At 36.6% G+C, this 60,948-nt stretch overlaps 5 protein-coding genes and 1 pseudogene across 6 annotated transcripts; 5 read left to right on the forward strand and 1 right to left on the reverse strand.

The window, feature by feature from the left end:
- The first annotated feature begins 28,435 nt into the window (after positions 1 to 28,435).
- LOC106364779 (bidirectional sugar transporter SWEET3-like) lies at positions 28,436 to 30,548 on the forward strand. Of its 2 annotated transcripts, none has more exons than XM_048747762.1 (6): positions 28,436 to 28,537; positions 29,078 to 29,114; positions 29,207 to 29,429; positions 29,519 to 29,680; positions 29,775 to 29,894; positions 30,183 to 30,548. In XM_048747762.1, exons 2-6 carry the CDS (start codon positions 29,092 to 29,094, stop codon positions 30,378 to 30,380), a joined length of 726 nt encoding a protein of 241 aa, XP_048603719.1. In that variant the 5' UTR covers positions 28,436 to 28,537; positions 29,078 to 29,091; the 3' UTR covers positions 30,381 to 30,548. The 2 variants fall into 2 exon arrangements, with proteins under 2 accessions (XP_048603719.1, XP_048603718.1); XM_048747761.1 differs by lacking the exon at positions 28,436 to 28,537 and adding an exon at positions 28,738 to 28,909.
- Positions 30,549 to 33,670: 3,122 nt separating this feature from the next.
- Positions 33,671 to 34,141, forward strand: LOC106363359. The gene has a single exon (XM_013803111.3). It carries the CDS (start codon positions 33,671 to 33,673, stop codon positions 34,139 to 34,141), a length of 471 nt encoding a protein of 156 aa, XP_013658565.3.
- Positions 34,142 to 45,578: 11,437 nt separating this feature from the next.
- Positions 45,579 to 46,094, forward strand: LOC106363361. Its single transcript, XM_013803112.1, has one exon. It carries the CDS (start codon positions 45,579 to 45,581, stop codon positions 46,092 to 46,094), a length of 516 nt encoding a protein of 171 aa, XP_013658566.1.
- A 160-nt stretch (positions 46,095 to 46,254) lies between these two features.
- Positions 46,255 to 51,018, forward strand: LOC106391739 (ATP-dependent zinc metalloprotease FTSH 11, chloroplastic/mitochondrial-like). Its single transcript, XM_013832448.3, has 17 exons — positions 46,255 to 46,967; positions 47,072 to 47,225; positions 47,386 to 47,478; positions 47,580 to 47,665; positions 47,824 to 47,947; positions 48,285 to 48,404; positions 48,536 to 48,586; positions 48,769 to 48,830; positions 48,943 to 49,000; positions 49,060 to 49,185; positions 49,285 to 49,365; positions 49,546 to 49,675; positions 49,772 to 49,920; positions 49,995 to 50,276; positions 50,381 to 50,470; positions 50,561 to 50,614; positions 50,694 to 51,018. Exons 1-17 carry the CDS (start codon positions 46,402 to 46,404, stop codon positions 50,841 to 50,843), a joined length of 2,376 nt encoding a protein of 791 aa, XP_013687902.1. The 5' UTR covers positions 46,255 to 46,401; the 3' UTR covers positions 50,844 to 51,018.
- Positions 51,019 to 51,438: 420 nt separating this feature from the next.
- Positions 51,439 to 52,969, reverse strand: LOC106367534 (abscisic acid receptor PYL8). Its single transcript, XM_013807325.3, has 3 exons — positions 52,588 to 52,969; positions 51,987 to 52,202; positions 51,439 to 51,895 (listed from the first exon to the last, which is right to left on the reverse strand). The coding sequence occupies exons 1-3, from the start codon at positions 52,720 to 52,722 to the stop codon at positions 51,680 to 51,682; spliced, it is 567 nt and encodes a 188-aa protein (XP_013662779.1). The 5' UTR covers positions 52,723 to 52,969; the 3' UTR covers positions 51,439 to 51,679.
- Positions 52,970 to 55,415: 2,446 nt separating this feature from the next.
- Positions 55,416 to 57,040, forward strand: LOC106358281 (annotated as a pseudogene).
- The last annotated feature ends 3,908 nt before the right edge of the window (positions 57,041 to 60,948 follow it).

Consider the following 60,948-nt stretch of genomic DNA (forward strand, 5'->3'; position numbering starts at 1 on the left):
CTGTGGATAAGGAGTTATCAAACCCACAAACGTAAAGTTTTCAAGAGCTCACTGAACAAAGACGCAACAATAAAATTCACGTAACATAGATTTTGGAAAGTACTTAAAACCATAAACTGATTATTAGTCAAAACTTCACAAGCATTTGGCTTACTGAATAAAATCCACATCAAGTTAATGTTCACTACACTAGAGGAACTCGACTCATCAAACTCATGCTCACCGTACCGAGCTCACGATCGCTCAAGATCACATTCACCTTCATGATCGCTAAGTATACACTTCACGAGTAATGCCCTTGTTACAAGGGCATGCACATCGGCGTCTTGGCTAAGCATAACTGGTTTATTTCGCACATCTCTCATAGGTGCCTCGGTGATCTACACCCTTTTGGTGAGCTGTATTTTTTGAGTTCCCTCATCACATCGTGTGAGCATAAGCACGCCTACATGAATAGACAATCGGGATCACCCTGCAAAACACTTGAGAAATGGATGACGGCAAGCCTCATAAATGCTCGAGTGGGTACAAGACAAACCGGGAAAATTGGCCTGTTTAAAAATTTTGAATAGCGGATGCGGATTGAGTTTATATTGTGCACTATGTTTCTTCCTGCAGTAAGAAAATTTAAAATATTTTTCAACAGATAAATAGAAATTATATTTTAAAATAAAATTTTATTAATATTGTAAATTTTCTTTTTCGTATCAATATTGTAAATTTTGTAAATATTGTAAATTTTCTTTTTCGTATTAATATAAATTTGATTTAATTAAACATAAAATTTATTTTTAAGAATACGCATGTATATATTTAAAATTATAATCTTATATAGATTTTTCTATCTATTTATTTTAATTAAATATATTAAATAAATTTGTAAATATTGCATAATTACCAAAAATTAAAATTAAAAAATATTTATAAAATTTGTAGATATACAAGAAAATAATAATTTTACGATTAAATTTTTATAATTTTCAAAAAAAAAGTATACATTTTTGAAAATTTTAGTAATAAAATTTTATAATATAAAAATATATAATTATATTATATTTCAAAATTTATAATGTCATATTTGAATATATTTATTTTAATGATGATTTATGAGTTATTCACATATTCTAAAAACAATTCCAAAAATATAAATTGACATTAAATGTAATATATGAGTTATTACCATATTTTAAAAAGTTTACCAAAAATATAAATTAACATTAAATGCAATTGTCCATGTCATATTAAGCTATAAGACATGTCATCAATTTCAGTAGTTATGTCATATTTATTTTGTGAAATCAATTGTAGAAATGACATGTGGCAAAATTACTTTGTAAATATAGTCTAGGGGATAGCGGCTTTCAATCAAATTTAATTTGTGAATATCCGCTAACCCGTAAAATTGGAAAAATGATTTAATTTTTTTTGTTTAAAAAATAATTGAATAACTAAAAATATATTTAAATTTTCAGTAATAAATATCTAATTTATATTATCTAAAATTTATTATTAATATTAATATTACCAGCAGGTGACGACACCCGTAAATTAATATCCTACTTGTTCTTGTATTTTATTTTTCGACTCTGTTCTTGTATTTTTTAAAATAAGATAAACAAATACTTTTTTTGTATTCATGATACAGAATGAAAAATGTATTTTTATTATTTTCTAACTAAGAAATATAAAGAATGGAAAGAAATTAAGCATTTACTAGAATTTATCCCATCGTACAAAAATGCTTATAACGTTAAACCTGATTTTTTTACAGAAAACCACAATTACAAATATTCCATATAGCCATGGCAATATGGCATACTTACTGAAAAATTGTGGCTATCTAACAAAAATTTATAGATATGTGGAAAACAGCCACAATTTTCGTTTGGAAAAAAATTATGTCTGTTATGAATCATGAAGTTGATGGTCCATAACCTATACCATACAAGTTCAAGACTACAGTACATTGGGGGTTTACATCCAGCCACATGGAAGACCCATTCAACCTTAGTCTTTATGAGTTTGACCATGTCATTATGTAGAGTATCTTTGTAATCAATTCTCCCTTTGACTCCCCCTTGTATGAACCACTATATATAGTGGTGTAAGCAATAAGAAATATACAACATATTCTCACAAATCTTCTCTCAAATCTTAACACGTTATCAGCACGAGACTCTCTCCACCTGAGCAATCTCATCCGCCGGCGATCATCTCTTTTCCGGCCATCTCTTCCGGCCCTCAGCCTTGCTCTGCCGGCCAAGTCTATCCCTCTCACGGTTTTCCGGCCAGCTCCTCCACCTCTCTCTCAACCAGCTCATCCGCGGATCAGCTCTCTCTCACGGTGGTCCGTTCAGATCAATTTGGTGTTTTCTAAAAGGTAAACTAATCTATCCATAAAATCTAAGAACACCACATATTTGAATCCTGATTATTAGATCTATTTGAATCATAAAACTTATAAAAATCTATAGATCTAAAATTATCACAAATATTAATCTTGAATCTAAGATCTATATGAATCTTGATTCTAAAATTATTTGAATATCTAAATATCTAAGAATCTTTACAAACTTATAAAACTTATTAATAATCTAAGATCTATATGAATCTTGTTTCTAAGAACTATTTGAAATTATAAAAGATAATAAGAAAAAATCATAAACCCCTTTTAGCTAGCAAGCCTTAAAATCGGTTCCCCTTTCTCCTATTTTGATCCGGCCTTAAATCCAAATTGACTAAAGGATTGAAACCCATAATCTTTGTTTGGCCGTATTACCGGCTGTATAGCCAGATGAATAAGCTGGCCATCAAAATCTTAATCTCATTCGATGTGCTTACCAATCCAAATCGGCCCTTATCCACATCAAAATCTCAAATCCCCTTGTTTGTTTTATAACCGGATATGTATCTTGATGGCCATTATACATATCAATTCCCTAAATCCTTTTTGCTTGATTTTTATCAATCCCCTAAACTCTAAGCAATAATCGGCTGAACCCCTAAATCCAAATCCAGCCATGATTTTTTTTTCCGGCCACAATCTTTTCAGCCGTAATCTTTCAGTCAAACCCAAAGATATCAAAACTAAAATCCTAATCAATGCATATCTTTGACCATTGATGTTTTATATTGTAACTGATCAAAATTTAAAACTTTTATGATTGTTTTAAATGCATATCTTTGACTAGGTAGTATTTATCAAAATATTATAACATATAGTCTTGATTTAAATAGTTATGACATAGGCTAAAATAAATACTAAGTTGAAATTATTTGAGCACATAGTTGTTTGTCAAAATTTATCTAAATCTAAACCGGCCTTGAAATCGGTTCATTATAGTTTGAACAAATGATATAAATTTATCTTGATCCAAAAACCAACCTTGAAAACTGATTTTGTGATGATTGAATTATATACTGATCATATATACATACCTGATAGCATCTATTAGATCAAACATGGATTAGTAAATTGTTAGATCATACACATATCATGAACTGATCATTTCCATGCATCCGCTTGTCATATAGTTTTATTAAAACTGAGCATCCATACATATAATAGATCATTCTAATCATGGGGCATTTAAAATAAAATCTAAATTGGTTCATATTGCTTGCATCTAATTAGATTAAATCGGTTATTTTTAAAGTTAAGCATGTTTGTTTAATTTGAAAACATAAACCAGCTTTGAAACCGATTGATTGAAAATCTAATTGAATTTGTTCTAGACATATCCTGAAAATTATAAAATTTTCTTGTCTTGGTTTACCCTGTAAAAGGGGGAAGGAATCAGTTTTTGCTTTATGATCTTTGAAAACCAAATATCCTCATGCATTAGGAATCACATATAGTGTTGGGGTCGAAAACGGTTACAACAAAGTTGACGTCCAAATCCCCGAAGAAGAAAAACGTAGGAAACTTCTTCGACAAATACTTTTTTGAAATAGATTCTCCTTTATGAAAACCTTTGCGGAAGAGGCTCGAATCATCGGACAAGAACTCGAGAAGGATCGCTACGTAGCGACCAAACGCCCATTACGCTCGGTCACTATGTAGCGACCGAGCTCGAATCAAAGTTCGGTCGCTACGTAACGACCGAGCTCTTCCGAAATGTCAATACGACATCAGTCCATGCATTCTCGTCTACCCTTCGATGCTATCTCCCGAATACCGGAGCGAACCCATCTCACGTTCCCCGCCATTTCTAAGTTATCAATCAAAATTTACCGTAAAAACCGCGGAAAGTTCATTCTTTATCGAAAGAAGCCGTAATAAACGCTTCGAGTCGAAAGACGGCCCAAAGGGACCTAAGACACGACTCGAGGCCCAACTTACGATTTCTTAACCAACAGCCCGTAAACCGCATGTCGGTTTACGCTTGGTCCGCAAGGGAAGATAAATGTCAAGTTTCCGCGGATAAATACAAAATTTTGAAGATTATTACGAAGATCGGAAAAAATGGAATATCTCCATTTTTATGCTATGGCGGCTTAAGGGCAGAAGAAGAAAGGCGTAAACCGACCTTGGAGCCAGTATATAAGGGGTCCTAGGCAAGAGGCATGGAAGGAGGATTTTTTCTCAGAGCAAACTTAGCACTTAGAGCAATTAGGCAACTTTCCGTTTTTGTTATTTCGAGCTGCGACTCAATTAGGTTTAGCCGTCTTAGGGTTGCTAGAACTAGGAATCTCGCCGACAGCTCTCGAGCCCAGGCTTATACCTTGTTGTAAACGCTCAAACGCAGATTCGGAATAAGACTTCTATTTGCTCTGTTTTTATGATTTTCATACTTTATCGTTGTCATTATCGTGTTCTGATTTGCTTGGCGTGTGGTATTAGCAGATATCAGGGACCTCTGGGAAATTAGGGTTTTTCCTAGTTTCCTTATTTAAACGGAAATCGACAGTGCGAATTTCAGTTCCCACATATAGATTGTTTAAGTCCAATGCTTAGTTCTGAACATGCATTCAGCTATTTCTTGATCCATGCATTTGCTTGATTTCATCCATCTTGCTTGATCTCATTTAATAAAATGATGATTGATCCTTATTCAAATTGGCCTTAATACCCTATATATATAATCAATCCAATTTGAATTATAATTAAAAGGATTACTAGATGCAATGATCAATTGATCATTCTCATACTAAGATTGCTTAAGCAAATAGATTATATGATTTGGGGGAAAGCCTTATTGAAATCATATACATTGATTTATTCTATTGCTTACATAGAATTCTGAGTGCTTGAATTACTCGTTAAATATTCAGATGTCGAGATTTGAACCCTCAGATTACGCTGCCCTAAATCTCTCTGGGGATAATTACCTAGAATGGGTAAAGAATACTCTTGTTGCCCTGAGATCCAGAGGACTCGGACAATGCATCAATGAGTACAATGATATCATTGACAGTGAAAGGCATAGAGCTATAACGATTATTCGTTATCATCTCACTGAGGAATTAAGAGACTTGTATCTCCATGTTGAGGATCCTTGTGACCTTTGGTTACAGTTAAGGAAAAGGTTCCAACCGGTATCGTGGCAAAAGGCCAACCATGAATGGGAGATCCTTAGATTCCAGGATTTTGAATCCGTGGACAAATATAATTATGCTCTGATGGATATTGCTTATAGTCTTGAACTATGTGGTGAAAGGATAACACATTATTCTTTATTATATAAGGCCTACTCCACATTCCATCCAAAGGATGTGCTGTTGCTACACATGGCTAAGAAGTTCACCACTTATAATGACCTTTTGTCATATCTTTTGGCTTCTGAACAAAGAAAGCAGAAAATCAAAGATACCATCAACAGATTTGACAAGCTTCAGAAAAGATACATTGAGCTAAAGAATAATGAGATGAGGCCTCCTATAGCTGATGAAGCTGAAGTTGAGCGCCATATGGCAACACATGCATTGTGAAGGCCATATTATATAATTGTCTTTTGACATTCTCATTTTTCATGTTTCCTGAGTTTATGTTTCATGAATTGTTTTGATACTTTGCTTTATACACGACTTCATTAATAAAATGAATTACTTTGAGTTCATCATTATCTTATTCAAACTGTTGTTTGATAAGAAACTATATCTATATGCCTTTATTGTGCCAAGATAAATATGATTGAGGATTAATACCCCAACTCACTTTTCCAAAGAGTTCAAAAAAGCTTTTGACAAATGGCACGACATGCTCAGCCATCCAGGCTCAGTTATAAAATACTCTTGAACTCAACTGGACATTCCTTGAAAGAAAGGAAAAGAAGCTCGACCAAGGCTTTGCCTAAATGGCATTATATTCACCCTATAAGGTCCATTGAATTAAGAAGAAAAAATGGTTTCCAACAATGGACAAAAGGGAATAAGAGTACCTAAATTAAAATCGCCTAAGTGGTCGAGACTACATTCTCTATTGATCTAGTGATCAATATGATATTAGGCAAATAGCCAGGGCAATCATATTTGATTAACCCACGAAATTTATCACTTAGATGGCATTACCATACTTAGCCATTCGGATTATGATGCAAATATTTAAAAGGGCACAAATGTTATCCCATAAGATCTCACGTGTGTACAATATATCTATGCACAAGGGAATTTATTGTCCCAAGCACCACGAATTTGAGTATGTTCATGAGGAGGGAGTGAGGACAAATCCCATGATACATGACCATACTAAAATCCGTGAAACATGGTCCACAACCATATTACATATTGGTTGAATTTGATATAAAGACTATTACCTATAAGGTTCAAATTCTAAAAGTCCATATGCTTGGGGACACCATGAGTTATAAAAGAATGGACCTGCATCAGGTCATAGTAATTATATCAGGCCATATAAGTGATCATAGATATTCCCACCTCAGACTGATACGGGTCATGAGTCCAGACATATATCATCTTAAGATATTATGAAAGAATCCACCACAAATATATGTGCCATCTAAGATCATGTGATCTTAGAATCTCATAAACAGGATTGGGAATATATGTTGGATATATATTATGAATATACTTTCTCCATAAGTTTAAAAGAAACCTTGAGCCAAAATGGATGATCTAATTATAGACCAAGGAACAAAGATTACATAAGGTTTATGAATCCGAATATCCAACAATGAAAGAAGAAAAGTAATAAGCTGGTATAAAGAATGATAAAGAATGGTATTTACCATCTGGTATCAACCATCAATGTCTTGGCAAAGATCCTCGGACTAGAAAATAATTTATAGACGTCCATATGCTACAATGATAGAAAAATAAAATGCCAGACACATTGACCTGAGAGAAAGAATGACTATGTCATCCCAGCTTAGCACCACACGGTTTTGATGTCTTAAAGACACAACCAAGTTGCTACAAAGTCTATATAAGATAGACCAAATAAATGTTCCAAATAAAGTTCCATAAATTCTAAGGAACCTCGGAAAGAAAGAAAGGTGCATGAGACAAAATCCGAGTTTTATTAAAGGAAACCATTCCAGATATTGAGATATAAGGCTGGCCAGCTGAACAACTAGGTACCATACCATATAGCTTGGGACGCCAAGTTATAAGGTTATTAAGGTCCTAGATAATGAAATCTCAAATTGATTTATACCATGTCTGGAACTAAAAGGAACTATATATATATATATATATATATATATATATATATATATAAGTGTGTTGACACATACATTCATAGAAAATGCGCAAGTATGTAGCACATGAATACAAAGATATGTATCGAGGATCATAAACCCACACAAGAGTACTCATAATGAATAATGAAAGAAACGTGGGGTTTAAAGTGATATATAAAAGGCGTATTGTATTGGCCGTGAATATGTAAACGCCATATGATGCCCAGTGAATATATAAATCCTGAAAGAAGGATAAATCGTGAGACAGACCGGAAAAGGTCTATATAATCCAATATGGTGGATACTACTACATATTTCCCTACATATGATGTCTGGAAGAAATTCAAAAGATGTAGTATGCTATATATGACTCACTGGATGATGATGATAATATTATTGGTACCAAAAGGTTTACCAAACGGTATTGAGCTCAGAATCAAAAGATGAGAAAAGAAGTTCTCTTGAACAGCATTTTCCTAAAGTTGTTCATGGACTGAATTAAATTACTACATGTAAGCAAGTGAAGAGTTGTATAAGAACAATTCAAATCAGTCCATAGAGGAATTTTAAATTCCTTGTGTTTTATACTAACCAGCCTAAGATAGGTTAAATGGTTATTCATTAAACCTTAGAAAAGGTTATAGACCATCACCACAAATTAGCCAAATTTTGGTAATACTTATGGTTGGTCGAATTCTCAGCATGAACCAACCAAGCTGTGGTATTAATGAATAAGCTATCATAAAGATAAGCTATAAGATCTAAGTTCATCTTTGAACAAAAGGTATAGGACCACATTATGCGTCCATATGCGACCCAACGGGTCCGACCATCATATATGAAGATAATGCAGCTTGCATTGCTCAACTCAAAGATGGGTATATCAAAGGTGACCGAACCAAACATATTCTACCCAAGTTCTTCTTTTCCCATGAGTTGCAGAAAGCTGGAGAGGTCAACGTCCTTCAGATCCGGTCTAGTGAAAACTCAGCCGACCTCTTCACAAAATCATTGCCCTCTTGCACATTCAGGAAGTTCACGCAATAAGATTGGCATGCGTAGACTCAAGGACCTTCAGTGATGTCCAAATCAGAGGGAGTAATGTGTGTTGTACTCTTTTTCCTTTCTCTGGTTTCCCTTTTTACCATATTGGGTTTTGAGTTTTCCGGGAGAGGTTTTAATGAGGCAACATTAGCATGTTACAAACCCTATATGGTTATGGCATCCAAGGGGGAGTGTTATGAATCATGAAGTGGATGGTCCATAACCTAGACCATACAAGTTCAAGACTAGAGTCCATTGGGGGTTTACATCCAGCCACATGGAATACCCATTCAACCTTAGTCTTTATGAGTTTGACCATGTCATTATGTAGAGTATTTTTGTAATCAATTCTCCCTTTGACTCCACCTTGTATGAACCACTATATATAGTGGTGTAAGCAATAAGAAATATACAACACATTCTCACAAATCTTAACAATGGCTATAATTTCGTGACTACAAAAATTGATGGCTAATCGTGGTTGCATAGTCATAGTCTTGACATTCGTGACTAATTTTAGCCACGATATAATCGCTACTTTTAACTAGAATATTTTTTTTAACGTCTGACTAATTATGATATTACAACGATGAAAAAATATTATATAGACGATTCTACGGCCGACAATTCTACCATATACGAGAATGCAACAATACTACCATCATACGAGAATGCACGTCTGACTGCATTATTCCGAGCCGCCCTATGAGATCCATGTTCGATGATACGCCCTGCACCATGCTGAAGTCCTCTTGTAACCATTTTTTTTTATAATCTGCATAATTTGCGTTTTTGGGGTTTGAACCCCAGGCTTTCTGATGTAGAAGCATTAATGAACCTTTAGTCAAACCACTCGACCAAGAGGTCAAACCACTCGACCAAGAGGGCTTTCACAGCTGGGCTATTAAGAAAAAAAGAAAACTTTTGTTAACTATTTATAAAATAAAATACAAGAAATCAAATCTGTGTAAATATACATATATGTCTGACGTGAATCACTACCCCGACGTCGGAGGTGGCGATGGAATCACCACAACTCGTCTCCGGGTCATTTACCTCCTCAGCCGCAGTCTTCTCCTGCGCCATGGAATCACCACAACTCGTCTCCGGGTCATTTACTTCTCCTGCGCCTTCACCTCCGTATTCTCATGCAACCTCTGTCTTCTCCCCTCCCCCCCCCCCTGCTCATCTACCATCTCCGGCGTTATTATACTGTCTTTTCCGGCGCATATTCCTCTATCTTCTATTCATCTCTTGATATGTCTTCTTCAACACTCCTGATAGTAATAATTAGATGCATTACATATGGATCACTGAGACAAAACAATAACCTCAACGCCTTCAATTTTTTCAGATTAAAGAATGATCATGTGTCAAGTTTATAGATCATAGATGTATTACTAATAATTGAACAAGAACGTTCCTTTCTTCGACACCTCTACCTTTGTCTTCTCTCTGTCGCTATCTTCTCTTTAGCTTCTCTTCTTCTCCCGGCTACCTCTTTCGCTTTCGTACTCACATGTCTGGTGAGGAAGTTCCAACATCATCACCACCCTCCTGATAGGACCGTATTATATAAACTACGGAGAACTGAATATTGTAAAGAATAAATTTAATAAGATTATACCAAAGATTAAGAAAATGATGATTCAACTGCAGAGGCGAGATATCATCTCTTTCCTTAACTCAAAATATGTCCCGTAGTACGACGGTTTGATAAGGTAATGAGTCCCAAGATACAACTGCAAAAAATCTTCTGATTTGCGTCACTCTATCAGAAGCCTGGCGAAATTAGTTTTGTGTATACTCTCAGACTCAAACGAAAATTAAAGAGAAAGATAAAAGAAATATGGAGGATTGTATGTTTTCTCAATCTTCTTTACTACCAATGCTTGTATATAAAATGGAGAAAATAAAGTAAAGTTTAAAACTTTGTTTATACTGAGAAAGAAAGATATTTGGACCAAACCTAAATTTCAGGTTTTGAAATTTGGTAAATGATTCAGGAAATTAATAAAGAATTTAGACTTGTTAGTCTAGTCTTTACTTAATTTATTAGTCTTTACTTAATTTATTTGTCTTTATTTTTAAAATTTTGTGGTAAATAAAGTTTGAATAAAATAAAGAAAAAATATATTTGCTAATTAAATTGGTCAGTGTGAAGTAGCCGAGGTATGAATGCAAAATTGATTATGATTTTGTAACCTACATCTAAATGCACATCCATATAATTATGATGAGAATCTCCATTTTGTGCCAACGTTTACTGTTTGGTCTATGACAAGCGTAAGGTTTGGTTAGTGACTATTAGGCCTGGGACGGATTGAGTATCCGGGCAATTTTAAGATATCCGGATCCGGATCCTTATCCGGCGGATACGTAATTTTACTATCCTTATCCGGATCCGGGGTTCGCGGATATTCGGGTGTCGGATATCCTTCTAAAAATTATAATATCCGGATCCGGATTTGGATCCTTAAAATAAATAAAAAAATAATATTAATATATATAAAATATTAACAATAATTTAAAAATAAAAAAGATATATAATGTTTTTAATTATTTCTATGTATAATATTACAAAATTTACATAAAATTTATATATAGTATTATAAAAATGAAAATTTATTAAATAAAATTAGTTTTTATATATAGATGTTACTATTTTTGAAATAATTATTAATAAAATTTACGGATCCGGATATCCGGACTAAAAAATCAAGATATCCGGATCCGGATTCGGCTTTGACGGATCTAACATTTTACTATCCGGATCCGGATCTGGATTCGGCCTCTCCGGATATCCGGATTTTCGGATCGGATCCGGATCGGAACTCGGATCGAATCCGGATCTCGGATAAAAGTCCCAGGCCTAGTGACTATATAATAGTCATTCCTCTTCTCATTCTAGATACATACATTCAGATGAACAATGAAAATAAGAGATTTAAGAGTGTAGGAACCTTATTTTACTACCATAGGACAACTAATATTTGTAAAGAATAATAAGAATATAAATTAAAATTTCAATACCAAAATATAAAAATAAAGAAGAATTGCAGAGTCGAGATAGTTAATCTCTTTCCTTAAATCTTTAAACTCTCCGTAGTGTGACGGTTTCACGGCACTCAGATTCCCAGGATACAACTGCAGCATTGTTTCTGTTTACCACCACCGAAAAACAGAATCTATTGACCCTATTTCTGTGATGTACTCTCAGACTCAAAATAAATAAACAAATACTAGCATAACTATTCTGAGTGGGAGAAATATTTCTTGATTGTATGAATGTGTGTATTTTCTATAATGCTAGCAAGCCCTTTTATAGAAAAATCATGAGAAGCACAAGTTTCATTTTTCAACACAAAAAATGAAACCTCCATGTTGCACTAATGGAGTCTTTAATTCTTGTCAATTATTATGTGATTTTATTCCACATTTTGACCAAAAAATTAAAGAGTAAAATTATTTTTGTTTGACCAATTCAAACTAAATAATATACTTTAAAATAGATTTTGTTTTTATATTTTATCAATATAAAAGATCAACATATGTTTGATTTAAGTTAATGAACATGAAGTCCAACTAACAAATCAAAACCCAAATCCAAGATCAAATATCTAATGTATGTATTTGCTACTTTATACTAGGGGTGGGCACTTCGGTTATTTTATCGGTTCAGTTCGAGTTCGGTTCGGTTTGGTTAGTTCGGTTCTAGAATTTTTCCAGCTGAAGTAAACCATAGTTAGTTTGGTTTGGATCGATTTCGGTTCGGTTATGTTCGGTTCGGTTTATATTCGGTTCGGTTTGTATTCGATTCGGTTTGTATTTCGGTTCGGTTCGGTTTAATTGAATTTCTCTTAGTTTATTTATTGTACAAGAAATCATGTTTTAATACATAAATGTATGGTTGTCATGAAATAATCGCGTTGGTCATAATAAATATATGTAATACATAAGCTAAAAGAATAGTTTGATGTTTTCACTTTTCAGTTGTATAAATATATTTAACAAATTCTTAGAACTTGATATTAAAAATCTCACTTGAAGTTATTAGAATTGACACCACCAAAAGGAAAAATAGGCAGGAATGAGAGTAGGAGACGCAGAAAAGAGACGTTGCGGAGAACTTTTGTTTTTAATTAGACTTGGTTTAGGTTTTAATTTTAGGGTTTAAAAGTATACGCTATTGAAAAAAATTAACATGGAAATTATGTGGGCTTAATGACGAATATTACAAAAGTTAGACGAAGTGTCATGGAAATCAAATTATATTAGGATTTCTTTCGTGCAAAAGGAAATTACGTGGGCTTAATCTTAGGATTTTAATATCTTGATATTACTAATATTTTTAATTTAAATAACTATAAAAACACTTTGGTTTATCGGTTCGGTTCGGTTTAAACCGAACTGAACTGAACCGTTCGGGTTGGAAAAATCTTCAACCGAATGATTTTAAATGGACTTTGGTTTGGTTCGAATCGGTTTAGGTTGGATCGGTTCGGTTCGATCGGTTCGGTTTGATTTTTTTGCCCACCCCTACTTTATACAAGATTCTCAAATCACACACATTACACCTCCATTTCTCTTTCAAATAAAACTTCATTTTTGACATATGAATACCTTATTCATACGATGTAAAAAAAAGAATACCTTATTCATAATGCGCAAAAAATAGTTCCAACAATTCCATCTTCTCCTCTCACTATCGCTTTGGGAAAAATTTTAATTGCTCAGAGAGAGATCTGTGAGCATAGTGAAAGAGACGAGAAACAGACAAAAGATCAGTGTTACTTTCGCAAATCCCAAACATTTCTATCCGCCTCTTTGAACTAACCAATAAAAAACCAGTGTCGTTTGAGATTGATTGTTTATGGTTTTTCAAACAATTTTTTGTTTTTGTTTTTCTAAACCATATTTTTACCATTTTGAAAAAATGGATACTCTTAAACATGTTCTTTCCATGACCCATCCATAAAACACTATTTTCTCGGTACGTGAGGTAAGTTTGTCACTTCAAAGCTCCCTAGATTAAGTAACCCTCTGCGTGATTGAAGCTTGTTGTTTCTTACTAAGATTTTCTTCAAACAATTTTTGCCAACTTAAGAATATCTCTTAGATTAATATCTATATTACTAAAAACCTTATTGTTTCTTATTTTCCAAATATATTATATGACCCAAACAAATTGATGATCATCCATGTACGGATAAACCTTCCACTACAAGTAATCTATGTTTGCGAAGAGTGATAGAGTAGGGAAAGTGTACGGGTTTGAAGGAACCTTTGAGCCCAGACTTGAACCGTCAGTGGACATTCGAAAAACACATGGTTAATTGACTCTTCGGTTTTTCTACATCTTGCACATGGTATGTCCCTTTGTATTCCTCTCACTCACAGATTTTTCTTTACCGAAATACATCCTGACACTATTTTTCATTAAAAAATGTTTTATTTTTGACATGCATCGTATTTTCAAGAAAAAACTTTTAAAAGAGTAACATTTGGTCCTTGGATCAGTAATGCTTTTTCTCTGTCGGGATAGTTCACAGTATATTTCTCATTATTGGTGAAATGCCATCTATCTCGATCGACCATCTGATTCCGAACAATTTCTAATTAAGTGTATTTCAAGCAATTTTTTCAATAAAAACGGATAATGAAAAAAAACAATGCTTTTGTGTCGTCCAGGATGAAATATGTTGTATAAGCTTTTATGGTTTTGATGAAAATAAATGTTTTTGTAATTTGATAGGAAATTTTTGGTAGAAAAATATTTCTAACAAAAAACATAATTAATCCACTAATTTGTATCTATTTTGACATCCTAATTCTTACACTACTTTATACATAAACATTTTTTTTTCTGTTTTCACATGGTTTTTTGGATTTAGTGCTTTCAAATTTTGGCTTAAAGTTTTCTCAAAAAAAAAAAAATTGGCTAACTTTGGTTTATTGTTGACAATTATTTTGAACTTATATCCTTTCTTTAAATATTAAAATGGCATTTTTAATAAATTACAGTTGCTACATGTGTATAATGAAAATGAGTACCACTAAAGAATAAATGCTATTGTTCGTATTTGTTTTAGGTTTTAAAATATTTCAAAATATTTTTGTTTATAATTAAGGGAAATTTGGAAAAAAAAATGGACAAATTAACTAATATATTATACCTTGAAAATGCCATTATTTTGTCATTTTTGTCTAAATTATCCTTAATCAAATAACATTAATATAAATAAATGTTTTTAAAATATTAAAATTAAGAAATATATAAAATAAATATCCATGTGAATATATTGAAATATCATTTTGAAAAAAAAAATCATTTTTTTCTTTTTCCTTTTCAAAATCTAATGTTCACAGTTTATGTTTTACATTCTGTATAATGTGTTCTGTTATTTACTCTACGATCTATCAAAGTTAATTATATTATGTATCCTAATGTTTCTTTGTATTCTACTAAATTTTAAATAGTAAAGGTGATTTTAATTCTATCTTATGAATTGAGAATATTACATCTAGGTACACTTTTCAAAGTGTTATTACACAAAACATACTTTTCACTTTAGACACATTTTTATTATGGTGCAGTGACTCAATTATCCCTATGTAAACTACCAAAAGAAAGCAACTTGTATTGATATTCACTCCATTTTCTTTTTATATTATAAGTTTTTCAATTATCCACATAACTAAACCGATACTAATAAATAGAATAGTTTAAACCACAATAAAAAATAAAAAAAAATAAAGTTTTCAAATTAACTAAATATTTATTTTCTGTTAGAAATTAAAATTAAAATTATTCGTTAAAGTTAAAATTTGCATTTATTTAATAATACAAAATCATATTTTTAGCATAAAATCATAAATTATATTTTCTAGAAAAAAACTGCAATATATTTTTCACAAAAATCACAAAATCTATTTTTCCCTGAAAAAATAACAATTCATTTTTCATCAAAGCCGCAAAACACATTTTTTCCATCAAACTTTAAAATTACATTTTCCCAAAAACATAAAATCATTTTTTTTCTCAAAACAGTAGAAATAACACTTTTCCCACCAAAGCTGCAAAATATTTTAAAACATCAAACTACAAAATTTCATTTTGTTTTCAGAACCACACAATCACATTTCCATGAAAACCAAAAAAATCTATTTTATCATCAAAACAGCAAAAACAATTTTTCTTGTCATATTTAAGTCACAATCGTAGAATTCTACTTTATCACCAAAACTGTAAGATTGCATATTTCTATAAAAAAAACATATTCTTTCTGCTAGCCCAAAAAATTATTTCGACTAAAACATCAAATCATATTTTCATGTCAACCCAAAAAATTGTATTCTTGTCAAAACTGCCAAAACATATATTTTTTGTTTAAACTACAAAATCACAAATCGTTAATTACTTTTTTTCTATACAATTCATTTGTCCACAACTCGCCTATCCACAACTTGCTCGTCTGATTTAGAATGTTTTGGGCATGTTCCAATGTGAGTTCAAGATAATCAGCTTCCCTCCTCTTAAGATGCAAAAATCTTAAATAACATAATTACATACTCATCAACTGATAATATGTTTTCAATGGTAATATGTTCCTCAAGCTTTAGATTTTTATTCAGTGATTTTTAGAATATGTCCATCGGATGATATCGTAGTAATAAAATATAGAATTAAAAAAAAAATTATGAAAGAGAAACAAAAGTTTTTAAACAAGAACTTGTTAGATATCCACTAGAACTCCTTTGCCACATGTTTAATAATAAGTGGTTTAACAAGTCAGTTGTATTAAATTACGAGTAACCTACTTGAGAAATTCACGTGAGACTATCTCGATTTGGTTGCTTTTAGAGGTTCATTGTTTTCAGTTTCTAGATTAGTTTTTGGCTTTTGTTTTTTCAAAAACCATTTTCTATCCAATCAAGTTTTGATTCCCTAAAAATTAGGAAAACTAATTTTGCAAAAACTAGTTTTTTAACCGATCAAGATTTTGACAAAAAAGCTTTCCTATAAAATAGAGAAACTGGTTTTTAGATGTTTTGACCAAATTTCAAAGAAAAACCAAAAGCCATGTTTTGGTGGTTTTGTAAAGTGTACGTTTACTTTGAATATATATACCTTTTAAATTATTATTTTTTTAAATATCAATATAAAATACATGACCATTATATGTCTATACTTTCTATCTTTTTTTTAAAGTAATTTTGTTTTAATAATGTGAAATAATTTATTTTTATTTCATATTTGTAAAATAAATTTAGATATTTATTTATAATATTAACTAATTGTAAAATTAGTTTTAAATTCTATAAATAGAAGTATTGAATAATTTTAATAATTATTAGACATTTAAAAATAACTAAAAAGTATAAAACATAAAATATTTTTTAATAACCAAATATAATAAATAAATTTTTAAAATAAAAATTTGCCATTCAAGTTTTAAAAAATAAAAAAGCAATTTAGATATATTTATGATTTATATTTTAGTATAATGTAAGTTTTTAAAAAATATAGTAATTAAAAAAATGTTAATGTATTTTTATGTTTTAAATAAGAATCACAATACTTTGATCAATTTTAATAGTAACTTCTAAATGTTTTATTTGTATTTTTGTTGTATTATTTTAAAATAATGTATTACTTGATTTTTTGAAAAACTTAAAAACTATAGCAAAACCAAAAACCAAAATAAAAAGCTGAATATCAAAAATAAAAAGCTAAAACCCAAAAACCAAAAATTAAAAACTAAAATCAAAATAAAAAGCTGAAAATAAAAAATAAAAAGCTAAAAACCAAAAACCAAAAACTAAAAACTAAAACCAAAATCTAAAAACTAGAAACAAAAACTAAAAACTACCTCAAACAATCATCACCTTATTAGTGTAAAACTCTCTTAGTATTTTGGGCTGGATCTAATTAAGTTATATAATTTTAGATTATTTTATATGAAGGGCATATAGTTAAAAACTAATTTTGGAAAAAGCTTATTTTGATCTTGCACAAAAATATCTGATATTATACTTATCGGGGTATATATTAGCTAATGAAATGATTGAATAGGTTAAGAGAGTGGGCATCAAAGATATTATAACTAAAGTTAATCGCTTAGGAAAAGTAGTGTTTTCTTTTGTTGAAATCAAAGATTATTAGAAGATATGGTCACAAACGAAGAGTGGAAGTCTTTGGTGCCATTTCCACTACGGTACCAACGACATAAGGCACCTGCTTGAGAAAACATTATCACTCTTTCTTTATTTGGATCTTTAATTTTAATATTATATATGCATTAATCCATAGGCAAATCTCCAAAATATCATATTTCTAAGTTTATATCACAAAAATAGCACTCAAAAACTAAAATGACCAAAATAGTATTTTATCTTTTGAAAATTTTAATTTTTTTATTTTTCAAAATTTGAAATCTTATCCCCAAAACCTCATTTCTCAACTCTAAACCCTAAACCCTAAACTCTAAACCTTAAACCCTAAACCCTAAACTCTAAACCCTAAACCCTAAACCCTAAACTCTAAACCCTAAATCCTAAACTCTAAACCCTAAACCCTAAACCCTAAACCCAAAATCTAAACCCTAAACCCTAAACCCTAAACTCTAAACCCTAAACCCTAAACCCTAAATCGTAAACTTCACCCTTTAACTCTAAACCCTAAGTTTGTGACTTTTGATAAAACATTAATTGCTATTTTTGTGACTTTTGACCTTGAGTGCTAGTTTGAGAACAAAAACTTGATTTAATACTATTTTTGTCTTTTTCTCTTCATCCATGCATTACTGTTTTTTTTTCTGTGTGCATTCACTACTGTTGACAAAAATGTATACAGCTAAATAAAAAAAGTATATGTGCATGCAGGTAATGCGTGTTTTGAGATTACGTTTTTTTTGGTAATCATTAAGTTTTTGTTGTTGTTGTTAAATACACCTCAAAGTCACTGCTATGTTTTTTTTTTTGAACGTCTGGATTTGATATAAATCAAAGAGGTGGTGACCTCAACAAAGTTTAATGCCTTATACATTAAGGCACGGGAAATCAAATAAAAATCGACAACATTCTAAATAAGAATCAATCGTCACTTCCCATGTTTTCTCTAGCGATCCGGTCATGCAGCCATGAAGGCCCTCCCAATGCTAAGTACGAATGGAATCGTCCATCTCGCAGTACACTCTTAGCTATGTCGCGAGGAATCCCATTCGCCGACACTTTTTCTCCTTCGAAAACTAAGCTCTCAAAAGCTTCCTTGAAATTTACCACTTGTTCTACCAAATCCCTGAACCGAGGCCATTGACGAGGTGCATTAATGGCTTCTAATACCTTATGATAATCAATAGCAATGATCACCCTTGGCACTCCAAGATCTCTTAAACTCGACAATGCCCATATCCCTTAATAGTCTCTCCATCGATTCTTGCGTATCTGCATAGAGAATTGAGTTCATGTTCTTCCAAATTAGCCACAACATCCAGGGGATAGTACGAATCAGTGACTGTGGTCTGTTACTATCCTCCATCAAGTTGAAAACATAGGAAAAATTCTCCTCAAGAGAGTGAGCCATGACAAAGGATGGAAGTGTGAAGCCTGCCCCCGACCATAACTGTAGCGCCGCTGAGAATTGAAATAAGACATGGTTTATGTTTTCAGTGCTTCCATGACATATTTTACAGTTCGGTTCGACCCCCATACCTCTGGATTTTAATCTCTCTGCAACAGCTAAGGCACTTGAAAGAGCCCTCCACAAAAACATCCGAATCTTTGGTAAGGTGGGTATCTTCCATACTCTTTTCCTTAAGTCGAACCTTACTTGCTCCTGAGGTGATATCTGACCCGCTGCTGCAGTCTTAGCTTTTGCCAACATCCCATACCCCGTTTTCACCGTATAAGCGCCATGCTTTGAGTGCGCCCAAATAAAACAGTCCTTGACAGTTCCTGGAACCATTGACTTGATTCGATCAACTTCATTAAGCCGAAAAAAATCCATTAACAGCTCTAAGTTCCACGTTCCTGAAGTACCAACGAGCGATGAAACTTTAAGATTTACGTCTATCAAGGCTTGTCGATTAACAGGGCGACGGGGGACAGTGTCCATGATCCATTTGTCACCCCATACCATTGTGGACCTGCCATTCCCAATGGACTTAATAAGACCCTGAGTCAGCAATTCTCGTCCAGAGATAATGCTTCGCCATGCATACGAAGGTCTATAGCCTTTCCCACACTCCAAGAAATCCTTATTCGCGTAGTAACGACCCTTGTATACTTGCGCCAAGAGACTTTGAGGTGTTAGGAAATACGCGGTCAAATTTTGCGGTAAACCAGAATTTGTGGGAGCGGGGAAAAGAGCACACACACAAAATTGTTAACGGAGTTCGGCCAATGTTGCCTACGTCTCCGGACCTGCTACAGATCTTTTATTATCAACCAAGGAAATTTTACAAGCTCACAACTCACACCCCGATCCCAAGTACACTCAGAAATTACTCGTAATTTCTTAAAGAAGATTTTTTGTGAGAAAAAAAAGTTTTTTTTTTTTTTCTCTCTCTCACGTTTTTCTCTTCTTCTTCTCTTCTTGTTTTGGGATGATTTTCCCCTTCTCCTTCATGCATGTATTTATAGGAGGGGATTTGTGAGTTGGTGGTGAGTTGGTGTAACAACCAAACTTACCAACCAAAAACCAAAGAGAAAAAAACGTGTTCTTCACCATCACCAACTTGCATGCGTTGATTTTTGACCAACAATCTCCCACTTGAAGACTGATTTCAATCTGTCTTCACACCTTGATCAATGTAGCAGGTCTCCCCAGCTTGTTACTCCAACAAGCCAACTGAGGTTGCACACAACCTCAGCTTATCATACGGCACGACCTTCGTCAACATGTCTGCCGGATTCTTGCTTCCTGGGATCTTCTCAAGCACCAACATTTCATCTTCCAACGCTGATCTGATGAAATGATACCGACGATGTATGTGCTTCGTCCGAGCATGGTAAACCGGATTCTTTGCCAAATCGATGGCACTTTTACTGTCACAGTACAACACACCTTTCCCTTGGTCATGGCCTAGCTCTTCTAGAAAAGTCTGTAGCCATATCATCTCTTTTGTTGCCTCCGTTACAGCAACATACTCAGCTTCACAGCTTGATAGAGATACAATTTTCTGCAACTTTGAAACCCAACAAATTGCAGTACCGCCAAAGGTGTAGACATACCCGGTTGTGCTCTTCGTGCTGTCAATGTCACCTCCATTGTCAGCATCAACATATCCCTGCAATCTCATCTTAGACTTCGTGAAACATAGCGATAAACTTGGATTTCCTTTTAGATATCTGAAAATCCACTTAACGGCTTCCCAATGTTCCTTCCCTGGATTGCTCATAAATCTGCTAACGACTCCCACTGCATGTGCAATATCTGGCCTTGTACATATCATCGCGTACATCAGGCTTCCTATAGCAGAGGCATATGGAACTTTATCCATACATGCCATCTCGTCTTCCGTCTTTGGAGACTGTTCTCTGGATAACCGAAAGTGACTTGCCAGGGGAGTACTAACTGGCTTCGCGTCATCCATGTTAAACCTCTTGAGGACTTTCTTCACATACTCCTCTTGTGATATCTTAAGACCTTCCTTGCTTCTACTGATTCTCATCCCTAGAATCTGTCTTGCTTCTCCAAGGTCTTTCATCGCAAACTCTTCTGAGAGTTTCGTCTTCAAGCTATTGATCTCGTGCAAGTCTGCTCCTACTATCAGCATGTCATCGACATATAGGAGCAATATCAAGTAGGACTCTTCAAGCGTCTTGAAGTAACAACAGTGGTCAGCTTCACACCTCAAGAAACCAACGCCTTTAATAAAGTTGTCGAACCGTTTATACCACTGTCTTGGAGCTTGTTTTAAGCCGTACAAACTCCTTTTCAGCTTGCAAACAAGGCTTTCCTTCCCTTTGATCTCAAAGCCTTCGGGTTGCTTCATATAAATTTCCTCATCCAAATCACCGTGAAGAAATGCCGTCTTCACATCCATCTGTTGAAGATGCAGATCTTCTTGTGCTACCAGCCCAAGAACCGTTCTAATGGTCACCATCTTGACTACAGGAGAGAAGATTTCGGTGTAGTCAACGCCTTCTTTTTGTTGGAATCCCTTCACAACAAGCCTCGCTTTATAGCGCTTATTCCCACCAGGTTCTTCTTTTATTCGGTAGACCCACTTGTTATGCAATGCCTTTTTCTCCTTAGGCAAATCTGCTAACTCCCACGTGTGATTGGATAACAACGAGTCCATCTCGTCGTTCATTGCAAGCTCCCACTTGATCGACTCATCAACTTGCATAGCTTCCTCATAACATTCAGGCTCGCCTCTGTCTGTGAGCAGAATGTAGTTGAGCGATGGAGAGAATTTTACTGGCTTTCTGATGATTCTGCTTGACTGTCGTAACTCCGTGACTGGTGTATATGGGACCACTTCAGAATCATCACTTTCTTCAGCCTCACCACTCTCGTCTAGAGAGATTTCTTCTTCTGCTGTTGCGGTATCCTGTGGCAACTCCGGTGTCAGGATATCTTCTAAGTCAACAGCTCCAGGCTCTTTCTTTTCCGAGCCTTCTCTTAGCTTATCCTTGTACAACGCTTCTTCGTTGAACACAACATTTTTGCTGCGGATGATCTTCCGATTTTCGTCATCCCAAAACCGGTAACCAAACTCCGTGTCACCATAACCGATGAAGTAACACTTTTTAGACTTCGAGTCAAGTTTACTTCTTGCAGCATCATCAATGTGAACATAAGCTAAGCAACCAAACACCTTTAGATAAGAAAGGTTTACTTTCTTTCCGCTCCAAACTTCTTCAGGGATCTTAAATCCCAACGGCACAGACGGTCCTCTGTTGATTAAGTAGGCTGCAGTACTGATTGCATCTGCCCAAAACGTCTTTGGTAATCCACAGTGCAATCTCATGCTCCTTGCACGCTCGTTCAAGGTTCGGTTCATCCTTTCTGCTATTCCATTCTGTTGAGGCGTTCCAGGAATAGTCTTCTCCATCTTGATCCCGTTATCAGCGCAGTATCTCGTGAACTCGCCGCTGATATACTCACCACCATTATCAGACCTTAGGCACTTCAACTTGAGATTCGTCTCAACCTCAACCATGATTTTCCATCTCTTGAAAACCGAGAACACTTCATATTTGTTCTTCATGAAGTAGACCCACACCTTTCTTGTGGAGTCATCAATGAAGGTCACATAGTAGTACGAACCTCCCAGCGATGCAACAGGAGCGGGTCCCCACACGTCAGTGTGCACCAGCTCTAACTTCTCAGATTTTGGCTCTCTTCCTCCTTTAGAGAAACTAACTCGTTTCTGTTTCCCAAGGATGCAACTTTCACACATCTGATGATCCACCGTCTTCAGATCCGGAAGAGCGCCATTTTCTACCATGAGTTTCATCCCTTTCTCACTCATGTGCCCCAATCTACAATGCCACAACTTGGTCTGTTTGACATCCTCAACAACAGCAACAGTGTCTTCATAGCTCGTCGTCATATAAAGAGTACCTCTTTTATGACCTCTAGCAACCACCATGGAACCTTTTCTGACTCTCCAGGCTCCACCACCAAAATTAACATCGTGCCCCGTATCATTAAGTTGACCTACTGAGATCAGATTTCGCATCAACTTTGGCACATGTCTGACCTTCGTAATCTTCCACACACGTCCGTCTGACATCTTCAGGTTGATATCTCCAATACCAACTATGTCCAAAGGTAATCCATCAGCAAGATATACCTTTCCGTAATTTCCCGCAATATAATTTTCCATGATGTTATGGTGCGGTGTGGTGTGGAATGACGCTCCTGAGTCAAGAACCCATGAATCGACTGGGCTATCAACATAGGAGATTGACGATTTGGTGTTATTTCCAGCTGCATCACGAGCTTCACTTTTCCTCGGAGAATCAACAGACACTACCAATGCATCAGCGATTTCACGTGTCACTGCATTGGCTCCGCCTCTAGTGTTGTCTTCCTCCTTCGGTGGTGCTCGACAATTCTTCTTGATGTGACCTGTCTTTCCACAATTCCAGCACTCTGCAGGCTGTCGGAATTTAGACTGACCCCGTCCATTCCTTGACTTCGATATGCCATCACTTCGGTTATTTCTATCTGGGTTTCTCCCTCTGTTTTCCACGTTGAAAGCAGAGCTCGTTGATGCCTCCCCAGAGTCTATCCTTCGAACTTCCTCAGCAAGGATACGATCTCTAACATCATTGAATTTGAGCTTTTGAGTACCCACAGAGTTACTAACCGCTGCCCTCATTGGCTCCCAACTATTTGGCAGAGATGCCAACAAAATCAGTGCTCGCACTTCATCTTCAAACTCGATTTCAACTGATGACAGTTGGTTGACAATCGTGTTGAACTCGTTCACATGTGCGGCAACCAGGCCACCTTCTTCCATCTTCAAATGAAAGAGTTTCTTCATGAGAAACACCTTATTGTTTGCCGAAGGTTTCTCATACATATCAGAGAGAACTTTCATGAGCCCTTCCGTGGTCTTCTCCTTCGCAACGTTGTGAGCAACGTTTTTCGACAGTGTTAACCTTATAACACCCAGAACTTGTCTGTCAAGGAGCTCCCACTCATCATGATCCATCTTCTCAGGCTTCTTGCTCAGCGGTTGATGAAGCTTCTTTCCGTACAGATAATCTTCAATTTGCATTCTCCAAAATGCATAATATGTACCGTCAAATTTCCCGATACTGTGCGCCAAACCGTCTTCGCCTCCCATCGTTTCTGGAACCACCGTGTATTAGAACACCTTCGTCGACAAACCGATGTTACCGACAAAATTCACTAGTCACGAAGTACTGTTCACGTGAATAGTAACCCCGCAAAAAATTTGACCGATCACCGTAACTCAGGCTCTGATACCAGTTGTTAGGAAATACGCGGTCAAATTTTGCGGTAAACCAGAATTTGTGGGAGCGGAAAAAAGAGCACACACACAAAATTGTTAACGAAGTTCGGCCAATGTTGCCTACGTCTCCGGACCTGCTACAGATCTTTTATTATCAACCAAGGAAATTTTACAAGCTCACAACTCACACCCCGATCCCAAATACACTCAGAAATTACTCGTAATTTCTTAAAGAAGATTTTTTGTGAGAAAAAAAAGTTTTTTTTTTTCTCTCTCTCTCACGTTTTTCTCTTCTTCTTCTCTTCTTGTTTTGGGATGATTTTCCCCTTCTCCTTCATGCATGTATTTATAGGAGGGGATTTGTGAGTTGGTGGTGAGTTGGTGTAACAACCAAACTTACCAACCAAAAACCAAAGAGAAAAAAACGTGTTCTTCACCATCACCAACTTGCATGCGTTGATTTTTGACCAACATGAGGTTCGTTCAACAACTTCCACGCTTGTTTTGCCAACAGGGCTTGGTTGAAATCTTAAATATCTCGGAACCCTAAGCCTCCAAACTCCTTTGGTATATACATGTTTGACCACGAAACCCAGTAAATTTTCTTTTTGTCACTACACTCATTCAACCAAAAAGCCGCCATCGCAGTCATTATCTTTTGGCAGTGATGCTTAGTCAATCTGAAACAAGACATGGCATACACAGACAAGGCCATTGCAATTGACTTAAGGAATACCTCCTTTCCTCCAAGGGCACGCGTTTTGGCATACCATCCAGTCAGTATTTTACTAAGCTTGTCGCCTATGAAAGCTAATAACTTCTGTTTTGATCCGCTGAAACATTCTGGGAGACCCAAGTATGTGCCAGCTCCACCCTCGTTCTCAAATCATTAGTAACTCCGCTAATAATCATTTCATCGCTGGAACGATGTCAGCTCCGAAGGTTATAGACGACTTTTGAAAATTTATCACTTGCCCTGATGCCTGACCATAGAGCTCGTGGCAGTGAAGGAAACTGGAACATTCTTTCAAAGTCGCTTGACATAGGAACAGGCTGTTATCCGCAAATAGAAGATGCTGTATAGAGGGACAGTTCTTCGTCAGTCGCATCCCCGTAATGTCGCCCTGCAATTCTGCTCTGTTCATCACATGAACCAATGCCTCTGCACATAAGATAAACAGAAATGGAGACAGAGGATCTCCTTGCCGTAAGCCACGTCCCGGCATAATCCTACCATAAGTCTGGCCATTCAGAAGTACCGTATATGTAACTGAGCGAATACACATCATGGTCCATTGTATCCACTTACTGTCGAAACCCATTTTTTGAAACAGTACTTCTAGAAAGTTACATTCCACACGGTCATAAACTTTCGACATGTCAGTCTTGATCGCAATGTATCCCTCTCTGCAGTTCGGATTGGTTTTGAGACCATGAACCATCTCATGAGCTATCAATAGGTTGTCTGAGATCAACCTTCCAGCAAACAAAAGCTCTTTGAGTAGGCGATACCAAATTGGGGAGAATAACTTTTAGCCTTGCACATAGGATGTTCGAAATGATCTTATATGAGACTGCGCATAAGCTGATCGGCCGTAAATCTGTCATGACTGATGGATTTGGCTTCTTAGGCAGTAGACATAGCTGAGTGTAGTTCCAGTCCTGAGGTATCACACCTTCAAGGAAGAATTTCTTAACCTCGGAAACAACCGGCGGACCGATGATGTTCCAATACTTCTGGAAAATTGTCATGTCATGCCGTCAGCTCCAGGTGAGCTATCACTCTTTATCGCTTTGACTGCCCTCTTTATCTCCGCATCAGTGATTGGCTTTGTCAGACTGGTGTTCATGTGTTCTATTACTCGTGGTGAGAAGTCTCGTAGTAGGTCAGACGCATCAGTGGGCTGAGATGATGTGAAAAGCTCTGTGAAGTATCGTATCGCGATATCTCCTTTAGCCTCTTCCAATGTGTGCTCTACCCCACCAGAGTCAAAGAGACTAGGGATATTATTCTTCATTTTCCTCGTTCTCGCTCAGCCATGAAATATCTTGGTGTTCTTATCACCTGCCTGTAACCAATTGTTCTTGTTCTTAAGCTTCCAGTACTCTTCTTCTTTTTGAAATAATTTAGCAAGTTCCAATTTAAGGTAGACAATCCTGAACATATTTGGAGCAATCTTCTTATCCTCTTCCTCCAACTCCACTCGAAGTTTCTCTATCATTTTCTTCGAATTACTAACTTCAGTACGTTTCCACTTAGCCAGGACCTTGCGGCAAGATGCAATGCACTCAATTACTGAACTCGTGTTGTTGGGCTGGGGAGCGTTCCACCTTTTACGAACTAGCTCCATCATCTCAGGTTTCTTACTCCATTTTTTGTCAAACATGAACCGACCCACATGCTTAGCGCCATTACCCATAACGGTCGTCAATATTGGCATGTGATCTGAGCCAAGTCTTTCCAAGTAGTGATTATATGAACGGGGAAAAATACGGAACCACTCTGCGTTTCCAAAGGCTCTGTCAAGCCTGCACCGTATCCAGACATTTTCTTTGACCCCGTTAGTCATTACTTCTCTAGCTTAGCTCCATCTCCGTTATCCGGTCACCGCTATGTTTTAAGATTAAGTTTTTGTTGTTGTTAAAAATAATAATTAAAAACAGTTATCATCCAAAACGAAATATTGAATAACACCGCTTAAAAAAACATTGTATATTCATAAACTGCAGATTTATAAATTGTAGATGGATTTATCTGTTATACGGATCTACAAAAAAAGTTGAAATGTCTATTCAAGAGCTAATGTTTAATTCTTATCTGTTATAGAGAACACTTGTGTTCACATCCCACGTGTTGCTAACCTACCTCAAAGCTACCTTTAAACAACTTTAACTCTTTTTAATTGAAGTTGATTTGTTAATCTACATCCATTATTATCATTTTCTACTATATTTTCCATTGGCGCTTAAACATGATTGTCTTCTTTATTGAGGATTGGAATTTAGTGTGCTACAAAGAAAGAAAGAAAGATAATCAAAGTTTACGTCTACGAACTGGATCGACACTTCTGAGCACATACCCGTGAATCTTCACGATCTATCAAACGAATAACATCTTTGTTAATTTGGTATTAAGCTTATACCTTATTAGAATATGATCACTACTTAAAAATAACATTTAGTTATGCGTTATATCAAATAAAATGTTGTTGATAACTAATGAAAAGACTAACATTTTATTACATATATATATATATATATCCCTATATATTTTAAAGACAACATTATACTATTAAACATTCCAAACAATACATTAATTAAATATAGGTCCAAACGATGTAAAACACTATATCCCACCTTTTAACAATTTTAGTTGCAAGATGAAAAAACAATTTTAGCTGCAATCATAGAACGAATTATTAGATAAATCAAATAACTGATTAGAGAAACAATCGGATAATTTATGAAAATCAAATTCGAAAATAAATATAACTAAATTTTTACCAGGTTGTATAGTACAAAATAGTTTTTTTTCTTTTTTTTTTGAACACAAGTACAAAATAGTTTCATAAAATACAAAGTAATTAGTTAAATTTACATTTCAATCTATTTGTATTTTCTAAAATGGAATTACATTTATTTAACTTAAAGAAAATTTCACATGAAATAAAACACCGGTATATTGAAGCACATAATTTTAGTCTTGGGTAATTTTTTGCACTTCTTTTATAAAAACTAAAATGTGTGGAAGATTTTGTATATACGAACAACTATTAAATCCCCATACACGTCAAACTGTCTAAGAATGTCACAATGCCATATGACTCATATCCACCATCTTTCCAGGCTCGTTTTTGGTTCATAAAATTCCAGCCGTGTGTGATGAACGACGATTGTGTGCATTTCTAAAATTTGGTAAAATTGATTGTGTTTTGAACAATTTTTTATAAATTAATTGCTTATTCTTTGATTCTTTGTGAATAGAAACGTCTAACAATTTTTCATCACTGCCAATTTGTTAATAAAAAAATCAATTGCTAATAGTATTAATGGCACCAATATATTTTCAGAATTAAAATGTTAAAAAATGTCCCAAACTTTAATTAATATTTTAAAATGAGCACCAAAGACATGTTATATAAACACATACATTAGAGGTGTAACTCTCCTACTTCCCAACCATTCCATAATCCATTTTCTCAAAAAAAAAAAACATTCCATAATCCTTGTTCTTCCGGCCAATTAAATATATGGGTGGTAAACTTCGATTATTCATCGGAATCTTGGGTAATTTTTTCTTTATTTTATTCTGGGATATTATATTTTCTTAATCTATCTTTCTTTTTTTTTGAGAAATATAACATTGTCAGAAATTGTATTTTTTTTTTACCAGAAGAAAATTTATGTGAGTTTTTGTTGTTGTTGTTGGAAAACTTAAATATGAACTCTGCACAGGAAATGGAGCTTCCATGCTGCTCTATACTGCTCCAATGTACGTAACAAAAAAAACAAATAGCTATTTTCATATAGAATTAACCAACAAAGTAAACTATAACTTTTAAAAAAACTTGAATTGATATGTAGATTAACATTTTCAAGGGTGTTTAAGAAGAAAAGCACAGAGGAATTCTCATGTTTTCCTTATGTTATGACACTCTTAAACTGTTTGATTTACACTTGGTATGGCTTACCGATTGTGAGTCATCTTTGGGAGAATCTTCCTCTCGTCACCATCAATGGAGTCGGCATCCTTCTCGAATCACTCTTCATTTTCATATATTTCTGCTACTCGTCGCCCAAAGAAAAGGTATGTAATTTATTATCACATGATATCATATCCTTTTTATTTCCTAAAATAGTATTCGTGACATTGATCTATATAGACATTTGAATTAGGTTAAGGTTGGTGTTATATTTGTTCCGGTGGTGGTCATTTTGTTCGGGTTAGCTGTAATCTCAGCTGTAGTGTTTGACGAGCACCGTCACCGGAAATCATTCGTCGGAAGTTTCGGCCTCGTGGCTTCTATCTCCATGTATGGTTCTCCTCTCGTCGTTATGGTAATTAAGCTATATATATTACTATTAACTAAAAATATCATTTAAGGAATATATAATTATGGATCAAGCTAATATAATGTGAATGTGTATGCAGAAAAAAGTGATAGAGACAAAAAGTGTGGAGTACATGCCATTTTACTTGTCATTCTTTTCATTTCTGGCTAGCTCCCTTTGGTTGGCCTATGGTTTACTCAGCCATGATCTATTTCTTGCGGTTCGTTTCTCTAGTTATCACTCCCTTTCTTTGGTTTGTTTTCTTAACTTAACAAAGTTGAACCGGCTCTTAGAATATAAAGAACGCTTCTTAATTTGATGGTTATAAAGATACAAAGAAAGTCCATTATATTAAATTAATGTTTGTGGAAATATTATATATATATATATATATATATATATATATATATATATATATATATATGTATAGTACAAAACTGTTGAGATTGTCTTGTGCATGACTGCATGGTTTTGAATATGTTGATTGATTTTTTTTACACATGTATAGTCACCTAATATGGTGGGGACTCCATTGGGGATTCTCCAACTTATCCTCTACTTTAAGTACAAGAACAAGGAGACGCCGATTACGACAACAGTGATGAGCAAATGGGATGATGAAAAGAACAAGAGAACACTTGAGCTTGTAGTTGACGTTGATCATGATGGTGATGCCAATGAGAAGAAGTTCAACAACGCATGTTAGTTAGTTTTCCCTCCCTAAAAACTCCATGTGAATCCACAGATTTAATGTAAACTGGCCTCGTGGGATTGTGCTTTCGTTACATGATGTTTCATCTCTATTGTGTATCATGTGAATCAAACAAGAGTTTTTGTTCTTGACGACAAAATATCCAGTGTGTTGCACCCAAAATATATATATATATATATATATCCAATGTGTCTACAAAAAGGAGCAAAAAGGAAAGAAAGGAAAAACCAACGATCAGTCGATAGTCTATGATTGATACGATATGCAGAATTATTGGCTATTTGTTTTCGTAAAATGTATCCAAAGAGTACGTGGAATCACGATTCAATCCACAGATCACCCGATACTTTATAGTTTTTATCAAAACAGAGAAAAATGACTAAAATGACATTCATTAAAAAGTAAAAATACTAAAATACCATTAATGAATAATACATTTAATAACTAATTTTTTTAAAAAAGTTTATTTAAAATATTATTATTTCAAATTTTATACCCTACATAAATGTTTTTAATCTGGACCAAACCGGCTGTTAAAACCGTACTAAACCGTAAAATGGAAATATATTCAGGTTAGATGGATAAAACCAGAGTATATTCGTAATTTGCTATCAAAATTAAATTTTATTAATTATTTTTATCCTTTAAGCCATACATATAAATTTTATTATAATATATATTTTTTTTAATTTGCACAAATTACGGTGATCAAGATTTAATATCAAAATACTAATTTCATATTTAATGTTAAAAATATTAGTTTTATATTTAATTTTCATTTGGTTAGTACTTAAATTTTGTTTCAAAATTATTTTTATTGAAAACTTTAATAACTAAATTTAGTTATGTTTGCAAAATTTACCGAACATAAATAAACAAATAGATTTAGATTTAGTTCTATTTCCATGCTGTGATTGGACTCAATTGAATTCACCTAAATCCTATCGAACCCGGTCAAAATATATTGATCGTCAAAATATATTGATCCATGACCTAAAACTTTTTTTTGTTCAGTTACCGGTCAGGTTTTAGAAATATAGTTAATAAATAACGAATATATGAGGTTAATAAAAAATATTAATGTATGAGAAGTATTTTTAAAACACAAACCAAGCCGACAATTGAACTAGGTTAAACTATGAAACGGAAACATATCCAGATTAGATCGATAAAAACTAGGTTTAATTGTACTTTGCTATTGAAATCAAATTTATTAATTGTGTCTTTTAAATTTTAGAAATATTTTTTATATTCATTTTTTTTAAAAAAAATCATAACTTATGGTGATAAATATTTAAATTGAAAATATTAGTTTTAGATTTAAAGGTCAAATATTAATTTTATATCTAATTTTCATTTGGTTTGAGCTTAAATTTTATTTCAGAACTATTTCTATGAAAATCTTTAATAACTAAACTTAATTATGTTTGTAAAATGTATCAAAGCTACGAACAAAACTTTAAATTTAGTTCTACTTTATTCTCTGATTAAACTCAACTAAATTCGATAAACCTAACTGAACTCGGTCAAACCATATTGATCCATGATACAAAACATTTTTGGTTCAATTACCGATCAGAGATTGTAGAAACATTTCTCTAAACCTTAAATCCTAGCCCCTAAACCATAAATCGTAAATCCCACCCAAAAAAAATTTAAACTCTAGTTTTTAACCAATGATATATGTGCCTTTATATTTTTAATAAATGCTAATTTGGTCATTTTTTTCTCTTTGGATGCTATTTTTTATGATAAAACTATTCAAGTGTTATATTAGGCTATTTCTCAACATATAAATAAATTAAATTTATAGAATTATAGAAATTTTTGGCGTAAAAGCATTCACTGTTATAAATCAAGTGATGAATATTTATAACCGGCCCGGTCCATAACCGGCCCAAACCCTAGAAGAAAGAGATATAGCCGAAACTCTAGAGAGAGGAGAGAGAGGCGGCCGCATGCCTTCGAGGAGAGAGAGAGGCGGCCACAAGCTTTAGAGAAAAGGAAACCCTATTTCCTTTTCCTTGTATATGTAATTTTTCCATTTATGTATTTAGTAGTTATCCTAAATCTAGTTGGATTAGGACTTGTACTCTTTTCTTTTATCTCTATCTTGTAAACCTTATATAAGAGATGTCTTATTCATTAATGAAATATATAGAATTCCCATTCTTTTACAACACGTTATCAGCACGATTGTCCTCTGCAACCTGAGCCTAAATCGCCAACCCCTTAAACCTAACCTAGCCGGCAACTTACCTAAGAATCCTAATCTGTTCTTGCTTGTGTTCCGGCTTGCAACTATCCGATCAGCTTAAACCCTAAAGCGTTCCTGATCCTAGACGTCCTCAGTTTCCTGTTTACAACAGAGCCAGCCCACGTTCCTGATCAGACAGCTCGCAATACCGATCAGACGCTCGCGACACGATAACAAGTGTCCAGCTCGCGTTCCCAATAAAACGTGTCTCCCGCATCTCAACTCAGCCAGTACGGGTCCGACGTTCCCAGCTAGCTCGCGCTCCCGAAGGACCAGCTTGCAATCAGACGATCGACACCCCCAGCTCGAAGACGCGTGAAGCAGACGAACGTCCCCGGAAGCTGTTGGCGCACGTTCTTTGTCCCAGCTGTTCACGATCCGAAAGCAACCAGCTCGTGTTTGTTCTCATTCCAGCTCGAGGTTCATCTGTTCCCTTTGGTGGTCCGGTTCAACCCTACAAACAAAGATGTCGAAAATCTCAAACCTAGACTATGATGCCCTTAATCTCTCCGAAGACAACTATTTGCAATGGGCACTTGACAAAAAGATTAACTTGAGGTCAAAGGAACTCGGTGATGCTATCATCGAGGGCATCAATGAGACTGATAAGAATCGGTACAGGGCTATAAGTATTATACGCCACCATCTCATTGAGGGTCTAAAAGATCAGTACCTCACCATGGAGAATCCACTAGACCTTTAGACCGCTTTACAGCGACGATATGATCACCAGAAAACAGTGCTATTACCAAAGGCTAAACATGAGTGGAAGAATCTCATATTCATGGACTATAAGTCTGTGGATGAATACAATTCAGTATTGTTTAAGATAGTCTCAATGATGAGACTTTGTGGTGAGGAAGTAACCGAGAAAGAGTTGCTTGATAAAACATTCTCCACGTTCCATTCGACGAATGTGTTGCTGCAACAGCAGTATAGAGAGAGAGGCTTCGCCTCATACACTGATCTGATCTCGTGCCTACTCCTGGCCGAGGCTAATAATGAACTCCTAATGAAAAACAGTGAGATGGGACCCATCGGAACAGCAGCATTACCAGAAGCCAATGAGGCTGAAAAGAAAGATCCCAAAGAGTGCAACCACGTCCATGATAATAAGAGATCACACGGAAAAGGCTGTAGTAGATACAAAGGACGTGGCCGTGACAACTACTCATATGACCGGCAAGGAAACCACAATAACCATGGTCGTGGTTCCAGCTATGGCCGTGGCCGAGGCAGTTATGGCTGTGGTCGAGGCGGCATATCCAAACCATCTAACTCGACCATATCAGCTTGTCACAGATGCGGGATGAGTAACCATTGGGCCAAGAATTGTAGAACCCCTAAACATCTATGTGAGCTCTATCAAGAGAGCCTTAAGAACAAGAACCCGGAAGCCCATATGGTTCATGATACCGGGTATGATGCTGATGATGATTCCGACCTTGAAAAGGACGACCTCTTGGATTTTGAGACTTCTGATTGTCTCAACGACTAAAATCGACATCTTGTCTTATTGTTTTATGAAATGCTTTGAGTTCATTGCTATTATATCTTGTCTGATTTTGCTTGAAAATGTCTTATTGATAAAGAAATTGCCTAAAGGGCATTATAGTACGGGCATAGTAGCCTAGTAAGAAATCTATGGCCAAGGCATTGCCTAAAGGGCATTATATACACCCAAGAATGTATGACCCATTGAGTTATAATAAAATGGTTTCCAAATAGAAACAATGGGCAAAAGGAAACAAGTTCCTTCAGATTTAAGAAAGAAAGAACGAAAACGCCTAAGACCCTTTTAAGAAAGTGGTCAAAACTATACCTATGTAATCTACTGATCAAAACTATGCTACAGATCAGTATGATAAGAGGCAAGAGCCGTGGTGATTATACTGATATATCCCACGAAAATTATACACTTTATGGCAATACCGGATTAGCCATCCTAGTCTAAACTTGATGCAAAGATTGATATTGAGAAGGCGCAAAGATTGATATTGAGAAGGCACAAAGAGTTATCCCATAAGATCTCACGTTGTGAAACATGTACACAAAGGGAAACTCATTAGGCTTTATTGTCCTAAGCATCACGAAATTATAGTATGTTCATGAGGGAGGGAGAGGATAAACCCGTGATACATGATCAATACTACAAATTCGTGAACAAATTCGTGAACCATGGTCTATGACCATGATATAAACGGCTTGGCCGTGCAGTCCATTACCTATAAGGATCGGACATCCATCCTAAAGCTTAGGGACATCATGGATTTACATGTATATAAAGTAAAAATATATCAGGCCATATAAGTGAGCATAGATATTCTCATCTCAGATTGAATACGGGTCATAAACCAGACATACACTATCTTAAGAGACTTTGAATAAACCACCACAGACATATGTGCCGTCTAAGATGGAACCTCAGAAGAGGATTGCGAATATATGTTGGATAAGAGTATGACTTTCTCCCACGACTTCTAAGAGACCTTGAGCCAAATATGGGTGATCAGAAAGTGGCCAGGTACACGGATTGTATGATCAATGAATCCGACTATCCAACATTAAAAGAGAAAGCTATAAGCTGGTAAAGAGTAAAGAATGATAAGAAACAAAATGGTATCAACCATCATTGTCTTGGCAAAGATCCTCGGATTAGAATTATAGACGTCCAAAGAAAGAAAAGATTATACATAGCAAGCTAATCGAGATGCCAGACACTGACCCGAAAAGAAAAGAAAAGAATGACTAAGTCATAACCAGCTTAGTACCAAACGAAATCTGATGTCCTAGAAAGAGACACAGTCAAGTTGCTACATATTTTATACAAGATAGACCAAAGTGTTCCATAAGATAAGGAACCTCGGAAAGAAAAAGAGAAAGGTGCATAGAATACAAATCCGAGGTCATAAGGAAACCAGACCAGACATTGAGAAAAGGCTGCGCAGCTAAACATCTAAGGTACCAAACCATGTAGTTTGGGACGCCAAGCTACTAGGTAACAATGGTCCAGGATAATGAAATCTCAAATCGATTAGATCATGTCTGGAGCACAATGGAACCATATATAAGTGTCGACACATAAAGATATATTTGTACATAAGAGAGTAGCACTTGAACATAAAGATATAAACGAGGATCAGAACCCACGAAAGAGTACTCATAAAGAATAAATATTAGATTGAAAAGATAAACGTGGGGTTTAAAGTATCTATAGAAAAAGATAGGCGTATTGGCCACATACATATATACAGAAAAGTCATCTGATATAAACCAGTGAAATAGATGGGTCTTGTGAGGGAAAAGAAACCATGAGATATGATACATGATCACGAGGTCTAAAGGTGTTCATGTTTCCTACTAACAGCATTCGATCATAGCTTGTTACACAATGATACTCACAGAGACCATGGAACAGATTATAAGGAGATAAACTCATATGTGGTAGATGCTGCTACACAATTTCAAAATTGACAAAGGTCTGGTCATAAGAAAGAAATTAGATTGACATATAAAGATGTAGTAAGCAACATATGGATCACTGGATAAAAGACAGCATTGTTCCTAAGCTGTTCATGGACTGAAACAATGCAGCTGCATATATTATGTAATACTAGTAAAGGAGTTCTATAAGAACGATCAAATTCAGTCCATATGTAAACTAATAAAGAAATTCGAATTCCTTGTGTTTATACTAAACCAACCTAAAGAGAGGTTAAAAGGTTTATACAAATCTGTGACACTAGCATGGACCGACTAGATTGTAGTACAGGCTAGTGGAAAAGAAAGATCAGCCCAAAGAAAGGTAATTCAGATTTCCTCAGCTTGCTACCTCGGATAGCATGTTCAATGGATAGACCAATCCAACATCAGATCCCTTAGATAAAGATCTGGATTATCTGGCATAGCAGAACAGTCTATTGCTGCTGTGAGGCTGAGAGGAGACATTTAATCTATCCTTCTCGATCAGATGCCAATAGGTTGCAGTCCATAAGAATGTGTGATCGAAGTCCATGACCTAATGTATATTCAGTGTGTGATATGATCCACGGCAGAGAGGTCATGGGACGCCATCAAGATATGGATAAAGGACTACAATGTCTGATATATATGGCATTACCGAATGCAAGAGAGATTGATAACCGAGGTCCACAAATGTATTTGGCCGCAGAGCCATAGTTTGATAAGACTATAAAATCCTTGCAGCAATGATCTTTGACGCTCATGGAACGAGTTGCGGACATATATAGACAATGTCTATAATTCAAAACATGAATTGATCAGAATATAGTATGGTCGATGGTAGTCCGCACTTTATCATCATAACCAATCATAATAGCCAAGGTAGTCGAGAGCTTATGTGGTTGAGATCTATGACTCAACATGATAATTGAGAAAGATCAATGGACAAGATATTGGTACACATCCGTGTAGAAGATACACTGGATCATAGGTTTACAACCTGAGATTATTAATTCATGGAACCATGCTCGGTATATTGTCCATAGACACACGATGTCAAAGGACATGAGAAAAGGCAGAAGAGATCGAAGTGGTCCAATTACGGTTCAGTAATAACTTGACCGATTTGTTTACTTCCCACCTGCACGTTCAGGAAGATCACGCATCAGATGCGTAGACTAAAGAACATCCACTGAGGTTCACATCAGGGGGAGTAGTACGTGTTGTACTCTTTTTCTTTCATCATGGTTTTGTCCCACTTGGTTTTTCCTGATGAGGTTTTAATGAGGCAACGTGAAGCGTATTACAATCCTGTATGGTTATGGCATCCAAGGGGGAGCGTTATAAATCAAGTGATGAATGTCCATAACCGGCCCAAACCCTAGAAGAAAGAGACATAGCCGAAACCCTAGAGAGAGGAAAGAGAGGCGGCCGCATGCCTTCGAGGAGAGAGAGAGGCGGCCACAAACTTTAGAGAAAATGAAATCCTATTTCTTTTTCCTTGTATATGTAATCTTTTCATTTATGTATTTAGTAGTTATCCTAAATCTAGTTGGATTAGGATTTTTAATTTTTTTTTTTATTTCTATCTTGTAAACCTTATATAAAAGATGTCTTATTCATTAATGAAATATATAGAATTCCCGTTATTTTACAACATTCACTAAATTTTCTGAAATTTTTCCAAGTGAGTTTTGATTCTCATTTGGTAAAAGCTGTTTTTCGAAGGAAAAATATAATGGGCTTTGGGCCAGATAATGCTTATGTATCGGTTCTTTTATCAGCCCAGCGACGAAGAAGCTCTTGAAACAACTGCGTTTAAAGAAAGCGTCACATATAAAACGCAGTTTAGGATTCCGCTTTCAATCCCACACACTCTCCCTCGCTCATAATAATCTATATACATGTATGTCTTCTTCGCAATACGTCGAAATCTGAGAAGATTTCTTCTATTCTTCTCCGTTTCGAATTCTTCCGTAGTAATTTGTGTCATTTCACTGATGAAAAACGTATTTGATTACTTCTTCGTCTCGGCATTGATTATTGATCGGCGTTATCAATTTGAGTTTTAGGATTCGTACTGTATCAAATCGCATCGAGTTGTGTAATCTCTTTTCCGCTTATTAATAGCTCCAAGATCGCTTGAACAATGTCTTCCGTTTCAATTTGATTGAACTCGGGAAGCCCTTTGTGGATACAAAAGTGCAATGTTGGAGCCAATCGAAACCAAGCTTTCACCTAAATTTGTCGTGGAATGTTTCACTGTAGTCCTTAAAGTCGACCCTTCTGGTTTTCAATGCAGCTATTCTCAACCTTTAGATTTGTCCACAAGATTACAACTGTCGAGAAGGTAGCTAGCTAGATATCAGGTATATGTTACCTAGCCTTCATTTACTTTGTATTTTGATGTTTTCCACTCATATTAGATATCAGGCACTGGTTCAATGGAAGAAGAATCCGGTCCAACTGTGAATGGCTCTCTAGTTGTAGATATTTTGCGTCTAGTGTCTGACAAACGTCCATTGGATTTTCAGCCATCTGATGTTAAGTCTTGTATGGAGATGATAGATGTAGGAGAACGAAACTAGTCCTTTCATATAAGAACCTGGGAAAATACTGTTAGCCATTGCTAGATACACGTAGAAAGAGGGTAGTTCTTTTTCGTTTGAAATTCTTTGCAATATGGTGTGTATATTTAAGGCATACATACTTATTATCATTGCTGTCTCTTTCTCGGCAAGGTCACAATCATCATTACATGGCAGCACGGTCGATGAATCAAGGTCCTGCAGGCATATATATGCCTCAACATCATTATGGTGGTCCTCCGATGCATTAGAAAGAGTCCATTTTAAAAGTTGTTTAAAGCCCCTCTCGGAATATCAAACAGATTGATCTGTCCCATCCCGTCCCGTACCGCAGCGGGCTCGTCTTCGAGCGGGTCACGGCGGGTCAGGCCAGCGCGGGCTGCGGTCCTCAAAATGGTTGACCAAATCCGTACCGTAAAACATGTAAGCCTTTGCCGATCGGCCCGCGGGACATATAATTACAAACGGACATATGGCTCCTGAACGTTTCAAAACATGATTTAGGACGATTTATCAGTTTCATGACGCATTAGTAAGTGAGTTTAGTCGAAGATTGAACCGGATAAGGTAATACACTTGTTAATTGAAGATTTTAATTGGATCAAAGCACTAGTTTATTTACTTTTGTTAGACTTTAACATTTTAAAAATAAATAATACTTTAGCTGCTGAATCCAAATATTATAACTCATAAGTTCATAACAAATGCTTTAGTTTTCTAAATCCAAAATTAAATAAAACCAGTATCAAATCAAAGATGCTAATCCCAAAAATAAATAAAAAGAAAACACCAATCACACTTCTTGTTCTTCATCTTTATCACCAACAAGCGACAAAAAGATGGAGATTTATCTTCTTCACCATCAACTTCATCTTCTGCGAATAAGAATAATAGAAGCCAGTTAAAGATATATTGAAACCTAAAACTCCAAAATGTATGATAATGTGAACAAATACATATAGGCAAAACTATGAAGAACCCATTGCGGGAACTATATCTTCTTCTTCAGTGGAAAGTGAGTTTTCAAATTTTTTATGATGACTCGAAGAAGCTTCACCGGTGCAGATCGAAGAAGCTTCACCGGTGCAGATCGAAGGCGCTTGGGAGACCGGAAGCATCATCGACCCTGAAACCACCGTCACCGGAGCTACCTAACGTCGAATCGCCTTCTATCTCTCTCTCTGTTTTAGGTGAAAGAAGAAATGGGGACTTAGAGTTGCGGGTCTTCAAAATCCCACAGGTTAACCTGTAGCCCATCCCGCTTTCGACCCGTCTCGCTTTCGACCCGTCCCGCTTTTGACCCGTCCCGCTTTAGACCCGTCCTGCGAGGCCCGCAATTTTGCGGCTTATCAAATGGAAGCCCAATCTCGTCCCGCAGCAAGCTTTTACGGGCCAGGCCCGCGGTCCAGCTCCTTAATTGCCATCCCTACTTACCTACCTCCCGTTTAATTTAGTTTTTGTCTCGTTATGTTTATGGAACACACACTTGTACTCATGTCCAAAAGACCATTATCAGACCAATTCGGTATTATCATCAATGATCATTTTATCCAGTGTCATTACTGCCATTTGAATCTACCAACTACCTTACTGGTCACCCCCGCTCGAAGTTAATGCAATAGAGGCGAATTCTCTATATTTGACTTCCTCAACTCTGAAGTTTGATTGTTATAATCTTTCCAGTACTATTTCACGGTCCCTATTTGACTTTACTCAACTTGCAAAGTACGAGATGGCTCATCGATACTCTCGATCGGAAAAAGGGAAATGGACAGCAGCTCCTATCCCGGCCAAGCGCCCCCTTCTTCGCATTCCGGCTACTGATAATAATGGCCTAATAGCAGCTAACAAGCTTACTCTCATAGGCCGACTAACAAATCCGATTCTACAACGCACTCGAGCCGTTATTGACTTCCTTCCTCAAGTCTGGAACCTTGAAGGCAGAGTCGAAGGGAGAGAGCTTGGCCCAGAAAAGTTTCAGATGTGTTTCCAAGCGGAAGATGACCTGGAACGTGTTCGCCTTAAGAGCCCTTACCACTACAAAAGGTGGATGCTCATTCTTCAAAAATGGGAGCCTATTATCTCTGAGAACTTCCCTTCTACAATCTCCTTTTAGATTAGAATCCATGACATCCCTCTCCACTACTGGAACGAAGGCACCATCACTACAATTGGTGATGACATTGGCTTTATGACTGATAAAGTCGTTGATGAAGCTAAATTCCGAGTTGAAGTTAATGGACTCCAACCGCTGATAATGGGAATGGAGATAGAACTACCATCGGAGGAAGTCATCGCGGTGGAGTTTGAATATATAAAAATCAAAAAGTCTGATTGCCCAATTCGGGACAGGAACGTACCCCATGTTAAGGATCGTAAGTTGGGTATCACTCAACGACTGCACTCCAACGTATCGAGGCAGACAAATGGAGGCATGATGACAGAAGAGGCTATAAACGCCCATCAACGGAAGTCTGGTACCCCTCAGAACGATATGAGGATCGACCCTCTCGGCGCCATTACTCTGAACATAGAGACTACTCTCACTTCCCCATAGATTCGCTTGCTCCTCAAAAAAGAAACGGTGAAAGAGGACCATCGCATCACAGAACTAGTGACTCCAGAGACTCTCGATCCTCAAGAGGAAACAATTCGAGAGTTCTCTCAAGCGGGGTTGTTATCAGGCATCAAGACATTCAAGTGGATCAAACTCCTTGCCCTCCGATCAACAGACCTACAGCTCTTTGGTCTTCTGGCTCCTTACTCTCCCATACACCTTCTCCACGCAACCTACGGGAGAGGCTCGAGTACCCTAACGAAAGGGTCTCATCAGGAGGAACATCAGCTCCCAATTCTCGTGAAAGATGATATGCTCTGGAACATGTTACTGGTATGGAACCAGATCTTCGTACTCACATCTCACCTCGTCCTGGCTCTAGCTTAAATTCAGATAGGCTTCAAGAAGTGAATATTCAATATGATGTCTTAGATAATCACCAGCATGTCAGTCCTATGGTCCATATAGGTTCCTCACAACAACATCGCATCTCTGCGACTCTTCGATTGAGTGATGCAGACGCAAATGATGCCGGTCCGAGTAACGTTAGAGCTAACCCCTCTACCTCTCTTACTACAAAGCCAGCGGGTAAAAAAAGAGTCACCAAAGCTGCAAATAAGACAGCTACCAAGAGGGTTACTAAGAACGCTCTTCCAGGAGTTAAGATCAAGAATGATACGGTGACTAAGTCAATAATACCTCCTCGTAAGAAGCAACGAGTAGACCATGACTATGTACCTTGTAATAAGGCAACTACCAGCGATACATTATGTGCTTCATCAAAGAGAGGTGGCTCGGATTTTTGGCCCCCTCCTCCTTCTCTTCCTTAGTAATCATGAGTTGGAATTGTCGAGGTTTGGGAAACCCCTTGACAATTCGACGTTGCGGGAGCTCTATCGCACAAAATCCCCGGATATAATGTTTCTCATGGAAACCAAGAACGATGACGAATTTATAAAGAAGAAAACAAAGGATTTCCATTACACAAACTACTTCTCCATTCCTCCTATCGGCCTAAGTGGAGGCTTAGCGCTACTATGGAAAGATACGGTTGATGTAAAGGTTTTGGAATCTCTTCCCAATCTAATTGATACGGAGGTAACGTTTAAAGGATCCCCCTCCTTTGTTTCCTTTGTATACGGAGCCCTGCTGTAGAAAATCGCTCTGCGTTTTGGAGTTTTGGAGCAAGATTTCTCAGGTTGGTTTGGACAGGTTCCCCATGGCTTTTATCTGGTGACTTTAACGAGATCTTGGATAACTCGGAAAAGGTTGGAGGCCCAACCAGATGGGAAGGCTCTTTCACAGCTTTCAGATCCTTTGTTTCTCAGAACGGCCTCTGGGACTTGAAACACTCTGGTAACAAATTGTCTTGGAGGGGTAATCATTAGTCCCACTTCATCCGCTCGAGACTCGACCGCTCACTTGTTAATTGCGCCTGGAATGAGCGATACCCCATGGGAAGGAGTTGTTACTTAAGGTTCGAGGGGTCCGACCACCGTCCTCTTATGACATACTTTAGGAAGCCTGGACAAAAGAGACGGGGCCTCTTCAGATTCAACAGAACACTTACCGAAAATCCAGAGATGGAGGGAGTTATCGACTCGGCATGGAACCACTCCCCGCTAGCCTCTGTTATAGAGAAACTGAACGCCTGCAGAAGAGGTATTATTAACTGGGCAAAGGAACAAAATGAAAAAAGCAACCTCCTCATTCTTAAGACACAAACAGCGCTTGAAGATGCTCTCTCTGCGGCGGTCCCTGACTCTCAACGTATCGACTCACTCACTGCAACTCTAAGCTTAGCGTACAAGGAAGAAGAACAGTTTTGGCATCAACGGAGTCGAATCCAATGGTTAAAGAATGGTGACCGTAATACTGGATTTTTCCACGCTATAACAGGACAGTGAAGGATGGTGAATTCTTTCTCTGTAATAGAGGATGATAACGGCAGGGAAGTACGTGAGGAACCGCAAATTGCAGCGGTCATAGAGGGCTATTTCGAGAAAATATTCACTTCCACCAACAACACAAACTTTTCGGCTTTAACTACTATCCTGTCCAACAAAGTCTCTGTTGAAATGAATGATTTTCTAACCTCTATCCCGAGTGATTCGGAGATTCACCAGGCTGTCTTATCGATCAATGGTGGGAAAGCCCCGGGGCCTGACGGCTTCTCGGCAAAATTCTACCAGTCATACTGGCATATCATCTCGAAGGACTTCTGTAGGGATATAAGACGGTTCTTCAGTTCTGATACGCTTCACCCCCAACAAAACGAGACTCACATTTGACTTATACCTAAGATACCTGGCCCACGATCTGTGTCCGAATACAGACCTATAGTGTTGTGTACCACACACTACAACATTATTGCTACAATCTTGTCGAAGAGACTGAAACCGTTTCTACCTGAGCTCATCTCAAACTCTCAGTCTGCGTTCATTGCGGGTAGGGCGATAGGAGATAACGTCCTAATCACCCACGAAATGTTACATTACCTGAGGACTTCAGAAGCAAAGAAGTTTTGCTCAATGGCGGTCAAGATGGACATGAGCAAAGCATACAACCGATTATAATGAAGGTTTATCAAATTGGTTCTTACTCACATGGGGTTTGTCGACCGCTGTATCACTTGGGTGATGAACTGTATTGAATCTATCTCGTACACTTTCTTGATCAATGGCACGCCTCAAGGATCGGTAAATCATCCCGTGGAATACGGCAAGGTGACCCTTTATCTCCCTACATCTTCATATTATACACTCAGGTTCTCTCGTCACTCTGTGATAAAGCTATGGAAGACGGATCTCTGTCTGGTATTCGGGTATCGCGACATAGCCCAGCGGTCAATCATCTCCTTTTCGCAGACGATACTCTGTTCTTTTTCAAGTCAAACGCCGCTAGCGTCACTGCACTATCTGGTATCTTGAGCCTATATGAGAGCTTATCGGGTCAGAAAATAAACTTCTTGAAGTCTACTGTTACGCCAGAACGCCCCCTGAAGTCAAGGCTAGGGTAAAACAGGCTCTCTCCATTGAGGCGGAAGGAGGTATCGGTAAATATCTAGGTCTGCCCGAGCTTTTTGGTCGTCGCAAGAGGGATATATTTGCCTCAATAGTTGAGAGGATTCGACAGAAAGCTTTTAGTTGGACTTCGAGATTCTTGTCAGGTGCGTGTAAACAGGTGCTCCTAAAAGCTGTGCTCTCGGCGATGCCTTGCTATGCTATGTCCTGTTTTAAGATCCCGTTGTCTCTGTGTAAGCAAATCCAGTCGGTGCTTACTTGATTTTGGTGGGACTCAAGTCCGAAAAAGAGAAAGATGTGCTGGGTCACGTGGTCTACGCTTACTATCCCTAAGCATGCTGGAGGCCTTGGCTTCCGTGATATCGAAACGTTCAATGACGCATTGCTGGCTAAAATCGGTTGGCGTTTGATCAATGATCTGAATTCTCTTGTGGCCAGAGTCTTACTCGGAAAGTATGCTTGGAATTCCTCCTTTTTGGATTGCACAACTCCCTCCTCAGTGTCTCATGGCTGGAGGAGTATACTGGTGGGAAGAGAACTCCTCCGGAAAGGTCTTGGTTGGAATGTAGGGAACGGAGAGAGTATCCGAGTCTGGCAAGACCCTTGGATTAGCTGCGACAAACCGATCACCCCCATGGGACCACCAACGAAGGCTCACTCCAACCTCAGGGTTAGTGATCTTCTCTGCCCCCTAACTAATCAGTGGGATAAAGAGAAGGTAAAAGAAGTCTTGCCACAATACGAGAATCAAATCATGAGAATCTTCACTAGCTCAGCTCCTTCATTGGATAAGTTTGCTTGGCTTCCTGATAAGTCCGGAGCCTATAACACTCGTTCAGGCTATAGTGTTGGTATACTAGCTTCTAGAGAAAACCTCACTTCCCAGCAGCCTATCAACTGGATGAAGAATGTCTGGAACATCAAAACAGCTCCTAAGCTCAAGGATTTTATCTGGAGATTGGCCAGGAAGGTTGTTCCTGTTAGTGAGAATCTGGCGACTTGAGAAATTGACTCCTTTCCTTGTAAAACATGCAACGGTGTAGAGGATGATCTACATGTGTTCCTCCATTTCCCATTGGCGAAACAGGTCTGGGAGATAGTTCCGTTGGAGACAAGACCATCCATGATGACAACATCTATCTACGAGTTCCTCTCCTCACTGTTACCAAGTCGTAATCTACCTCCTTCTGGTGTTATAATACCATTGTGGCCTTTGATTCTTTGGAATCTTTGGAAAGCTCGGCCAGTTGTGTTTCGAGAACAGAACATTCTCCGCGATGGAGATTGCTACTAAATCAATCCGTGATGCACTGGAGTGGCAATCGGCTCAGGGGTACTGATCCTACCGAGCACAAATCACGTGATCACCGACTCCCCACTGCTATAATGATCCCTAATTCTACACCACGGTGCAATGTGGATGTTGCGTGGGATGCGCGAACTGGAACCTGTGGTTTGGGAGGAGTTTTCGGTGGCTCCCTTGCTACTCCCGATCTGTCTGAATCTCGGACTCTTGTATCTTCTACGTTAATGGCTGAGGTCTTCGCTATTCGTTTGGCGGTCATGACGGCTGCGTTCTCAAACATTAAATCCCTCGTGATCCTCTCTGACTCTCTAACCTTCATCACCCTGCTGAAAGGGAAGGAGACAAGACCAGGGTTGTTTGGAATTTTGTTTGACATTCATCACTTTAGCTCCTATTTCGAAATTATTTCCTTTTCCTTTATTCCTCGCATTCAAAACATTGAGGTTGATTATGTAGCTAAGGCAGCTCTAGCTGAGGCTATTGTTTCCCCGTATAAGATTATTATGAATGAATGAAAATCTCTATTTGCTCAAAAAAAAAAAAAAAAAAACTTAGTCCATGTCTCTCTCACTAATAACACCTAATCGTCTGATTTTATATTAAGCCAACATCTTAGAAAAATTGTGAATCTAGATAAAAAAAAATGAATAAAAAGAAGAGAGAAAAGAAAAAAAAAAAAGATCTTGTGGTTCCCGAGTCTTCAAGGAAACTCTCATCTCTCTCTCTGTCTGAATAAAAAAAAGAAGAGGAGGAGGAGGAAGAAGAAAAAGATAAGGAAGCAGGGATATTCGAAAAAACCCTAAACACTAACAAACTCCAATAATGTCATCCTCCACTCTCCAAGCTTCTCTTCTCCTCCGTCCTCCTCCTCTCCATTCCTTCAAACCTCACCATCGTCCTCTCTTCTCTTCTTCTCTGACTCTGCGTTTCAATCCTCAATCTCTCTCCAGCTTCTACCGTCTTTCTTCGACTCTTCTCAGCTCTCGATTTCACCCCCTTCCTTGCTCACTCCGCCAAGACAATGTCGCTTCCGACTCCGATTTCCTCCCCAAGGACTCCGGTGAGGTTGCGGATTCCGCAGAGAGTAGATTGGTTCCGGAATTAGCGACAAGCGATGGATACGAGGGAACGATTAGCGGAGGAGAAGAAACTGAGGGTAAAGAGGAAGACTTGGAGAAGAAGAGCAAGTTTAAGATAGTGGTGCTGATGATGGGAGTATGGGCAGCCATAAAAAGAGCTATGGAGAAGGTAATGGAATGGGAGTGGCTTAGCTGGTGGCCTTTCTCTCGCCAAGAGAAGCGTCTCGAGAAACTTATAGCTGAGGCTGACGCTAATCCCAAGGACGCTGCTTTGCAGGGAGCTTTGTTAGCTGAGCTCAACAAGCACATGTATGCCCTATTTCAATTCCAATTTCTCATTGATTTGGATGAGTTGCTTAGGAGTTTAGTTTCGTAGTTGAATTCAATTGCTATTATGGTGTCTTTTTCTTCAGTCCTGAGGCTGTTGTCCAACGGTTTGAGCAAAGGGAACACGCAGTGGATAGTAGAGGAGTTGCTGAATACATTCGAGCTCTTGTCGTTACTAATTCTCTCGCTGAGTATCTTCCTGACGAACAAACCGGGAAGCCATCTACTCTTCCCACACTGGTACATTTCTGCTTCTACTTTGGTCTTTGTTTTTTGATTCACCTGTTATTTGTACCTCCAACTGAGAGGAATACATTTCTAAGTTATATAATATCTTTCTTGATGTCTTTGTTGCTAAACTATTGTTTGCTTTATATGTGAATCATTGGTTGATTTATAGCTGCAAGAGCTGAAGCATCGCGCATCAGGCGATATGGACGAATCATTTGTGAACCCTGGTATATCTGAGAGGCAACCCTTGCATGTTACCATGGTATGTTCCGCTGGTGAAGTATATTAAGCGTGGATTTTCATATGGTAAAGATTTTATAAATGATATTGAGTTCTTAACAACATGTGTTTTTGCTTTGTTAGGTTAATCCGAAAGTCTCAAACAAATCAAGATTTGCACAAGAGCTTGTCTCTACGATCTTGTTCACAGTTGCTGTTGGAGTTGTGTGGTATGTCTCATCTATATTTTAGTTGCATCACGGTTATAAGATATTAACTTTGATAGCATCGGTGGAAATGAAATGTTGCTTCTTGTTCATAGTTGAACATGTTATTGCTTCTCCAGTTTACTATTGTGTTCCTATAACAATGGAGGTTTGTTGTTTAGGTTAATGGGTGCAGCTGCTCTGCAAAAGTATATTGGAAGCCTGGGAGGGATTGGAACTTCGGGTGTTGGTTCAAGTTCTTCTTATTCCACAAAAGAAGTTAACAAAGAAATAACTCCAGAAAAGGTAGACGTTCATGACTAAAGTTTAATAATAATGTTCCTCACTATTCACAAGGATTCTAAAGTAGTTCAGTTAGAACTGTGAGGAAATGCATAGCTTTAGTTACAATAGCCAAACGTATGCTAAGAGACATATTGCAAAGTAGTTGAAGTTGCATGATACTATCTTTCATATCTGAGACGATTATTGTCTTTTTTGAATCCTGGATCCTCTCTGTGATAATGCTAGTTTACCCAGTGAACATTTTTAATAGTTCTGTTCATGTAAGCAAGCATTGAACGAAATGAATTTCGGAGAGTGACGTCACTGTATCTTATCCTGACAAGTTTGATTGCTGCAGAACGTCAAAACATTTAAGGATGTAAAGGGTTGTGATGATGCAAAACAAGAGCTTGAGGAGGTGGTAGAGTATCTTAAAAATCCATCAAAGTTTACCCGTCTTGGAGGAAAATTGCCAAAGGTATAATCTCTTTATGTTTGGTTATTAAATCTTCTCGATTGCATATTACTTGGCACTCTCTTTTTTTCCATTAACTTATACTGAAAGCAAGCATTTTGACTTTGAGGCATATCTTAAATGTTTGTTTCCAGGGAATTCTTCTTACAGGGGCACCTGGTACTGGAAAGACATTGCTGGCTAAAGTAAGTTCTCATATAGCTTTAAATTTTCGTCTCTTGTTGAATGGGATAGTTAGTTACCAAACAGTCAAAAATATTTCATTTATATGTGCCTCGCAGTCGAGATTCCATTTAATCGGAAACCTTTTATTAAGCTAACATACTTTGGTAATTGCAATTAGCTGACATAGTTAAAATTTTGTAAGGCCATTGCTGGAGAAGCTGGAGTACCCTTCTTCTATAGAGCTGGATCTGAATTTGAAGAGATGTGAGTCTTCTTCTAGTTTTCTTGAGCAACATTGTCATTATCGATTTATTATGAGGTGGCTTCTTCAGTAGTGGATAATGGCGTATAATATTTTATTTCCCTTGATTGATAGGTTTGTTGGGGTAGGAGCACGGCGTGTGAGATCCTTGTTTCAGGCAGCTAAGAAAAAGGTCTAACTCAACCTGTCACCATGAGTAAAGTTTTATTTGCTGATAATAATGTGTTACAGGCGCCTTGTATCATTTTCATTGATGAAATTGATGCTGTTGGGTCCACGAGGAAACAATGGGAAGGGCATACAAAGAAGACATTGCATCAACTACTCGTCGAAATGGATGGTTTTGAGCAGAATGAGGTAGTCTTTTCATCGAGTGATAGTGTATCTTGTAATCACGTTTCCTAATTTTCTGCATTATATAATAGTACTTCGCTTCTTTTTTGTATTGCTCTGCAGGGAATAATAGTTATGGCTGCTACAAACCTGGCTGATATACTTGATCCGGCCCTGACAAGACCGGGTAGATTCGATAGGCATGTAAGTATTCAGCTTCTTGTGACTCTTCTCTCTATTTATAATGGTATCGAAGATGAGAGTTTTTGTTTTAGATTTTGTATAGAACTTTTGCACATTTGGTGTTCAATTGGTTATTATCTATGTTTTTTTTTTTTTTAATTTTGCCAAAGAAATAGAAATTACTTACATAGTTTATATTAGATTGTGGTCCCAAGTCCGGATGTCCGTGGACGCCAAGAGATTTTGGAACTCTACCTCCAAGGCAAACCTATGTCAGATGATGTGGATGTTAAAGCAATTGCTCGCGGAACTCCTGGATTCAATGGTGCTGGTGAGTATCTGAAACCTATAACTACATTTTGTCATTTAGTCATGAAAATTCAATGACTCACCACGTTTTCTTCAATCTCACCAAAAAAATCTCCAGATCTCGCAAACCTGGTTAATATTGCTGCCATAAAGGCAGCTGTTGAAGGGGCTGAGAAGCTATCCGCTGAGCAGTTGGAATTTGCAAAGGACCGAATAGTTATGGGCACAGAGAGGAAGACGATGTTCGTATCAGAGGACTCTAAAAAGGTATCTCTAATACCCGAGTGTTAGAAGTTTTTGGATGTGACCTGACCTCTTATCTGCTTCGTTGCCTCTTTTAGCTCACTGCATACCATGAAAGTGGTCATGCTATTGTTGCTTTGAACACGAAAGGTGCACACCCGATCCACAAAGCAACAATAATGCCACGTGGATCTGCGTTGGGAATGGTTACGCAGCTACCATCGAACGATGAAACATCAGTGAGCAAAAGGCAGCTATTAGCTCGTCTTGATGTATGTATGGGAGGAAGAGTCGCAGAGGAGCTCATCTTTGGCCAGGACCATATCACCACTGGAGCAAGTAGCGATCTCTCCCAGGCCACAGAACTTGCTCAATATATGGTAGTCACTTGTTATAACCTTCATATGACACGAACATTGGTTATTTTTTTCCCGTTCTGTCAAAAGAGTTAGTTATAGTAATGGTTTTTGGTTTAACATGGAAGGTATCGAGCTGTGGGATGAGTGAAGCGATAGGACCAGTTCATATAAAGGAAAGACCAAGTTCTGAAATGCAATCACGCATCGATGCAGAGGTAGGGACTCTCTTTATTCATATTCTTCCTCGTTCAAATCCCATTTGCTGCTAAGTCTGATCATTCGATGGTGTTGATACTTATGATCAGGTTGTGAAACTTCTTCGAGAGGCATACGAGCGAGTGAAATCTCTCTTGAAACGGGTATGTTTGTGCTACGTTTTCTAATATATAAAGGAAAACTTTTAATACTAAAGTCTTTATCGTGTGTGTTTTTTGCCAGCATGAGAAGCAGCTACACACGTTAGCAAACGCACTTCTAGAGTATGAAACGCTAACCTCAGAGGACATAAAGCGTATCCTCCTTCCAAAACAAGAAATAGACAAGTTACAGGAGAAACAAGAAGAAGAAGGAGACTTGGTATTGGCCTAGTCCGCATTATTTATTATCATAAACACAACACCTTTTTGGGTGAAAAGGGGAGGTTCAAAACTTTTGTACAGATTATATCTCCTGTAGCTTAAAATTTCCAAAGGAATGTATTTCTAGTTTTTATTCTATGTTGTGATTCTCTTCAAGGTTATTGCAAGTTCTCTTTATGTTTTAAGCGAAATTGGCAAATTAAATGTATCAAGAAAACATTGATTTGTAATGATAAATGAACATGGAAGCATTGTTAATGGAGTTACCTGTCCATGTGAGGGGTGGTTCGAATATTTAAAATAAAATAGTAGAAAAAACTTTGAAAGTGTACCTTCTTACAGCTAATGGAGCTAATGTATGTTGTTTCCTGGATCACAAGTCAAAGACAAAATCTATAAAACTATTACACAATAAAAGATCACCTTCCCTGGTAGGTCCTTGTGGAGATTTTCACATCCCACAAATGCTATTGGTTGAATAAAGATAGTATAATAAAACAAAAATAGTGTGTGGCCTTTATGGGTGCAAACTATAAAAGTGTTAAAAAGGCAAAAAAGAGTGGAGTGGAAACCCATGATCATTCACCACTTTCGACATGTCTCTCTGCAAAAATTTAAAGATTCCTTCAAGTGGCAAAAAAGCAAAACTCCAAAATCATATTTGGTTCTTTAGAGAAGAAACCAAAAACATTCATCAAATTAACAAAATAAAAAAAGTTAAATAAGGGACTTATTATGTAACAATAAATGATAGATTATTATTTGCCTTGTCCATCATCCTCAAAGAGACTTTCTCTCTCTTTTCCCTTTGAAAGCTTTCATCCAACGGCAACCAAATCTCTCTGTTCATGGGGAACCTCCTGTTGTGTCTTGAACGGCAAGACGTTGGGAGATATCAGCTAAAGATTTAAGATTGCATTTGATTAGAGCTTCCACAAAGTAACAAGTCTCATCCTTTGTGTTCCCTTCCGGTACATCCACCACAAAAGACTCGATCACAAGTGTCCCCATTCTTCCTCCTCCTATCCTCTCAGGGTGAAGAGAGATAATCGAAGAATAGTTCTAATCGCACAAACAAACATTAATTAACACATTAGTTTTTAACACAAATGAACAATTGATTCAAACATGATGTCTTTTTTGTGCGTTATACCTTGAGCCTGTGATCACCACCAACGATCCTGATGCTGAGAATATGCTCATTGTCATCAAGCAACTCCAACCTCTCGGTGCTTCTAGTTGCAGGTAACCCTGACTTCACATCAACTTCTCGTACAGTACCAATCTCCATGTCTCCTTTCACAACACATCTACTGATAAATGGCTTGTATTTCTGTGGCTGATCAAATCTTCTCACGAGTGACCACACCTAAAATAATACTCCCTCTGTTTAAGTTTAGTCATCCTTGTAAGATAAAATTTTTATTTCAAAATAAGTAATGTTTTATAATTTCACCGTAAAATGTATTGATTTTATATTCCAGTTTGTTTTTAGATTGGTTGAAATGAGGCTAAATGTATAAAAAATAATGTTTTTATTTAGAAAATATACACAATTAAATATTTCTTTAATACGTGTGCAGAAGTAAAAAAAAAAAAAAAAAGTGTAAAACTACGATTAAAATGAAACTGAGAGTACCAAACGAATCCATCAAATTATTCTTTTTTCAATCAAACCTCAACACTTTCTAAATCAAGCAGTAAGATGATTGGAAGATAAGACACTAAGAAGAGAGAAAGAGAAGAGAGGTTACGATATGAACAGGAGCTTGGATGTGTTTAACAAGCGTAGAGCTACACTGATTCTCCACAAGCTCATGCTTATGGTGCTGCCTCCTTATATACTCTCTTTCCAGATTATTCATCTCCATCCCGTTTCTAGCTTCCATCTTCACTGAAAAAGAAGGCAAGGTCGAGATTTGACTCGTTAGAGATCTGATGTCGGAGATAACTTTCAAGCTAGATCTTCCGATGAAAACGTTAATGTGAAGGAAAAGGAATAGATAGATAGATTTCACTTCGCCGCCCGTGTCTTTTTAGAGGGGAGAGATACAGAAGAAGAGACAGAAGACTTCTTCCAACTAACTTCTCTCTCTATCTCTCTCTCTCCCTCACTACTTGTTTTAAATTTTTAATTAACTAAATAGGCTCAGAGATTTTAGATAGTAAAATAAAATGTAACAAAAAGACATTAAAATCGATTGATTGGGTAAGACATCTTTTTTTGCAAGACGATTGGGTAAGACTAATTTCACTATTCTCATTGGACATGTTTTTCATAGAGATTTTATATTAAGCCCCGAAAATTTAGATCATTTACAGAAACACCATTCCTTGTCCGTTTTTAGACGTATATTTTCTAATATCATCTCCAATATACAAAATTAAATATTTTTCTACGGTCATCTTCAATAAATTTTATTATTTTTAACTTTAAAATAGAAGAAATATATAGTAGAGATAAAGTTTATTTCTATATATTATTTTCAAATAGTTATCTCTAATCATAAAGTTTAAATGGAGAACTGATATTTTTCTCATATTTATAGAAGAAAAAGTAATCATATCTATTTACAAAAATAAACAAAAGTGAATTATATAATTTACTTTAAAATTATATAATAAAGACAAATATAAAAAGATGTTGGAGATATTCTAAAGGGATAAATTTAGAAAACCACAAAGTGGTTGTTGTTAATTATTAAATTTTGGTTGGTCAAAATGAAGGAAAACACAGTACGCTTATATAGTAATAGGTGGATGGTCCACATACAATGTGTATATATTAGACTATGTACAATAATTATATAAATTCAACATCTTAATTTATACTTTTTCACAATCCATGTTATCTTTTTTTTCACTTATTAATTCAACACATACACATATTTTATCTCTACAATGGTTTTGTTTAATAAAATTCATCACCTATCTTGTATTTTTATTTCTATGGCAATAGCTACATATTAATTCAAAATTAATTTTATTTAAACTAAATAATTAAAAATGACATAATTTTAATATTTAAAATGACATAGTTTTAATATTTAAAATTACATAGTTTTAATTAAGTTCATAAAACTAATATTAATAAAAAATAAAACTATAAAAAATTGGCATTTTATTTTATATCCAAATGAAATGAAACTAATCTCTATTTATTGATCATTAAAAATGATGAATTTTATTTAGTTTTTAGTTTTTAGAAAAGTATTTTACTACAAAATAATTAAGTTTAAATTATTAAGTGAAAATATAAAAAAATAAAAACTAGATAGCCAATAATAATAAGACATGTGTTAGAATGGACCACAATTTATTTGCTTTCAACTAGTTAAAAGTGTTCAACAATTGTGAATCCAGTCATGTTTTTTTCTCAATTCAACACCCATCTTTTATTGGTTTCAACAGTTGAATAAAAGATTCAACAGTCCCATTGTTAATGGTTTTAATATAGTTCTTAGATTTATAGTTACATTGATATAATATAATATTCTCACATGTTAACTTATCATATATTATGTGTATGTAATTATTTAAGCATGATTATATGTCGTATTAAGACATTTATATTTAATATTGAACGAAAAGAACCACAATTATAATATACCTATCTTGTTTTCAATAATAAATTTATTTTCCTCTATTTTTGGAATTCCAAACAAATTGAACTAATGTAGAACTAATTACCATGTTAATATAAGTGAATCTGGAAGGAGAAAAATTCAAAGAAAATGACACAAAAATAATGGACTCAACTATGCTAGGTATATTGAAATTGAGCTTAAATATGTTATTAACTGTTTTGGTTTTACCAATGTTTGTCTTTATCTTAAAATATTTTATAGAATACTAATTGTTTTTTTTCAGAAGTTCGATTGTCCGACTTTTCATCATTAGATTTCAATGAGGATGGTCTTCTCTTTGCATAAATCCCCTTAGTACTCTGTTGTTAAATATGAAATGACAACATTTCGAAACTACATATGTGTTCAAGTGGAGGATCTAATGATTTTCACCATTTTGTATGTCCTTTTGGATATACAAAACTCATCTTTTCAACAGTGATTGATTTTGATGTTCTCCTACAATACATGATGTTGCGAGCAGTCCCTCAAAGCATTCTTCTTTCATACTGGTTTTACATGAATGTTTGTCATCTTTTGAAGTTTGTAATACGACAACCATGGAAGCGTAAGGAAATGAGATATGTCCAATGAGTTATTATTTGTTGAAATGGAGGAGGTTATTGCTATTTGTTGTGCACTGTTTTGTGTTCACCTACTAATGGCAAACAGAGTCAAAGTTTGCAATTAAAGTCAATGCACAATTCTGTTAGAAGAAATGTCTGTATCTTGGCAAAAAAAAAAATAATCATACTAAAGCTTAGGGTTCAAACACACACAATCTGCAGTAGAAAAAAGTCAAATATATGGTAAAATAACAGATTGATTTTTCCATTGGTGAGTAAGAATTCATTTCCGAAAACATTCTTAAGCTCACTTTTCATACAGTAATTACTCAATGACACATATTTTTGTTTATCTAATAATTTTTTTATTTTGTAAGATCTGAATACTATCTTTATAATTTTAATTTTTATTATGGAGGCTCTATTTTTTTAAGATCTGAAGAAAAAAAGAGGGAAGGAAATCCATAATTATGGAGGCTCTATTTGTTTTTAGGTTAAATATTTTGGTTAGTGAGAAATATCGGGTGGTTGGTGATGGAGGCAAGCAGGGCTTAAAATGGCGAAGGAGCGCATTTGACAAAAGTTCCAGGCTAGACAATGAGGACACGCCGTCGTGACTACACGGCGGCAGCAACTCAGCCGTCGACCTCGTTACCCGAAGCCCTCACAGTGAAGCCCATAGTTCCAATGTCGGGCACAAAAAGAATTAAATCGTGAGTTTTTTTTTCCCCCTTTCTTAATCAAATTTCCAGGGTTTAGGATATCTCAGTCCTGTTTGTAGCTTTTCTCTAAATGTCCCAATTCAATTGTAGTTGTTTCTCTTTAACGTACCCTCAGAAGTTGATCAAAGAAGAAGAAGAAGTGTATAACAACAACAGGACTGTGGGATCGGCATATTCCCACAGAGATCCTGGAGGGGATACTGTCCCGCCTCGGATTACACGCTTCCGCCGTCTGCAAGACATGGTGTGAATCAGCTGTTTCTGTCCGTAAGTTACCGTGTCGCCCATGGCTTCTTCATCCAATAGATGACTGGACCATTCGTGGCTCACCTTACCTCCTTCTTGATCCGTTAAAGCCTCATCATGATCAGTCTCAAAAATACAACCTCGATTTCCCACACATGAGGTTTACGCCTGGTGGAATGTCTTGTTCTAGGGATGGTTGGGTGCTTGCGAAATCACCTCATCTCATGTATGCATTCTTTTTTAGCCCCTTTACCAAGAAGCTCTTCGTATTACCACTGGGGTCAATCTATCATTTAATGTCTCGCCTAGCTTTCTCAGCAGCTCCTACTTCCACTAGCTGTGTGGTCATCTCCTATTCTCGAATACCTCAAACTGCAGATTTTCTGATCGAAGCCACATGGACCACCCATCGCTTTGAGAACTCTGTTCTTCGCAGGTGGGACAAATGTGTCTTCTCCAATGGTGTGTTCTACTTTCTCAGTACTTGTGGCTGCCTTGGTGTTTTTGACCCGTGTGAAGCAACCTGGAATCTTCTTCCCGTGAAACCCCTTCTTTTCCCAGAGGTGGATTCTCCAGTGTTCCTCATGGAGCATGAAGGAGACATCTTTGTTATGTGTTCGCGCCTCGACAGCAACCATATGGTGTTTAAACTAAACATGAAACCAAATGTATGGGAAGAGAAGAGAGATCTTGGAGGCTTGACAGTTTTTGCAAGTTGCCCTGGCTCTTTTATAAGAGCTTGTCTCTCCGCAGAGGAGATGAACAGAATCTATCCTTCTTTTACTGATTTTTATTTGATTTATGGCAGAACCTCTTGTCGCCCTCCAAGAACCAATTTGTCTTGCCGCGTCGCTTGGGTAGAACCACCTCAATAACAACGTTGATTTGCTCTGACTTCGTCATCCCTTTTACTTCTTTTTTGTAACTTTGTTTATGTGTTTCCAAAGGTTTAATTTGAATTAGTTTCATGTCTGTGTTTTAACATTGTATCTCTGTGAACTGAACTAGTTCCTATTAATCTGCAGTGTAATTAGCTTACTCTTTTAAGAATTACACACAAGCTAAAGAGGGCTTAATAACGTAATACTATGATCCATTGATTAATTAAATAAGGGAGGCCCAGGCCATTGGCCATATGACAGGTTTATCATTACCACTTCCTTAAGAACAAACTTGTTCTCTGAAGCTTTTGGTAGGGGTGGACATATATGTTTAGTTTTGGGTTTGGTTTGGTTTGGTTTGGGTTTGGTTTGGGTTTACTTAAAGTTTAGTTCGGTTTGGTTTAGATTTAGTTCGGTTCACTTTATTATGGTTTGGTTTTTGGTGTAGTTCGGTTTGGTTATAAATATGTTGGTAATGAATACTTGCCTTCCAAAACTGTTTAACTATTTGACTATTTTCTTCTTCTTTAGTCTTTAATTTATTGATCCTAGAAGAACTTATGTTAATTTAACTTACCTTTAGACAACGGAAATTGGGGAATCTATGATGAATAAGAGAGACGGCGACAACTTTAGATGCTTATAGTTTTTAGGTTTTGCTTTTAATACAATCTTTAGGTATTACGTATTAGGATTATAATTAGAGTATATATAATAGTATTGTTTGCTTCATAATTGGGAACTTATAAAAATATAGAAGTTAAGTAAAAAAAAGATAATGAAACTCTGACTAAATGATGCAGCGTAAGCATCTTATTTATATTGGGTTTTAGTTTTATAGTTTCCTTTTTATTCTTGTTATAGATAAACATTAGTATTCTTAAATATTTAGAAAGATAATGATTAAAGACTTTAGGATAGAAGGTTAGATCCTAATCCTTAAGGACTTAAGGTCTTTTCTTATTAGTATAAATAGTGAGCTCTTGATTTGTAAGAGTCACAACTTTGATTATTATTTTATAAAAACTTAGAGCTTTGTTTTACAACATCTCTTGAATCCTTGCAATCGGCTAGAACAAAGGTGTTCTCAACGATCACAAGAAGACTTTGATCTTAGGCATTCTCAGACTAAATAGGATCATCGTGTTATCGGTTACTAAAACGGTACTTCCGCTCCATTAGTTGGTATCGGTTCCTAAAACGGTACTTCCGCTCGATCCAAGGTCATCTCATACGATGACACTTCGTAATCCTACGAACACCATAATGGCGCAAGCTATAACAGCTGCCGTTGATGGCGTACTAGCAAAATCTCAGCATGAGCTGCGAGGGTTATTACGTGACTTCTGTGATACTACTGCCCGTGTTTTTATTCAACAGCAACAACAACTTACTAGTCAGATTTTTGAAGAGGACGGCGAAGATGATGTTATTGAAAGTTTGGGGGCTAATAGAAATCATGACCAGGTACAAGTTCATGCATTAGAGGATCATCACGATCAGGTTGGAGACTTCGACGGTATGCCCATATATGACGTTTATGACGACGAACTATCTACAACGCTCGTCTATGATTTTTGCGGGGAGCCATGTTATAAATCAGACGTTATGTCAAAAGGAGGCACGTCTCCTCAAAGGAAGTTTCTATCCCCAAATGATACGCATGCGATTAATGGTAATATGACAAGAAAGACGCTTCTCGATAGACCTATCTTCACAAGCGACATGGAGAACTATTACGTTCCAGTCACAAACTTGAAGGATGAGCCTATCTATGATGTTTCTGATGATGAAGTATTTATAGATTCGCACTACTGCAGAGATCCACTTTTCAATGATGAAGATGAAGTTCAAGGCTTCAACAATGGAGGTGATTTTCATGTGGTAGTTGATGATGGTAGTATCTGTGTCCGCAAGGAACATATAAATTTTGGTTTGGGAGAACAGGATTGTCATCAGCAATTTCATCGCAAGCCACCAGATCGCAATCGACATAAAGGACACACATATCCAGATCTTGTTACAACACTAAAGGACTAACCAATGGTTGTGAGAATCCGAAATTGTTGGACAAAACAAGGCGTATTCTCAAGTTGGAGTATGATCAAGACGATTGTTTAAGTGAACTATCCCCTTTTCAAAAACATGCACTGGAAAACAGGATAACTTATCTTCAAAAAACTCTTGCCTTAGAGAAAGAGAAGAGCAGGAACTTGGAGCAGGAACTGAACGAAACGCTTAAGAGAATTCGAATGTTAAATAAGGGATCTGCAACTTTAGACAAAGATCTTAAGCATGGGAAGAACAGCGAAGTCGACAATGGGTCTTGGCTATCAAGGAGATTCATCAACTTCACAAATTGTGTTTGTTCGTGAGAATGAGTATTCACTACAAGAAAACAGCGACATACTGAGGGAAAAAATCGTCGGTATGTCGTCGGAATAACGTTTTTCCGACGACATACCGACGAAACAAGTCCTCGAAAATAACTCCTCGGAAATTCATTTTTCCTCGGAATTTTCTGAGAAAATTTCCGACGGAATTCCGAGGAAACAAATTTCCGAGGAAACTCCAAGGACCACAAGTTCGTCGAAAAGCTCCTCGGAATATACCGAGGGAGAACTTCCTCGGGATATTTCGATGGACTTTCCGATGGTCTTTCCGATGGTCCAATCCTCGAAAGTTCCGACGAAATGTTCCTCGGAATTTTCATCGGGAATTTCCGAGGAACGGAGCCTTCGGAAAATTCCGAGGAACGTGTCCCTCGGTATATTCCGAGGAATGAGTCCCTCGGTATATTCCGAGGAACATGTCCCTCGGTATATTCCGAGAGTTCATTTCCTCGGAATTTTAAAAAAAAATAATTTTTTTTTAAAAAATAAAATTTTTGAAATTTAAATTCGAAAATATAAAATTAAAATTAAAATTGAAAACATATTAGATAATATTCAAAGTTGTACAAATAAAAATAAAACATTCCGAGTTTTTGAAAAAAAAAAAAACTACGGGTCTGGCACGTTCGAGAACACCTCGTTCGGGTACATCATCTCCATCATTTGCTGGTTCAGTCTCCTCTGTGCCTCATATCCCGCCTGTTGAGCCGCCATCTGGGTCTCCAACAAAGATATGCGATCATCCTTGTCCTTCAACTGAGCCGTAAGTACTTCTGGATCAAAAAAGGGCGGTGGTGCAGAAGAAGGAGGAACCGACCGGGTGCGACGACCCAAACCGACCAAACGTCCCTTCTTCTTTGGAACCGACTGAAATAAAAAATAGCCAAATTTAAATCAAGAAATAAATGAATTGAACTTTAAAAAAAAAAGAACTTATGGATTCATCGATTTCGTTGATTTGAAACCGGGACAAGTTGGTCGAAGCCGTCGAATCGTCATCCTCGGTTTGAAGCTGAGACACTTCGTCTTGCACCTGAGTTTGGACCAGGCTGACCACTTCCCTCACAAGACCGTCATCAATCTGGCCGGTCTTCTTGTTGGTATACGCCCTCTTTATTAGGGCGAGATCATCAACCGGCTCGCCATCATTTTCTTCCGCCTTGAAAAAAACATAAATTAAAGAAACATTAGAAATTAGAAGAAATGCCCAAAAAATAAAATTTCAAAACTTAAATAATTGAAGAAAAAGCGACTGAACTTACCATGCGATCTCCCAGAGAGACAATAGATTGAGCACCCAAGTTATGCTTGAAGACGCCCTTCCCTTTACGGTCGCTCCTGCGGTTGGTGGAGTTGGTGGAAGAAGTTTCTTTCGTCTCATCCTTATCCCAATGCGCACACAACTCCGTCCAGACCGTGTTGTTTATCGACTTTGGGACCTTTTAATCAAAAAAAAATAGTTTAATAAATTAAAAAATAGTTTAATAAATTAAAAAATTGCTTAATAAATTAAAAACAAACCTTGTTGATTTCCAATTTCTTCTTCCACTCGTGGATCTGCTTCCCATGGTTGTCCATAACTTTATGGACGAAGTGGTGATAGATAAGAGCGTCTCATCGGAATTCCAGTTGAATTCTTGCTGAAAAAAAAACACAATTAGTAGAAAATTTATATTAAAGA

The sequence above is a fragment of the Brassica napus genome, chromosome C2 (assembly GCF_020379485.1).
Source record: "Brassica napus cultivar Da-Ae chromosome C2, Da-Ae, whole genome shotgun sequence".
Taxonomy (NCBI): domain Eukaryota; kingdom Viridiplantae; phylum Streptophyta; class Magnoliopsida; order Brassicales; family Brassicaceae; genus Brassica; species Brassica napus.

Bases quoted from the DNA above. Each gene is read 5' to 3' on its own strand.
- LOC106363361 (XM_013803112.1), top strand. From the start codon at position 45,579: ATGCACTGGAGTGGCAATCGGCTCAGGGGTACTGATCCTACCGAGCAC.
- LOC106363359 (XM_013803111.3), top strand. From the start codon at position 33,671: ATGGGACCCATCGGAACAGCAGCATTACCAGAAGCCAATGAGGCTGAA.
- LOC106364779 (XM_048747761.1), top strand. From the start codon at position 28,873: ATGGGTGGTAAACTTCGATTATTCATCGGAATCTTGG. The intron at 29,115-29,206 runs GTACGTAACAAA...ATTGATATGTAG, and splicing joins CTGCTCTATACTGCTCCAAT to ATTAACATTTTCAAGGGTGT. The intron at 29,895-30,182 runs GTTCGTTTCTCT...ACACATGTATAG, and splicing joins GCCATGATCTATTTCTTGCG to TCACCTAATATGGTGGGGAC.
- LOC106391739 (XM_013832448.3), top strand. From the start codon at position 46,402: ATGTCATCCTCCACTCTCCAAGCTTCTCTTCTCCTCCGTCCTCCTCCT. The intron at 48,587-48,768 runs GTAAGTTCTCAT...AAATTTTGTAAG, and splicing joins GAAAGACATTGCTGGCTAAA to GCCATTGCTGGAGAAGCTGG. The intron at 50,615-50,693 runs GTATGTTTGTGC...GTTTTTTGCCAG, and splicing joins TGAAATCTCTCTTGAAACGG to CATGAGAAGCAGCTACACAC.
- LOC106367534 (XM_013807325.3), bottom strand. From the start codon at position 52,722: ATGGAAGCTAGAAACGGGATGGAGATGAATAATCTGGAAAGAGAGTAT. The intron at 52,203-52,587 runs GTAACCTCTCTT...GTATTATTTTAG, and splicing joins TCCAAGCTCCTGTTCATATC to GTGTGGTCACTCGTGAGAAG. The intron at 51,896-51,986 runs GTATAACGCACA...TTGTGCGATTAG, and splicing joins GTGGTGATCACAGGCTCAAG to AACTATTCTTCGATTATCTC.